The following is a 72089-nucleotide window of genomic DNA, read 5'->3' on the forward strand; positions in this document are numbered from 1 at the left end:
CTTGAAGTTCAAATTTGTTTGAAAAGTAAGGAGCTGAAAATTTAGTTTTCAGAAATAATCAAGGTATGAGATATATGTGATATCTAAGACCTTATTGCAAGATGATAGAATATAAATTTGGTGAGACTACATAAACTCATAAGTTTTATGGGAATGTATGAAGGTTGAAGACGCCAGGGGTCACAATCCTCCAACTATTGGGGCACTAATAATATTCGCATATCCATGAAGTTATCATCCTTAGTATGCACCATTGCTAAGACTCGTCGTTTCGAAGCATCACGTGATGATCGGATGTGATAGATTCTACGTGTGCATACAACGGGTGCAAGCCAGATTTGCACATGCGAATACCAAGGTTAAAACTTTACGAGCCTAGCATGTACAGACATGGTCTCGGAAAGTCGTCATGATATAATGGATAAATTATGAGTGAAATTGTTCATCATATTACAAAGTTACTAATAGTGAAATCTGAAACACTTGTCATATGATGATCAACTTAAAGTAAGAACCTCAAGGTTATTGGTATTTGACCAATAAACCTAGAAGTTAATAATGTTAAAGTGTTTTTCTGAATAATGAGGAAAGCTAAAAGAGAAACTGCAAAAGATATTTTGGCAAAAAGAAAAGAAAAGACTAGAAAGTCTAGCTCAGGTGTATATAAATGATATACATGTTATGGTTGTATTCCTAGTTAAGTCACACTATGAAATTCTTGGGTATTAGTACTATATTGGTTGGTATGAAGTGTCATACAAAACAACGCAATACAAGAATACAATGGCCTAAGTGACTGACAAGGAATATGATAGGAATGCACGTCTGGAACAAAATAAAGTGTTATTATGTTCGTCGTTAGCATTCTATCTAGCCCTTAGAATTTATAATAAAGAACTTAATAATTGTTATTTTGCTCTGGTCAAATGAAAACAATGAGTTGTTCAAATTATGACATTACTCCATGTATGATGGATAAGTTATTATAAATCTTAATGGTGAAACACACATACATAACACTGACGCTAAAATGCCATAAGGCAAATGATTTGAATTCCACTTATTTGTGGAACCGCTATTTAGGTCATGTTAGAAAGGAACGCATGAAGGAACTCCATGTAAATGGATTTTTGGAGTCATTTGATTTTTGAATCATTTGGCGCTTGCAAATCTTTTCTAAAGAAAATGATTAAAATACCGTTCATAGGCCAAGAGTTAAACGGGCAACTAACTTAGTGGAAAAATACATGACGATGTATGTGGTTCACTAGACATAGTTGTGTGCGGGAGATTCTTCTACTTCATGAAAACTTTCAACAATGAATTGAGTATATGTGGATATATTCGATAAGGAAGAAGTTTGAAATTTTTGAATGGATTCAAATAAATTTCAATATGAAGTGGAAATCATCGTAATAGAAAAATCAAATATCTATGATTGGATCATGGTGGAAATATTTGAATTACGAGTTTTAGCAAACATCTAAGAGAGTCATGAAATTGTTCTACAACTCACATTTCTTGGAGTATCATAATGATGATATAGTATCCGAGAGATGTATCCAAACCTTGTTGGATTAATGATGAGATAAAATATTATGACGCCATTATATTTTTGTGGATTATGCTTTAGTGACTACCGCTTTTACACTAAATAGAGCATCATCATGATCCGTAGAAAGGACACCATACGAGTTATGGCATGGGTATAAACCCTAATAGTCCTTTCTTTAAATTTTGGTCTAAAAGTTTACAACCAAAATCGGATGAATGTCTTTGTTGGTTATCCCAGAGATTTAATTGGGAATTTTTCCCACGAGACAAAGACAAAAGTGTTTGTCAATGTTTCTTATTTCCGAGAAATTGTTTCTATTGAAGTATTTGAGTGGGAGGACAATATAATTTGATAAGGTTTATGAACCTGAGCATAATGATCAGAATAGCGCAGCATCGGAATTGGTTTCGGAAGCGACCACGACGATCATGGCTCCCATGACTACAAAGTGTTTTAGCCATGGAGATCAAAGCACATATTGAACCTTGTAGGTATGGTTTACTTTGTAATCAAATAAATGATTTGTGGACAAAGCATTGATTTTGAACAATGATAAACCAACTACAAACAAAGAAGTTATGATGGGCCCTGACTCCGTTAAAATGGCTATACGCCATGAAATCCAAGATAGATGAATACTTTTTGAAAGTAAATAAATCTATAAAATTGATGGACTTGGATGAAATATCCTTGAAGAAGCTCGACTTGTTGAAAAGTTGTTTACAACAAAGTTCAAAGAGTTGACTACGATAAGATTATATCTTCCGTAGCGATGCTTATTGTCTATGTGGATTGTTCTAGAAATCGCTACATATTTCTTTATGAGATTTGCTAGTAGGATGGCAAAATACACTACTTAACAGAAGTGTGTATTAAAGGTGTATACAAGATACAACCAATTGTTTTGCTAGTCCGTAGAATACTAGATAGGTATACGAACTTCAATTGGATGAAGTGAGTATCACGGAGTTGGAATCTTCACCAGATGAAATAGTCAAAGAGTTTTTGATTTCATCAGAGACGATGAAGAGGCTTGCATTTGCAAGAAATTAAGTGGGAGCGCTGAGACATGTTTATAATACTTTATGTAGATGACATATAGTTGGTTATAAATGATGTAATTATATACTTGATTAAAAGATTTCATTGAGAATTAACTTCAATGAAAGGATATGGACTGAAACAAATTTAGTGTCAAGATCTATGAAGATAGATTGAAACACATAAATAAGTTTAAGTCAAAGTACATAGGATGGATATTGAAGTAGTTCAATATAGAAATATTAAGAAAATGTTCTTGTCATGTGAAGGTTTAACAAGACTTGAGTGTATCTGACACTCAATGAGTAAAAACACATGAGTGATTATAGATCACGAATAATATGTACACAATCAGATGTCCTATGCTCTAAAAGTGTTATGAGCATGTACCAGAATGATTCATGTGATGATCATTGAAAAACAGTAAGAATATTCTTGAGTACTTAAGAAGAACCAAGTATATATATATATAATTTTGTATGGAGAAATGACAAACAAATCGCTGTAAGGTGTTACACCGATATTGGTTTTGTCACATATAAAATATAATTTCAATCTCAAATTTGACTAAGTGTTGTTTAAAAGGTAGCACAATGAGTTAGAAGTTGTCTATGTTAGATTTAGAAGAGTTCTAAATATTGTGACGGAATCTACAAACGAAAGGCAGAGTATGTCATTGTTTTGACAATGACTGAGGATGTTAAGTCAAGAAGTTCTTTGAGGACTTGGTGTAGTTCCGATAGTGTCAGAACTTTGAAGCTATATTGTGTGTGACAATATTAGTGACATATTTCAGACCGCGGAATTAAGGTTCCACCAGAAGACCAAACATATTCAATGCCGACTCATTTGGAAATGAGTGATGCGTTGAGACGCAAATGAATTACAAAATACATACGGTTCTGAGCATGTCAGATCTGTTGACTAAAACCTCTCTCGTGAGCAAAACATGATAAAACACCGGAAGGCCAAGGTGTTATATCTTTACAAATGTAAACTAGATTATTGACTCTAGTGCAAGTGGGAGACTGAAGGAGATATGCCCAAGAGGCAATAATAAAAGTGGTTATTATATATCTTTATGTTTATGATAAATGTTTATATATCATGCTATATTAACCGAAACATTGATACATGTGTGATATGTAAACAACAAAGAGTCCCTAGTATGCCTCTTAACTAGCTTGTTGATTAATGGATGATTAGTTTCATAATCATGAACATTGGATGTTATTAATAACAAGGTTATATCATTGTATGAATGATGTAATGGACACACCCAATTAAGCATAGCATAAGATCACGTCATTAAGTTATTTGCTGTAAGCTTTCGATACATAGTTACCTAGTCCTTATGACCATGAGATCATGTAAATCACTTATACCGGAAAGGTACTTTGATTACATCAAACGCCACTGCGTAAATGGGTGGTTATAAAGGTGGGATTAAGTATCCGGAAAGTATGTGTTGAGGCATATGGATCAACAGTGGGATTTGTCCATCCCGATGACTGATAGATATACTCTGGGCCCTCTCGGTGGAATGTCGTCTAATGTCTTGCAAGCATATGAATAAGTTCATAAGAGACCACATACCACGGTACGAGTAAAGAGTACTTGTCAGGAGACGAGGTTGAACAAGGTATAGAGTGATACCGATGATCAAACCTCGGACAAGTAAAATATCGCGTGACAAAGGGAATTGGTATCGTATGTGAATGGTTCATTCGATCACTGAAGTCATCGTTGAATATGTAGGAGCCATTATGGATCTCCAGATCCCGCTATTGGTTATTGGTCGGAGAAAGTACTCACCCATGTCCACGTAGTTCACGAACCGTAGGGTGACACACTTAAGGTTTGATGTTGAAATGGTAGAACTTGAATATGGAATGGAGTTCGAAGTTTTGTTCGAAGTCCCGGATGGGATCCCGGACATCACGAGGAGTTCCGGAATGGTCCGGAGAATAAGATTCATATATAGGAAGTCATATTCCAAGTTTGGAAATGATCCGGTGCATTTATGGCAGGTTCTAGAAGGTTCTAGAAAAGTCCGGAAGAATGGCACTATGGAAGGTGGAGTCCCGGAGGGACTCCACTAGCATGGCTGGCCAGCCCTAAGGGGAAGGAATCCCAGGTGGATTCCACCCATGGTGGCCGGCCACCCCACCTAAGGAAAAGGTGGGAGTCCCACCTTGGGTAGGACTCCCTCCTTGAGTAGGTTTCCCACCTTTGGGAAGTTTTGGTGTTGGGGTCTTATTCGAAGACTTGGACTACAACTCTTGGGGCTTCCACCTATATAATGAGGGGCATAGGGGAGGGGGCCGACCACCATAGAGCCATAGCTTGGCCGCACCCCTTGAGGCCGGCCACCCCCTCTCCCAAACCCTAGCCGCCCCCTCTCTCCTCCACTTCTCCCGCACGCTTAGCGAAGCTCCGCCGGAGTTCTCCATCGCCACCGCCACCACGCCGTCGTGCTGCCGGATTCAAGGAGGAGCTACTACTTCCGCTGCCCGCTGGAACGGGGAGAAGGACGTCGTCTTCATCAACACCGAACGTCTGACCGAGTATGGAGGTGCTGCCCGATCGTGGCACCGTGATCAAGATCTTCTACGCGCTTTTGCAAGCGGCAAGTGATCGTCTACCGCAGCAATAAGAGCCTAATCTTATAGGCTTTGGAAATCTTCAAGGGTTAGTCTTGATCATCCCCTCGTTGCTCCCGTCTTCTAGATTGCATCTTGGCTTGGATTGCGTTCTCGCGGTAGGAAATTTTTTGTTTTCTATGCAACGAATCCCTACATTTATTTGCATAAAGCCAATTTTAGTTCACAAGTATTTGAGAAAAGCTTGTTCATATGCTAACTAACTCAAGTGGGAACATTAGTGTCATTCCCACCATTCAAGTGGTGATTTCAATTCAATTCACCACCATTCATTTCACCATCTTCTTTCAACATCATTTTCAAAAATATGACATCGGAAACTGTATGGCCTTTCCAACCGTCCGTAACCGTTGACGCGGCTATTCGAATAGATTGACACTCTGCAGAGGTTGCACACTTGTGCCACAACATTTGATTTCATCCGTCGGGATTACCCCGAATCATCGTAACACAGTACGCGGATCATCAACCATAACCTTTCACTTACAAATCCTAGTATGAGCACCTCTCCCCATGAGCTTGGCCTCCCAGTGAAGACCAACTGTCAACCTGGGAACTGCACAGGGCTTGGCCGTACAATTCACCTCAATTTCACATCATTTCTCAACAACGGAGGCAGCCTCAAGCGTAACCCCTATGACGTGTGTTCAGAGGGAACCCATACTAAGATGCATAAACTTCCAGTTAAGCCCTACCCATAATCAGGTATTGTGGGGGTACTTACTATTGGAAAGGTATCGCATTCAAACCAATATCATGTTTATCAAAAATCACTATCTTCTCTTGGTCATATTCACCTTCAAAAATCATTCAATGGAATGCATCATCATTCCAAGGTTTCAAATTCATTTCAAGTCACATTGTTCCCATCTAGAGTAGTCAAGTTTTATTTCATTAGCACTAGCTCTAATTCATGAGGGGTGCTATCTTGCTTTGCTTGATTGAGAATAACTTCACTACTCTAGTAAACTCTTGTACTTTGACCAAAGTTAACTATAAAAGTAACTTCTTGAGAAAACAAGTAAAAACTTGTAAGGTATAAACTTGGGATAGGCTTATGTAAGAAAAGGTAAGATTCATGGTGCCTTGCCCCAAGGGGCTTTGCACTTTGCAAGAATATTAGCTTGCCTTGGTAGTTCTCAAAATTCTCCTCCTCCTCCTCTTGGTAGCAACCTTCTTCTTCCGTGTACTCTCCGGTGCTAGCGTCTAAATTTGAATACGAGTATAATTACTCACTAATTCAATGGCTATTCCATGTATCACATATAAACACGCAAACTATTTTATGCACACAAATAATCTAATTAGGGTGCATGGGTTGTGTTGCTTGAGGAGAATTTACTTCTTTTTATTTAATATGTAAATGATAGTTTCCATAGGGTTCTTGAGAAATAATTTCCTCTCATTGAAATCTTCTTAAGATTTAATTTCTCAAACAATCATATATGAACTTATATTGACCTAAGTCAAACATTCATCATTATCATTTGAGAAAATGATTTAAATGAGGTAGACCACCTCATACTATTTAATAGTGCTACAAGTGATTTAAATCTCTAAGTAATTCATATAAGTGAGTTTGGCCAGGGGTCCAAACATCACATGAATTCATTTGAGACAAGGTTTAAATGAAGTAAAATACTTCATATGGTTTACTTAATAGTTTTGGACAATATCAACTACATAAACTAGCCATATTGTCCATCAATTAAACTAGGGCATGATCATGCAAGTGACCACACCATTTTATTGCATAAACAATTAGTGTAAGTCAAATGTGAGCTATTAGAGTTGGAATTAACTTAATATCTATTTTGGTTGATTTTTAATAATTATTTGAATATGAAAAAGTCCTTGCCTTCTTATTTTTATCACTTTATTTCTACAACAAATCTCGAGATGATACCAGTGGCATGTTGTAGATATTTTTACTAGCTTTCCAACAATATAAAGCTTGTTAAATTTGGCCAAGCCAAACAGATTCTATGAATTTCCAAAGTTGGGTTCAGTATTGAATTCGAATTAAATTTATTAAACGAAGTTTGAATTAAAAAGGCCGGCGGGAAAACTAACTGGGCCTAAACGATTTAAAACGGCCCAAGGCCAGCCCACCACGCGTCTGTGCCCGCGTGGGCTGCCTGACAAGGGGCTCCACCCGTCAGCGGCGTTTAAACGCCGAAGCGGTATGGATCAATCTAACGCGTTGGATTAGAACATGATCGAGCGGCGCACATTCATCGTTGTCGACGGCGAGAGGGAGTTCGCCGGCAGCTCAGGTAGGGGATGGGAGAGCTTACGGCGGCTCCAGCAAGGGTTGGCAGTGTGCGCGACGAGGTTGTGGACGACGACGAGTCTCCTGGTAGCAGTGGCGTCGCCTGGGGTGGTCGGGATCGTCGGCGATTGCTGCAGGGCTTCCGCGGCGGTGATCTTCCGACTGGCCTTGCTCCGGCGACGATTGAGGTAGCTACTGGTGCTGGGCGAAGCGGTGGTGAGTGGTGATCGTGATGGTGTGCTTGGTTCTGTCCAGGGAGGTCTCTATTTATAGGCGCGAGAGGGTGCTGCGGGTCCGAAGCGAGGTCGACATGCTCGCGGCTTCTCCGGCGAGCTATCGAGCTAGGCGAGGGCGTGGCGCTGTTCTGCGGTTCCTGGCGAAGCGTTTGACGGCGACAGCACGGTCGGGCGGTGGCTAGATTGGTCGCATTGCTTCCGCGTCGGTCGCGTCTGCGGCGGATCGGGGTCTCCTTCTCCGGCGACGGCGGGCACGGGTCGTGGTCGAGGGCATGTCTGGCGGCGTCGTGGTGTCACGCAGGTGCTCGACGTGCTCACAGGGGGTCCAGGGCGAGCGCGAGCGAGTGGGACGGCGCGTGGCCAGTGCGCATCTGTGGCGCGCCACGCGCGACACGAGCGGCATGCTGGCGCATTCTGGGCGCGCGAATTCCGGCGATGGTCGGCGTTGCTCGTGGCAGTGGCGTTGCTAGGCGTGGCTAGGAAGGTGAGGTGGTGAGCTTGGGCACCAGGGCCAGTGTGGAGGAAGAAGGAGAAGAGAGGGGGTGCGGCATGGGTGGCATGGGTCGGCATGGCCATGCCATGCAAGCTATGCTTGCCCTCCTTAGGTTTACTATGTGCCATTGATGGTTAGAGGGAACCAGGGGACCAATTGGGCTAGGTTTGATGTAGATTAGATGGGTAGATCACTATAGCAAATAGTGTCAAATAGTCACATAGATGCTATTTGTGATTTTTGTCCGAAATTTGATTTGATTCAAATTGTTGCAAGTTTTGAATTGTAAGTATTTCAATGAGTTAGAAATGACCAGAGGTGATGGAGTGTGGTGGTGGAATTGTTTAATTCAAGGTTTTGCAAAATTGGCTAAGTGTGAGATTGTTGCACATATTAAAATGTTGCAACTTTGGTTGAGCATAGCTAGTGATCAAGAAAGAATTTGGCATGGTGATATTTACAAAAAGTGTTCACCTTGATGTTGACTTGGATGTTTTGCAAAGAGTTAGCAAGGTTTGGTTTGAAAATTTTGAATTGCAAGGGCTCAAAGTAGTGATCAGGCTATAATTGGCAGTTTTGACCATTATCATATGTGAGCAAGTTTTGTATTTGAAATCCATTTGATTTGTGATTCTTTGATTCCAAAAGTTGTAATAAGTGTTTAGAAACATTATTCAACTAATGGTGAAGACCAAATAGGTCTAGGGCCAAAATTTATAAAAATGCCATAGGGCATATGTGAGGGTTTTTAGGGTTTTGCATTTATTTGATTTTCTTCCTCTTTTTGCTTTATTTGGTTTGTGATCTTCTTATGATCACTTTAGGGTTTTAGGGTTTATCTTATACACAAAATAACAATCATCATGGCATATCAATCAAATGCACAAGTCCTATGCATGGCACTATATGCAATTTAAAAAGTTTTTGTTGGTTTGAAATTTTGCTCTCTGGAATTCTTCTAACTTTCTTTTATTGAAATTTGGGATGTTACAAACCCTTCCCCCTTACAAAAGATCTCGTCCCGAGATCGAAAAGAAAGTTAGGTACTAAAGAGATCTGGGTACTCCTTCTTCATGAAGTCTTCGCGTTCCCATGTGGCTTCATCCTCGGTATGATTGCTCCACTGTATCTTCAGAAACTTGATGCTTCGGGTGCGGGTGGTTCGGTAAGCTTCCTCCAGTATGCGAATCGGCACTTCGCGGTAAGTCAGGTCCTGGTTGATATCCACCGATCGGTGATCGATGTTCTTGAGCACTTCGGTCTTCTCAGGAACTTCAAGGCATTTCCGGAGGAGTGAGATATGAAACACGTCGTGCACAGCCGACATCTCTTCAGGTAGCTCCAGTTGATAAGATACTTCTCCTCGGCGGCTGAGGACTTTGAAGGGTCCGACATATCGGGGTGCGAGCTTTCCTTTCAGTTGGAATCTCTGCATTCCTTTCAAGGGGGATACCTTGAGATAAACGAAGTCTCCGATCTCGAAGGTCATCTCCCGACGTCTCTTGTCGGCGTAGCTCTTCTGTCTTGATTGCGCCGTCTTGAGGTACTCTCGGATCTTGTGTACCTTCTCTTCGGCTTCACGAAGAACATCTGGGCCAAAAACTTGGCTTTCTCCGACTTCCGACCAGTTCAGGGGGGTACGGCACTTCCTTCCGTACAAGGCTTCAAAGGGGGCCATCTGTAGGCTAGCTTGGTAGCTGTTGTTGTAAGAGAATTCTGCGTAAGGTAGGTAGTCTTCCAACTTGGATCCGTATTCCAATACACATGCTCTCAGCATGTCCTCCAGTATCTGGTTGACTCTCTCAGTCTGTCCGTCGGTCTGAGGGTGATAGGCGGTGCTGAAATTCAGGCGGGTTCCTAGTCCTTCATGCACTTTCTGCCAAAATCTTGAGGTGAACTGTGATCCTCTATCTGACACTATCGATTTCGGGGTTCCGTGCAGGGCGACTATTCTGGAAATGTATAGTTTAGCTAACTTTGGGCCTTGGTATGTGGTCTTGACGGCAATGAAATGGGCGACTTTGGTCAATCTATCGACAACTACCCATATTGAATCATTGCCTTTGCTGGATTTGGGCAGTCCGGTGATAAAGTCCATTCCTACGGAGTCCCATTTCCATTCTGGAATCTGGAGGGGTTGTAACAGTCCGGCGGGTCGTTGATGTTCTGCCTTGACTCTCTGACAGATGTCACACTTAGCGATGTAGCTGCCGATCTCTCTCTTCATTCCATGCCACCAGAATTGCTCCTTCAGGTCTTGGTACATCTCGGTACCTCCGGGGTGGATTGAATAAAGGGTGTCATGGGCTTCCTGCAGGATGACTTGTTTCAAGTCTGAGTCCGATGGTACGCAGAGACGTTCTTTGTACCAAAGAACTCCGGCTTCATCTATGGTGAATCCGGGGGCTTTTCCTGCGGCTATCTGCTTCTTGATTCCGTCAATGGTAGCGTTGTCTTTCTGGGCTTCCTTGATCTGGCTAACCAAGGTGGGTTGCAGTTCTATGCTGGCTAGGAATCCTTCACTAACAAGTTCAAGTCTGAATTGTTCAAACTCTTGATGCAAGCTGGGCTGTTCAGTTGCGAGCATGGAGTTCAACTGGCACGGCAGTCGACTCAAAGCATCTGCTACCACATTGGCCTTGCCGGGGTGGTAGTGAATCTCCATGTCGTAATCCTTGATCAATTCGATCCATCGGCGTTGTCTCATGTTCAGCTCCTTCTGGGTGAATATGTATTTGAGGCTCTTGTGGTCGGAGTAGATCTCGCATCGATTACCCATGAGGTAATGACGCCAAACTTTCAAGGCTAAGACCACGGCTGCAAGCTCGAGGTCATGGGTTGGGTAGTTCTGTTCATGTTGCTTTAGCTGTCTTGAAAGGTAGGATACAACCTTGCCTTCTTGCATAAGCACACATCCAAGACCAGTCTTGGAGGCGTCGCAATATACGTCAAAGGGTTTTGCGATATCGGGCATGATCAGGATTGGGGCTGTGGTCAGTCTACTCTTGAGCTGTTGAAAGCTCTCTTCACACTTATCGGTCCACTCAAACTTTCTGTCCTTCTTCAACAATTGGGTCATTGGTCGAGCGATGCTCGAAAAGCCTTCTACAAATCTGCGGTAATATCCGGCTAATCCCAGAAAAGCGCGGACCTCGGTTTGGGTGGTTGGGGCTTGCCATTCCATAACAGTTTTGATTTTGGCGGGATCTACGGCAATTCCTCCTGCAGACAAGATGTGTCCCATGAATCCAACTTCTTCCAACCAAAACTCACACTTGCTGAACTTGGCGTACAACTGGTGATGCCTAAGGGTTTCTAAGACAGTTTCCAAATGTTGTTCATGTTCCTCTTCGGACTTGGAGTACACAAGGATGTCATCGATGAAAACAACGACAAACTTGTCCAAAAAGTCCATGAAGATCTTATTCATGAGATTCATGAAATAAGCGGGGGCATTGGTCAGTCCAAACGACATGACGTTGTACTCATACAACCCATATCTGATGGTGAAAGCAGTTTTTGGAATGTCGGTGGCTCGGATTTTTAGCTGATGATATCCAGTTCTAAGATCTATCTTGGAGAAAACTTTGGCTCCAGTGAGTTGATCAAACAACTCCTCTATCTTGGGTAAGGGGTATTTGTTTTTCATGGTGACATCGTTAAGCTTACGATAGTCCGTACATAAATGATTTGCACCATCCTTCTTGTCCACAAACAAAACGGGTGATCTCCAGGGGGATGCACTTGGTCTAATCAGACCTTTGGCTAACATATCATCTATTTGTTTCTTCAGCTCCACAAGCTCTGTTGCGTTCATGCTGTAGGCTCTCTGGGCTATGGGTCCAGTTCCGGGGATTAACTCGATGATGAACTCGATATCCGTCCAGTTCCGGGGATTAACTCGATGATGAACTCGATATCCCTATCCGGGGGCATACCGGGTAGATCATCCGAAAACACATCAGGGTAGCGACAAACGACCCTGATTTGATCCAGAGTTGGCTTGGATACACTTTGGTTGCAGGTGAATTTTCTGGGTAGTTTTTCGGAGACGTGCTCTACTACGATACCGGTGCTGCTAGTCATGGTTATGGCTTTCTTGGCACAGTCTATCAATCCATTGTGCTTGGACATCCAGTCCATTCCTAGTACGACTTCCAAAACTTTGGTTCCCAGAATGATTAGATTGGCATATAAATCTACATCATGGATTTTGATTGGTACATTTTTGCAAAATTTTCTGGCTTTGGTGGTTGATCCGGGGATTTGAACTATCATAACATGCTTCAAACTGAGGGGTTGAATTTTACTTGTTGATGCAAAGTCTTCGGTGACAAAAGAATGAGATGCTCCGGAATCAAACAACACTCTGGCAGGGATGTGGTTGACGGAAAACATACCCAGTACAACATCTGGTGCTTCCTGGGCTTCTTCGGCGTTCATGTGGTAGAGGCGGCCGTTGCGGTTATTGGGGTTGTTGGGGGCGAACTTCTTGCCGGTGGAGACACGGCGTTGCTGCTGAGCAGGTGCTGCGGTGTTGCCGGCGAGATTGGCGAGTCGCTTGGGACACTCGTTGGAGTAGTGCCCCACTACACCACACTTATAGCAAGTGATGGTGGTCTTGTCCTGCTTGTTGGCAACGGGGACGGCGTTGCTTCCGGTTCTGGGAGCGGTGTTGGTGTTGTTGTTGTTGTTGTTGTTGGGGGCTCTGGGCGGAGCTCGGTTGTAGTTGTTGTTGTAGTTGTAGTTGTTGTTGTTGTAGCCTCCTGGCTTGAAGTTTCCTCCACACCGGTTCTGATAACCGGGGCGTGAGTTCTGCATCGGTGGCTTGTTGTTTCTCGGAGTGAAACCTCCGCTTGAGCTGGGGCGAAACTTCTGGGTATGGCTAGACCCACTTTGATTCGCCATACGGCGTTTGCGGTTCTCATTGGCTTGGTTCAACTTGCCCTCCATCTGGATGGCGGAGTCAACAAGGGCTTCAAGGTCGGCGAAGGGGATGTTGATGAGGACAGTCTGCATCTCATCATGCAGTCCGTTCAGGAATCTCTCCTTCCTCTTTTCAACGGTGTCGGTCTCATCAGGGGCATACCTCGACAGTGTGAGAAACTTGTCGCGGTATTCTACCACCGTCATGCGACCTTGTTTCAGTTCACGGAAATCATCCCTCATCTTTTTGATAAGACCCAGGGGTACATGGTACTTGCTGAACTTGAGCTTGAAATCCTCCCAAGTCATGAACTGACCTCCGTTCATGGCACGGGTGCTTGTCCACCAAGCGCGGGCTGGTCCAACGAGATAGTGGGTTGCAAACAAGACCTTCTCGTTGGCTTCCACTCCGGCTACTTCGAGGTTGTTCTCCATAGTTTGGAGCCAATCGTCGGCGTCGAGGGGCTCCTCGGTCTTGCTAAACACCGGAGGGTTGGTGTTCTGGAAGTTCTTGAGCTTGGATCCAGGGTGGTCATGATTTCCATGGCCTTGATTGGCGATGTTCTGCAAAGCGTTGAGGTTGGCTTGGCGTTCGGCTCTTTCTGTCTCCCTGTCGGCAAGCAAGGTTTGCAACAGTTGCATCATCGCGTCGTTGGTGCGATTGGGAGGGGCCATCTGAAGATATAGAAGATCATGAGATAAGAGGGAACATTCTATGGTTCATTTTGGTTATGTTTGAAAACTTTTGAAAACTTGTAATCTTTTCATGACAAACATAACATTCATTCATTCATTCAACACATAGTACAAACTAACACACACATACTCCAATGGTTTTAAGAACCATTCTCATGCTACGATACAAAGGACGGGATACAACTCACACCTACATAAGTGAAACTAGTGCAACTACTCCTCATCCTCGACATCGATCGGGACGTAGTCGTCAGGTCCTGCCTCCAGGAACTCGTAGTCCTCCTCCTCGGTGAACTCGTCCTCCTCAAAGTCGTCGTCGTCGCTCAGGAAGGCTCCTCCTCCCTGAAGGTCGATGCCTCCGTCGTCATCCTCCAGCTCTCTGATCTGATCCTCCTGGGCCTTGACAGTGGCCTCGAGTGACGTGATCTTGGCGCGAAGGCGCACAATCATAGCGTCCTTCTTGGCACGCTGCTGGCGAAGGCTCTTGCGGTCGTTGTTGAGTAGCTTGATCGCCTCACCCTGCTCGATGATGTGAGCATGGGTCTGGTTCGCGTAAGCGCGAGTGGCGTCGAGGTCCTTCTGAGTCTGATAGAGCATGAAGTCCAGGTGCTCGGCGTGGTGCCTCAACTCCGGGTGCGGCTGCAGTTCCATGGGCACTCCCATGGCATCACGCCTCACAAGATGCGCGAAGCGAGAGGCGAGGATGCGCACCACGTTCTGTCCACAGAGGCGCGCAAGTGCCTCCTGAAGGCCACGTGCGAGTCCGTCGAGCCAGTTGCTCTCGCGGAAGGAGAAGAGGATCCTCTCCGAGGTGGGAGGCTCCATCTTGCCCCTCAAGTTGGCAGTGATCACCCACTGCAACTCTCCTCCGGGCGTGTCGTCCAACTGAACCCCGTGGAACTCGGGGTGTGGGCGCCCAAGGAAGTCAGAGACGGCGTTGAGGTCGTGCTCGAAGATCAAGCTCCCTCCGTTCCCAAGCTGGTAAAACTTGGTGTTGATGGGTTCATTCGGCTCCATCTGAAAGAGAATTGGATGAGTAAGTTAGAGAGTGTAAAGTGTGGCAAAATTTTAAGTAGATTCAAATAAGATAGAACATGATTCATCAAATTTTAGCAAAGTCTCAAAGACAAGAGTGTAAGTAAGTTTTCACAAATATTCTCTTCATTTGATTTTCAAAGTCAAGTTTTTCAGAACGCCCATTCTAACTAAGGTCTTCTAAGGTCAAACAATGGCTCTGATACCAACTTGTCAACACCCAGATTTTTAAGTCCGAATGCCTATTATGTCATACATCGCAATCCCAGGAATATTGTTGTTGTGAGGCATAATAGTTAAGTATCACAGTCATCATTCATTACAAACCATAATGTCTTACAACTTGGAATCACATCATCCATATTACACGAATAGTTGATCTATTGATCAACGAACAAACACAAGTTCATAGCGGAAGCGTAAGATACAAGGACTCTCTAGTCCACAGGCCAACGCTTGACGTCGGAAGACTCCTAGTTGTCGTAGGCGTCCTGCTGGTCATCTCCTTGTTCATCTTCATACTCTGGCCATTTGAATAGCCAGGGACAAAGCCGTGAGTACTTCAAGTACTCGCAAACTAATACTAATGTAAGTGCTAGACATCCTAGTAAGGTTTGCTAAGCTCTAGTTTATTTGCATAAAGCCAATTTTAGTTCACAAGTATTTGAGAAAAGCTTGTTCATATGCTAACTAACTCAAGTGGGAACATTAGTGTCATTCCCACCATTCAAGTGGTGATTTCAATTCAATTCACCACCATTCATTTCACCATCTTCTTTCAACATCATTTTTAAAAATATGACATCGGAAACTGTATGGCCTTTCCAACCGTCCGTAACCGTGGACGCGGCTATTCGAATAGATTGACACTCTGCAGAGGTTGCACACTTGTGCCACAACATTTGATTTCATCCGTCGGGATTACCCCGAATCATCGTAACACAGTACGCGGATCATCAACCATAACCTTTCACTTACAAATCCTAGTATGAGCACCTCTCCCCATGAGCTTGGCCTCCCAGTGAAGACCAATCGTCAACACAGGAACTGCACAGGGCTTGGCCGTACAATTCACCTCAATTTCACATCATTTCTCAATAACGGAGGCAGCCTCAAGCGTAACCCCTATGACGTGTGTTCAGAGGGAACCCATACTAAGATGCATAAACTTCCAGTTAAGCCCTACCCATAATCAGGTATTGTGGGGGTACTTACTATTGGAAAGGTATCGCATTCAAACCAATATCATGTTTATCAAAAATCACTATCTTCTCTTGGTCATATTCACCTTCAAAAATCATTCAATGGAATGCATCATCATTCCAAGGTTTCAAATTCATTTTAAGTCACATTGTTCCCATCTAGAGTAGTCAAGTTTTATTTCATTAGCACTAGCTCTAATTCATGAGGGGTGCTATCTTGCTTTGCTTGATTGAGAATAACTTCACTACTCTAGTAAACTCTTGTACTTTGACCAAAGTTAACTATAAAAGTAACTTATTGAGAAAACAAGTAAAAACTTGTAAGGTATAAACTTGGGATAGGCTTATGTAAGAAAAGGTAAGATTCATGGTGCCTTGCCCCAAGGGGCTTTGCACTTTGCAAGAATATTAGCTTGCCTTGGTAGTTCTCAAAATTCTCCTCCTCCTCCTCTTGGTAGCAACCTTCTTCTTCCGTGTACTCTCCGGTGCTAGCGTCTAAATTTGAATACGAGTATAATTACTCACTAATTCAATGGCTATTCCATGTATCACATATAAACACACAAACTATTCTATGCACACAAATAATCTAATTAGGGTGCATGGGTTGTGTTGCTTGAGGACAATTTACTTCTTTTTATTTAATATGTAAATGATAGTTTCCATAGGGTTCTTGAGAAATAATTTCCTCTCATTGAAATCTTCTTAAGATTTAATTTCTCAAACAATCATATATGAACTTATATTGACCTAAGTCAAACATTCATCATTATCATTTGAGAAAATGATTTAAATGAGGTAGACCACCTCATACTATTTAATAGTGCTACAAGTGATTTAAATCTCTAAGTAATTCATATAAGTGAGTTTGGCCAGGGGTCCAAACATCACATGAATTCATTTGAGACAAGGTTTAAATGAAGTATAATACTTCATATGGTTTACTTAATAGTTTTGGACAATATCAACTACATAAACTAGCCATATTGTCCATCAATTAAACTAGGGCATGATCATGCAAGTGACTGATGTCTACGGGTGCTTCTATTCTTGTAGACAGTGTTGGGCCTCCAAGAGCAGAGGTTTGTAGAACAGCAGCAAGTTTCCCTTAAGTGGATCACCCAAGGTTTATCGAACTCAGGGAGGAAGAGGTCAAAGATATCCCTCTCATGCAACCCTGCAACCACAAAGCAAGAAGTCTCTTGTGTCCCCAACACACCTAATAGGTGCACTAGTTCGGCGAAGAGATAGTGAAATACAGGTGGTATAAATAAGTAGTAGCAACGGCACCAGAAAAGTGCTTTGCCCAGGACAGTAAACAAGAAGTAGTAACGCAGTAAAACAGTAAACAAGCAGCGATAGCAGTATTTAGGAACAAGGCCTAGGGATCATACTTTCACTAGTGGACACTCTCAACATTGATCACATAACAGAATAGATAAATGCATACTCTACACTCTCTTGTTGGATGATGAACACCACTAACTGTGTAGGATTACACGAACCCTCAATGCCGGAGTTAACAAGCTCCACAATATTCGATGTTCATATTTAAATAACCTTAGAGTGCATGAAAGATCAACACGACTAAACCAAGTACTAACATAGCATGCACACTGTCACCTTCACGCGATGTAGGAGGAATAGATCACATCAATACCATCATAGCAATAGTTAACTTCATAATCTACAAGAGATCATAATCATAGCCTACGCCAAGTACTAACACGGATGCACACACTGTCACCATTACGCCGTGCAGGAGGAATAAAACTACTTTAATAACATCACTAGAGTAGCACATAGATAAATTGTGATACAAAACACATTGCAATCATAAAGAGATATAAATAAGCACTTCACTATGCCATTCATAACAGTGAATAAGTATTCTGTGAAATATAGCCTAAGAGACCCACACGGTGCACACACTGTCACCTTTACACACGTGGGACAAGGAGTCTCCGGAGATCACATAAGTAAAATTCACTTGACTAGCATAACGACATCTAGATTACAAGCATCATCATATGAATCTCAATCATGTAAGGCAGCTCATGAGATTATTGTATTGAAGTACATAGGAGAGAGATGAACCACATAGCTACCGGTACAGCCCCGAGCCTCGATGGAGAACTACTCCCTCCTCATGGGAGACAGCAGCGTTGATGAAGATGGCGGTGGTGTCGATGGAGGAGCCTTCCGGGGGCACTTCCCCGTCCCGGCGGCGTGCCGGAACAGAGACTCCTGTCCCCCAGATCTTGGCTTCGCGATGGCGGCGGCTCTGGAAGGTTTCTCGTACCGTGGCTTTTCCGTCTCGAGGTTTTAGGTCCAGGGGCTTTATATAGGCGAAGAGGCGGCGTCAGAAGGTCGAAGGGGCGCCGACACTATAGGGGGGCGCGGGCCCCCCCTTGGCCGCGCCGGCCTAGGGTTTGGTGGGCCTGTGCCCCCTCTCTGGCGGTTCTCGTGTGTTCTGGATGCTTCCGGGCAAAATAGGAACCTGGGCGTTGATTTCGTCCGATTCCGAGAATATTTCGTTACTAGGATTTCTGAAACCAAAAACAGCAGAAAACAGGAACTGGCACTTCGGCATCTTGTTAATAGGTTAGTTCCAGAAAATGCATAAATATGACATAAAGTGTGTGATGTCTACTTCCCCCTCCTTTTCCTGTAGACAGTGTTGGGCCTCCAAGAGCAGAGGTTTGTAGAACAGCAGCAAGTTTTCCCTTAAGTGGATCACCCAAGGTTTATCGAACTCAGGGAGGAAGAGGTCAAAGATATCCCTCTCATGCAACCCTGCAACCACAAAGCAAGAAGTCTCTTGTGTCCCCAACACACCTAATAGGTGCACTAGTTCGGCGAAGAGATAGTGAAATACAGGTGGTATGAATATATATGAGCAGTAGCAACGGTGCCAGAAAATAGCTTGCTGGCGTGTAGTTGATGGTGGTAGTATTGCAGCAGTAGTAATGCAAAGAAACAAGAAACAAGCAGCGATAGCAGTATTTAGGAACAAGGCCTAGGGATTACACTTTCACTAGTGGACACTCTCAACATTGATCACATAACAGAATAGATAAATGCATACTCTACACTTTTGTTGGATGATGAACACATTGCGTAGGATTACACGAACCCTCAATGCCGGAGTTAACAAGCTCCACAATTCGTTGTTCATATTTAAGTAACCTTAGTGTAAGATAGATCAATACAACTAAACCAAGTACTAACATAGCATGCACACTGTCACCTTCATGCATATGTAGGAGGAATAGATCACATCAATACTATCATAGCAATAGTTAACTTCGCAATCTACAAGAGATCATGATCATAGCATAAACCAAGTACTAACACGGATGCACACACTGTCACCATTACATCGTGCAGGAGGAATAAAACTACTTTAATAACATTGCTAGAGTAGCACATAGATAATAGTGATACAAAACTCATATGAATCTCAATCATGTAAAGCAGCTCATGAGATTATTGTATTGAGGTACAGGGGAGAGAGATGAACCACGTAGCTACAGCGGAGCCCTCAGCCTCGGGGTGGATTACTCCCTCCTCATCATGGAGGCAGCGATGGCGGTGAAGATGGCGGTGAAGACGGCGGTGGAGATGGCTCCGGGGCAATTCCCCGTCCCGGCAGGGTGCCGTAATGCGACTTCTGTCCCCCGAATTGGACTTTCGCGATGGCGGCGGCTCTGGATGGGTTTCTCTGTTTCCGTCGAACTCGTCGAGGTTTTTAGGTCAGGGACGATTAAATAGGCCGAGAGTCGGAGTCGGAGGGGCCACGGGGTGCCCAAACCATAGGGGGGCGCGCCCCCCCCCTGGGCCGCGCCGCCCTGGGGTGTGGGGCCCCCCTGGCACCCCTCTGACTTTTCTTCGGTGCTCCGGAAGCTTCCTGAAATTATAAGATCTCCGGAGTTGATTTCGTCCGATTCCGAAAATATTTCCTTACTAGGATTTCTGAAACCAAAAACAGCAGAAAACAGCAACTGGCCTTTCGGCATCTCGTCAATAGGTTAGTTCCGGAAAACGCATAAAAATGATATAAAGTGTGAACAAAACATGTTGGTATTGTCATAAAACAAGCATGGAACATCGGAAATTATAGATACGTTGGAGACGTATCAGCATCCCCAAGCTTAGTTCCTACTCGTCCTCGAGTAGGTAAACGATAAAAGATAATTTCTGAGGTGACATGCTACCAACATAATCTTAATCATACCATTGTAAAGCATATGAGATGAATGCAGTGATTCGAAACACTGTAAATGCAATGAGTAAACAATTGAATCATATAGCAAAGACTTTTTCATGAATAGTACTTTCGAGACAAGCATCAATAAGTCTTGCATAAGAGTTACTCATAAAGCAATAAATTCTTAGTAAAGGTATTGAAGCAACACAATGGAAGATTAAGTTTCAGCGGTTGCTTTCAACTTGTAACATGTATATCTCATGGATAGTTGTCAATGCAAAGCAATATAACAAGTGCAATAAGCAAGTATATAAGAATCAGTGCACAGTTCACACAAATGTTTGCTTCTTGAGGTGGAGAAAGATAGGTGAACTGACTCAACAATAAAAGTAAAAGAATGGTCCTTCAAAGAGGAAAGCATCGATTGCTATATTTGTGCTAGAGCTTTTATTTTGAAAACATGAAACAATTTTGTCAACGGTAGTAATAAAGCATATGTATCATGTAAATTATATCTTACAAGTTGCAAGCCTCATGCATAGTATACTAATAGTGCCCGCACCTTGTCCTAATTAGCTTGGACTACCGGATCATCACAATGCACATGTTTTAACCAAGTGTCACAAAGGGGTACCTCTATGCCGCCTGTACAAAGGTCTAAGGAGAAAGCTCGCATTGGATTTCTCGCTATTGATTATTCTCAACTTAGACATCCATACCGGGACAACATAGACAACAGATAATGGACTCCTCTTTTATGCATAAGCATGTAACAACAATTAATAATTTTCTCATTTGAGATTGAGGATATATGTCCAAAACTGAAACTTCCACCATGGATCATGGCTTTAGTTAGCGGCCCAATGTTCTTCTCTAACAATATGCATGCTTAACCATAAGGTGGTAGATCGCTCTTACTTCAGACAAGACGAACATGCATAGCAACTCACATGAAATTCAACAAAGAGTAGTTGATGGCGTCCCCAGTGAACATGGTTATCGCACAACAAGCAACTTAATAAGAGATAAAGTGCATAATTACATATTCAATACCACAATAGTTTTTAAGCTATTTGTCCCATGAGCTATATATTGCAAAGGTAAATGATGGAATTTTAAAGGTAGCACTCAAGCAATTTACTTTGGAATGGCGGAAAATACCATGTAGTAGGTAAGTATGGTGGACACAAATGGCATAGTGTTGTTTGGCTCAAGGATTTGGATGCATGAGAAGTATTCCCTCTCGATACAAGGTTTAGGCTAGCAAGGTTGTTTGAAGCAAACACAAGCACGAACTAGTACAGCAAAACTCACATAAAAGACATATTACAAACATTATAAAACTATACATCGTCTTCCTTGTTGTTCAAACATCTTACTAGAAAATATCTAGACTCTAGAGAAACCACTCATGCAAACCCAAATTTTAACAAGCTCTATGTATTTCCTCACTAATAGGTGCAAGGTATATGATGCAAGAGCTTAAACAAGAGCACAACAATTGCCAAGTATCACATTACCCAAGACATTATAGCAATTACTACATGTAGCATTTTCCAATTCCAGCCATATAATAATTAACGAAGCAGTTTCAACCTTCGCCATGAATATTATGAGCTAAGAACACATGTGTTCATACGAACCAGCGGAGCGTGTCTCTCTCCCACACAAGCATTTATTCAAACAAAAACAAAAACAAGAAACATAAAGACGCTCCAAGTAAAGTGCATAAGATGTGACGGAATAAAAATATAGTTTCAGGGGAGGAACCTGATAATGTTGTCGATGAAGAAGGGGATGCCTTGGGCATCCCCAAGTTTAGACGCTTGAGTCTTCTTAGAATATGCAGGGGTGAACCACCGGGGCATCCCCAAGCTTAGAGCTTTCACTCTTCTTGATCATAGTATATCATCCTCCTCTCTTGACCCTTGAAAACTTCCTTCACACCAAACTTCTCATAAACTTCATTAGAGGGGTTAGTACATAATCAAAAACTCACATGTTCAGAGGTGACACAATCATTCTTAACACTTCTGGACATTGCTCAAAGCTACTGGAAGGTAATGGAACAAAGAAATCCACCCAACACAGCGAAAGAAGCAATGCGAAATAAAAGGCAGAATCTGTCAAAACAGAACAGTCCGTAAAGACGAATTTCTAATAAATACTTCCGTTGCTCAGATCAGAAAACTCAAAACTAATGAAAGTTGCGTACATATCTGAGGAACACGCACGTAAATTTGCATATTTTTATGATTTTTCTACAGAGAAAACAGCCCAGATTCGTGACAGATAGAAATCTGTTTCTGCGCAGAAATCCAAATCTAGTATCAACCTTCGATTAGAGGCTTCACTTGGCACAACAAAACACAAAACTAAGATAAGGAGAGGTTGCTACAGTAGTAAACAACTTCCAAGACACAAATATAAAACAAAATACTGTAGCAAAATAACACATGGGTTATCTCCCAAGAAGTTCTTTCTTTATAGCCATTAAGATGGGCTCAACAGTTTTAATGATCCACTCGCAGGAAATAGTATTCGAAGCAAAAGAGAGCTTCAAGAGGCAAATTCAAAACACATTTAAGCCTAACATGCTTCCTATGCAGAGGAATCTTGTACACAAATGAATTCATGAAGAACAAAGTGACAAGCATAAGAGGATAAAACACGAGTAACTTCAAGATTCTCGACATAAAGAGAGGAAACTTAATATTATTAAGATGCATATAACCATATTTCCATCTCTCATAATAACTTTCAGTAGCATCATTGATGAAATCCACAATATACCCATCAATTAAAACATTCTTATCATGATTCATATGCATAGAAGTATCATTAATTTTGGCATAAGGAGAGTTCTTCTCACTAATAGTAACTGGAGCAAGATTATTATCAAGAATTTGAACATGGTAAACAAGTTGCATATTAAGGGAATTGTTTTTGGTAATCCAATCATGACTATGACAAGTTTCATAAGGATAGTTATTACCTATATCATAGCATTCTTTATAATAATCATCAAAGATCGGAGGCACAGTGTCATCATAAGAAATAGAATAGTTATCTTTCACAGTCGGTTTATCTGTGTCCACACCATCATTGTTATTAGAAGGAGATGTATCCAGAACATAATGACCAGTAGCAAAAGGATTTTCAAACACCTCTTCCCCAAGCTTAGAGCTTTCTATATCATTTTGGGAGGAAGCATGAATAGCACTGACACTATGGCAATTATTATCATCATCATTTTCAGAATTAGTTTCCCAGAGATTTGCAATATCAAAAGTAGTGTGCTCATTCAAATCATGATCTCTAATGTATGTAAAGGGCATAGGAAAATCATCATATTTAGATTCATTATCACAATAATCATTAGGAGCAACATACTTACGGTTACTTAACGTTATCTCATTCACGCGGGGATACGCTGTTACCTCTTTCTTTTTATTCTCCTTCTTCTTCTTCTTCTTCTTCTTCTTCTTCGTTCCCTTCTTCTTCTTCTTCTTCTCTTCCTTCTCCTCATTTCCTTCTTTAGGAGGAAGAGGCTTGAAGGGTGGCTTGTCCGCATAACCTGATTTACTTTTAGAAACAATAGAAGCAACTTGGGAGGATTCCTCCTTTTCATTAATTAGTTCAAAACACATGGCGGTCCTATCATATTTTGGCAAGGTGTCATCTTCTAAAATATTTTGTATGTAAGTATTTGTATGGCTATTATCAATGCAATAAGAAAAACACCCATGCAGGACATCATCAATATCAAGATCACTCATATGTAACAAAGAGATTTTTCTCGATAGTTCTTCACACCCCAAAAATAAAGTAAGTTCATCATGCTGATTAGGAGTAATTTCATCATCACAATACAAATTTGCAGCACTCATTGGGTTCAAATTATCATTGGAGGAGCATTGAAAATTAAAATGACCCAGTTCATGGCAAACTTCACAAATAAAAGGATAGAGGGCACAAACTTTTTTACCAAGATCATCTAGAGCCCTAAGCCACTTTCTAGTTTTTTCATTAATATGATGGATGCAATATTCATCTTTGACTTGATTAATTCCACAAGGTCTATGCATTCCACAAAAATTAACATGCTTATAGGAAATAGCATTCTTAGGAGTTTGAGCATGCTTATTGCAATAATTAACAACAATTTCATTCTTCATGCAAGCCTCTTTAAAAGGTTCATGATACTTATCAAAATTCTTCTTAGGCAATTCAAAATGAGAAGCAAAGGATTTATAAAGATTTGCAGCAACTTGAGAGTCAAGACCATAAGTAGCACTCATATTTCGAAATTTATCGGTATCCATAAAAGCTTCAATGCATTCATAATCATAATTTATACCTGACTCTTTACCTTCATTGTTCTCCCATCCTTCAGCGTTCTCCTCAATCCGATCAAGAAGATCCCACCTAGCTTCAGCCTCCTTGCTTGTGAAAGATCCCTCCGAACACGCGTCCAGATAGTCCTTGTGTTGTCCTGAAAGCCTCGCATAAAAATTATTAACAATAACATTACGGGGGAGCTCATGAATGGGACATTTGAGCATTAGTGACTTCAGTCTCCCCCACGCTTGAGAAATACTCAATATAATTCCTATCAATATGCACTTCATGAGGAGGATAAAATTTAGAATAAAAGAGAGATGCAATTTCCTCCCAACCAAGAGAATGTCTATTCTCCAACAATTTATACCAATGCGCCGCTTTACCAGACAGCGAAACAGAGAATAGCTTCTTCCTCACTTCATCCATAGAGATACCTGCACACTTGAATAACCCGCATAATTCGTGCAAAAACAGTAAATGATCTCTAGGATGGACAGTTCCATCCCCTTTATAGTGGTTGTCCATAACACGTTCAATAATTTTCATAGGTATTTTATACGGAATACTTTCAGCAGATGGATTTAAAATATCAGAAGCATCATTAGAGTTATCGCATATGGGAGATAAAGCATTATCAGAGCAAAATATTTCTTCCAAAGCTGAGGAGCAAAAAAGATTATTTTTATATAATCTAGCTTCCCCAAGCTTAGACTTTTCCATAGTATTAGCAGTAATTGCATTCATACTAATAACATCGCTACTAGCATGCAAATAAGGTTCCATAGGTTTTTTAATTTTCGCATCAAACAATTCTAAATCAGGAAAAAGATTAAAAAGCTCACCAATTTTTTTGTTGTTTTCCATTATGCCTAACTAGTGTAAACAAGAAACAAAAAGATGCAATTGCAGAATCTAAAGGAAATAGCTTCGACTACTTACAACGGCGGAAAATAGCCTGGTAGCCGAGGTCTGGAGTGTGAGTACCTTTTACCTTTCCTCCCCGGCAACGGCGCCAGAAAATAGCTTGATGTCTACTTCCCCCTCCTTTTCCTGTAGACAGTGTTGGGCCTCCAAGAGCAGAGGTTTGTAGAACAGCAGCAAGTTTTCCCTTAAGTGGATCACCCAAGGTTTATCGAACTCAGGGAGGAAGAGGTCAAAGATATCCCTCTCATGCAACCCTGCAACCACAAAGCAAGAAGTCTCTTGTGTCCCCAACACACCTAATAGGTGCACTAGTTCGGCGAAGAGATAGTGAAATACAGGTGGTATGAATATATATGAGCAGTAGCAACGGTGCCAGAAAATAGCTTGCTGGCGTGTAGTTGATGGTGGTAGTATTGCAGCAGTAGTAATGCAGTAAAACAGTAAACAAGCAGCGATAGCAGTATTTAGGAACAAGGCCTAGGGATTACACTTTCACTAGTGGACACTCTCAACATTGATCACATAACAGAATAGATAAATGCATACTCTACACTTTTGTTGGATGATGAACACATTGCGTAGGATTACACGAACCCTCAATGCCGGAGTTAACAAGCTCCACAATTCGTTGTTCATATTTAAGTAACCTTAGTGTAAGATAGATCAATACAACTAAACCAAGTACTAACATAGCATGCACACTGTCACCTTCATGCATATGTAGGAGGAATAGATCACATCAATACTATCATAGCAATAGTTAACTTCACAATCTACAAGAGATCATGATCATAGCATAAACCAAGTACTAACACGGATGCACACACTGTCACCATTACATCGTGCAGGAGGAATAAAACTACTTTAATAACATTGCTAGAGTAGCACATAGATAATAGTGATACAAAACTCATATGAATCTCAATCATGTAAAGCAGCTCATGAGATTATTGTATTGAGGTACAGGGGAGAGAGATGAACCACGTAGCTACAGCGGAGCCCTCAGCCTCGGGGGTGGATTACTCCCTCCTCATCATGGAGGCAGCGATGGCGGTGAAGATGGCGGTGAAGACGGCAGTGGAGATGGCTCCGGGGGCAATTCCCCGTCCCGGCAGGGTGCCGGAACAGCGACTTCTGTCCCCCGAATTGGACTTTCGCGATGGCGGCGGCTCTGGATGGGTTTCTCTGTTTCCGTCGAACTCGTCGAGGTTTTTAGGTCAGGGACGATTAAATAGGCCGAGAGTCGGAGTCGGAGGGGCCACGGGGTGCCCAAACCATAGGGGGGCGCGCCCCCCCCCCTGGGCCGCGCCGCCCTGGGGTGTGGGGCCCCCCTGGCACCCCTCTGACTTTTCTTCGGTGCTCCGGAAGCTTCCTGAAATTATAAGATCTCCGGAGTTGATTTCGTCCGATTCCGAAAATATTTCCTTACTAGGATTTCTGAAACCAAAAACAGCAGAAAACAGCAACTGGCCTTTCGGCATCTCGTCAATAGGTTAGTTCCGGAAAACGCATAAAAATGATATAAAGTGTGAACAAAACATGTTGGTATTGTCATAAAACAAGCATGGAACATCGGAAATTATAGATACGTTGGAGACGTATCAGTGTGCATAAAACATGTAGATATCATCAATAATGTGGCATGGAACATAAGAAATTATCGATACGTCGGAGACGTATCAGCATCCCCAAGCTTATTTTCTGCTCGTCCCGAGCAGGTAAACGATAACAAAGATAATTTCTGGAGTGACATGCCATCATAAACTTGATCATACTATTGTAAGCATATGTAATGAATGCAGCGATCAAAACAATGGTAATGACATGAGTAAACAAATGAATCATAAAGCAAAGACTTTTCATGAATAGTACTTTCAAGACAAGCATCAATAAGTCTTGCATAAGAGTTAACTCATAAAGCAATAAATTCATAGTAAAGGCATTGAAGCAACACAAAGGAAGATTAAGTTTCAGCGGTTGCTTTCAACTTGTAACATGTATATCTCATGGATAGTTGTCAATGCAAAGCAATATAACAAGTGCAATATGCAAGTATGTAGGAATCAATGCACAGTTCACACAAGTGTTTGCTTCTTGAGATGGAGAGAAATAGGTGAACTGACTCAACATGAAAGTAAAAGAATGGTCCTTCAAATAGGAAAGCATCGATTGCTATATTTGTGCTAGAGCTTTGGTTTTGAAAACAAGAAACAATTTTGTCAACGGTAGTAATAAAGCATATGTATCATGTAAATTATATCTTACAAGTTGCAAGCCTCATGCATAGTATACTAATAGTGCCCGCACCTTATCCTAATTAGCTTGGATTACCGGGATTATCGCAATGCACATGTTTTAACCAAGTGTCACAAAGGGGTACCTCTATGCCGCCTGTACAAAGGTCTAAGGAGAAAGCTCGCATTGGATTTCTCGCTATTGATTATTCTCAACTTAGACATCCATACCGGGACAACATAGACAACAGATAATGGACTCCTCTTTTATGCATAAGCATGTAGCAACAATTAATTTTCTCATATGAGATTGAGGATATATGTCCAAAACTGAAACTTCCACCATGGATCATGGCTTTAGTTAGCGGCCCAATGTTCTTCTCTAACAATATGCATGCTCTAACCATAACGTGGTAGATCGCTCTTACTTCAGACAAGACGAACATGCATAGCAACTCACATGAAATTCAACAAAAGGTAGTTGATGGCGTCCCCAGGAACATGGTTATCGCACAACGAGCAACTTAATAAGAGATAAAGTGCATAAGTACATATTCAATACCACAATAGTTTTTAGGCTATTTGTCCCATGAGCTATATATTGTAAAGGTGAAGAATGGAAATTTAAAGGTAGCACTCAAGCAATTTACTTTGGAATGGCGGAGAAATACCATGTAGTAGGTAGGTATGGTGGACACAAATGGCATAGTGGTTGGCTCAAGTATTTGGATGCATGAGAAGTATTCCCTCTCGATACAAGTTTTAGGCTAGCAAGGTTATTTGAAACAAACACAAGGATGAACCGGTGCAGCAAAGCTCACATAAAAGACATATTGTAAACATTATAAGACTCATTATCTAGACCTTAGAGAGACCAAATATGCAAACCAAATTTTAGCATGCTCTATGTCTTTCTTCATTAATAGGTGCAAAGTATATGATGCAAGAGCTTAAACATGAGCACAACAATTGCCAAGTATCACATTATCCAAGACATTTTAGCAAATTACTACATGTATTATTTTCCAACTCCAACCATATAACAATTTAACGAAGAAGAAACTTCGCCATGAATACTATGAGTAAAGCCTAAGGACATACTTGTCCATATGTAACAGTGGAGCGTGTCTCTCTCCCACACAAAGAATGCTAGGATCCATTTTATTCAAACAAAACAAAAACAAAAACAAACCGACGCTGCAAGCAAAGCACATAAGATGTGACGGAATAAAAATATAGTTTCAGGGGAGGAACCTGATAATGTTGTCGATGAAGAAGGGGATGCCTTGGGCATCCCCAAGCTTAGACGCTTGAGTCTTCTTGATATATGCAGGGGTGAACCACCGGGGCATCCCCAAGCTTAGACTTTTCACTCTTCTTGATCGTAGTATATCATCTTCCTCTCTTGACCCTTGAAAACTTCCTCCACACCAAACTCGAAACAAACTCATTAGAAGGTTAGTGCATAATCAAAAATTCACATGTTCAGAGGTGACACAATCATTCTTAACACTTCTGGACATTGCTCAAAGCTACTAGAAGTTAATGGAACAAAGAAATCCATCCAGCACAGCAAAAGAGGCAATGCGAAATAAAAGGCAGAATCTGTCAAAACAGAACAGTCCGTAAATACGAATTTTATTGAGGCACCAGACTTGCTCAAATGAAAATGCTCAAATTGAATGAAAGTTGCGTACATATCTGAGGATCACTCACGTAAATTGGCATAATTTTCTGAGTTACCTACAGAGAATTTTGCCCAGATTCGTGACAGCAAAGAAATCTGTTTCTGTGCAGTAATCCAAATCTAGTATGAACTTTACTATCAACGACTTTACTTGGCACAACAAAACACTAAACTAAGATAAGGAGAGGTTGCTACAGTAGTAAACAACTTCCAAGACACAAAATAAAAACAAAGTACTGTAGCAAAATAACACATGGGTTATCTCCCAAGAAGTTCTTCTTTTATAGCCATTAAGATGGGCTCAGCAGTTTAAATGATGCACTCGCAAGAAATAGTATTTGAAGCAAAAGAGAGCATCAAGAGGCAAATTCAAAACACATTTAAGTCTAACATGCTTCCTATGAAATGGAATCTTGTAAATAAACAAGTTCATGAAGCATAATGCAACAAGCATAGAAAGATAAAACAAGTGCAGCTTCAAAAATTTCAGCACATAGAGAGGTATTTTAGTAACACGAAAATTTCTACAACCATATTTTCCTCTCTCATAATAACTTTCAGTAGCAACATGAGCAAACTCAACAATATAACTATCACATAAAGCATTCTTATCATGAGTCTCATGCATAAAATTATTACTCTCCACATAAGCATAATCAATTTTATTATTTGTAGTGGGAGCAAATTCAACAAAGTAGCTATCATCAAATATAGGAGGCATATTGTATTCATAATCAAATTTATCCTCCATAACAGGTGGCACCAAAAGGCTACTATCATTATAATCATCATAAATAGGAGGTAAAATATCATCAAAGAAAATTTTCTCCTCAATGCTTGGGGGACTAAAAAGATCATGCTCATCAAAACCAGCTTCCCCAAGCTTAGAATTTTCCATATCATTAGCAACAGTGGTGTTCAAAGCATTCATATTAATAACATTCCCATTAGCATGCATATAAAGTTCCATGGGTTTTTTAATTCTCTCTTCAAACACATCATGTCCTAATTCAAGATAAAGTTCATAAAGATCTCTCATATTTTTGTTGTTTTCCATTATGCCTAACTAGTGTAAACAAGAAACAAAAAGATGCAATTGCAGGATCTAAAGGAAATAGCTTCGAGCACAAACACAATGGCGCTAGAAAAGTACTGTTACCTGGAACCGAAGTATGAGTGCCTTTTACCTTTCCTCCCCGGCAACGGCGCCAGAAAAGTGCTTGATGTCTACGGGTGCTTCTATTCTTGTAGACAGTGTTGGGCCTCCAAGAGCAGAGGTTTGTAGAACAGCAGCAAGTTTCCCTTAAGTGGATCACCCAAGGTTTATCGAACTCAGGGAGGAAGAGGTCAAAGATATCCCTCTCATGCAACCCTGCAACCACAAAGCAAGAAGTCTCTTGTGTCCCCAACACACCTAATAGGTGCACTAGTTCGGCGAAGAGATAGTGAAATACAGGTGGTATAAATAAGTAGTAGCAACGGCACCAGAAAAGTGCTTTGCCCAGGACAGTAAACAAGCAGTAGTAACGCAGTAAAACAGTAAACAAGCAGCGATAGCAGTATTTAGGAACAAGGCCTAGGGATCATACTTTCACTAGTGGACACTCTCAACATTGATCACATAACAGAATAGATAAATGCATACTCTACACTCTCTTGTTGGATGATGAACACCACTAACTGTGTAGGATTACACGAACCCTCAATGCCGGAGTTAACAAGCTCCACAATATTCGATGTTCATATTTAAATAACCTTAGAGTGCATGAAAGATCAACACGACTAAACCAAGTACTAACATAGCATGCACACTGTCACCTTCACGCTATGTAGGAGGAATAGATCACATCAATACCATCATAGCAATAGTTAACTTCATAATCTACAAGAGATCATAATCATAGCCTACGCCAAGTACTAACACGGATGCACACACTGTCACCATTACGCCGTGCAGGAGGAATAAAACTACTTTAATAACATCACTAGAGTAGCACATAGATAAATTGTGATACAAAACACATTGCAATCATAAAGAGATATAAATAAGCACTTCACTCTGCCATTCATAACAGTGAATAAGTATTCTGTGAAATATAGCCTAAGAGACCCACACGGTGCACACACTGTCACCTTTACACACGTGGGACAAGGAGTCTCCGGAGATCACATAAGTAAAATTCACTTGACTAGCATAACGACATCTAGATTACAAGCATCATCATATGAATCTCAATCATGTAAGGCAGCTCATGAGATTATTGTATTGAAGTACATAGGAGAGAGATGAACCACATAGCTACCGGTACAGCCCCGAGCCTCGATGGAGAACTACTCCCTCCTCATGGGAGACAGCAGCGTTGATGAAGATGGCGGTGGTGTCGATGGAGGAGCCTTCGGGGGGCACTTCCCCGTCCCGGCGGCGTGCCGGAACAGAGACTCCTGTCCCCCAGATCTTGGCTTCGCGATGGCGGCGGCTCTGGAAGGTTTCTCGTACCGTGGCTTTTCCGTGTCGAGGTTTTAGGTCCAGGGGCTTTATATAGGCGAAGAGGCGGCGTCAGAAGGTCGAAGGGGCGCCGACACTATAGGGGGGCGCGGGCCCCCCCTTGGCCGCGCCGGCCTAGGGTTTGGTGGGCCTGTGCCCCCTCTCTGGCGGTTCTCGTGTGTTCTGGATGCTTCCGGGCAAAATAGGAACCTGGGCGTTGATTTCGTCCGATTCTGAGAATATTTCGTTACTAGGATTTCTGAAACCAAAAACAGCAGAAAACAGGAACTGGCACTTCGGCATCTTGTTAATAGGTTAGTTCCAGAAAATGCATAAATATGACATAAAGTGTGCATAAAACATGTAGATATCATCAATAATGTGGCATGGAACATAAGAAATTATCGATACGTCGGAGACGTATCAGTGACCACACCATTTTATTGCATACACAATTAGTGTAAGTCAAATGTGAGCTATTAGAGTTGGAATTAACTTAATATCTATTTTGGTTGATTTTTAATAATTATTTGAATATGAAAAAGTCCTTGCCTTCTTATTTTTATCACTTTATTTCTACAACAAATCTCGAGATGATACCAGTGGCATGTTGTAGATATTTTTACTAGCTTTCCAACAATATAAAGCTTGTTAAATTTGGCCAAGCCAAACAGATTCTATGAATTTCCAAAGTTGGGTTCAGTATTGAATTCGAATTAAATTTATTAAACGAAGTTTGAATTAAAAAGGCCGGCGGGAAAACTAACTGGGCCTAAACGATTTAAAACGGCCCAAGGCCAGCCCACCACGCGTCTGTGCCCGCGTGGGCTGCCTGACAAGGGGCTCCACCCGTCAGCGGCGTTTAAACGCCGAAGCGGTATGGATCAATCTAACGCGTTGGATTAGAACATGATCGAGCGGCGCACATTCATCGTTGTCGACGGCGAGAGGGAGTTCGTCGGCGGCTCAGGTAGGGGGTGGGAGAGCTTACGGCGGCTCCAGCAAGGGTTGGCAGTGTGCGCGACGAGGTTGTGGACGACGACGAGTCTCCTGGTAGCAGTGGCGTCGCCTGGGGTGGTCGGGATAGTCGGCGATTGCTGCAGGGCTTCCGCGGCGGTGATCTTCCGACTGGCCTTGCTCCGGCGACGATTGAGGTAGCTACTGGTGCTGGGCGAAGCGGTGGTGAGTGGTGATCGTGATGGTGTGCTTGGTTCTGTCCAGGGAGGTCTCTATTTATAGGCGCGAGAGGGTGCTGCGGGTCCGAAGCGAGGTCGACATGCTCGTGGCTTCTCCGGCGAGCTATCGAGCTAGGCGAGGGCGTGGTGCTGTTCTACGGTTCCTGGCGAAGCGTTTGGCGGCGACAGCACGGTCGGGCGGTGGCTAGATTGGTCGCATTGCTTCCGCGTCGGTCGCGTCTGCGGCGGATCGGGGTCTCCTTCTCCGGCGACGGCGGGCACGGGTCGTGGTCGAGGGCATGTCTGGCAGCGTCGTGGTGTCACGCAGGTGCTCGACGTGCTCACAGGGGGTCCAGGGCGAGCGCGAGCGAGTGGGACGGCGCGTGGCCAGTGCGCATCTGTGGCGCGCCACGCGCGACGCGAGCAGCATGCTGGCGCGTTCTGGGCGCGCGAATTCCGGCGATGGTCGGCGTTGCTCGTGGCAGTGGCGTTGCTAGGCGTGGCTAGGAAGGTGAGGTGGTGAGCTTGGGCACCAGGGCCAGTGTGGAGGAAGGAGAAGAGAGGGGGTGCGGCATGGGTGGCATGGGCCGGCATGGCCATGCCATGCAAGCTATGCTTGCCCTCCTTAGGTTTACTATGTGCCATTGATGGTTAGAGGGAACCAGGGGACCAATTGGGCTAGGTTTGATGTAGATTAGATGGGTAGATCACTATAGCAAATAGTGTCAAATAGTCACATAGATGCTATTTGTGATTTTTGTCCAAATTTTGATTTGATTCAAATTGTTGAAAGTTTTGAATTGTAAGTATTTCAATGAGTTAGAAATGACCAGAGGTGATGGAGTGTGGTGGTGGAATTGTTTAATTCAAGGTTTTGCAAAATTGGCTAAGTGTGAGATTGTTGCACATATTAAAATGTTGCAACTTTGGTTGAGCATAACTAGTGATCAAGAAAGAATTTGGCATGGTGATCTTTACAAAAAGTGTTCACCTTGATGTTGACTTAGATGTGGTGCAAAGAGTTAGCAAGGTTTGGTTTGAAAATTTTGAATTGCTGTTATCACCAGAATTTGACCAAGTTGGAGGTGGGCCACGATCAAGATAAGCCTGAAGGTTATTTTTGGAGAGAACACGAAGATCGGCCTTTTATACCAAGTTGGGCTTAATTGCCCGTGTATCTGTAAAATATTAGATCGCATCTTAGTTTAGAAGTTAGAATCTTACTCGTGCACGGTTTGGTGCACGCCCACATTAGAAAGTCCGCTGGACTATAAATATGTATCTAGGGTTTATGGAATAAATAACAACACAACGTTCACCCCAAAACAAACTAATCTCGGCGCATCGCCAACTCCTTCGTCTCGAGGGTTTCAATCAGGTAAGCGACATGCTGCCTAGATCGCATCTTGCGATCTAGGCAGCACAAGCTCCACATTGTTCATGCGTTGCCCGTACTGAAGCGTCTTTGATGGCGGGCAACGTAGTTATCATAGATGTGTTAGGGTTAGCATAGTTCTCCGTATAACATGCTTACGTAGTGCAACCCTTGCATGTCTAGCCGCCCTCACATCTATCTCAGGTGTGGGGGCGGCACCCTGCTTGTTCATTATTTAGTAGATCTGATCCGTTACGATTGCTCCTTGCTCTGCAAGGATTAGTTTAACATCTGCAATAGTTAGGCCTTACAAAGGGGGGGAGGATCCAGCGGCACGTAGGGTGGCGTTCGCAAGTCCTAAACAGGATGTTCCGAGGATCAACGCCATGTTGGTTTTTTTGGCCTTGTTTAGGATCGGCTTACGAGCACCGTGCGTGGCCGCGAGGCCCAACCTGGAGTAGGATGATCCGATTATGCGGTGAAAACCCTAAATCGTCGTAGATCTCATTAGCTTTATCTTGATCAAGCAGGATCACCAAGTATTCGTGCACCCCGTACGAATCATGGGTGGATCGGCTCTTTGAGCCGATTCACAGGATAACCTGAGAGCTGATCGAGGCTCTTATTTAATGTTTACGTGTATGCCATGCAGGAACTAAGCGAGGCATCCCCATCACCTTCCTGACCAGGTATAGGTCAGGTGGCACGCCCTTGCACTTCGCATCGCCGCGTGTGACCAGAAGAGCATTGCGGGCCGTCGCTCGGAGGGGTCTCAGCCAGCCGCAGCTCTAGGCTCTTCCCGGCTCTACACTGTGTTGACAGGCCGCTGCCCGCCGGTGGGTTTTGGCAGTCAACAATTGCATGGGCTCAAAGTAGTGATCAGGCTATAATTGGCAGTTTTGACCATTATCATATGTGAGCAAGTTTTGTATTTGAAATCCATTTGATTTGTGATTCTTTGATTCCAAAAGTTGTAATAAGTGTTTAGAAACATTATTCAACTAATGGTGAAGACCAAATAGGTCTAGGGTCAAAATTTATAAAAATGCCATAGGGCATATGTGAGGGTTTTTAGGGTTTTGCATTTATTTGATTTTCTTCCTCTTTTTGCTTTATTTGGTTTGTGATCTTCTTATGATCACTTTAGGGTTTTAGGGTTTATCTTATACACAAAATAACAATCATCATGGCATATCAATCAAATGCACAAGTCCTATGCATGGCACTATATGCAATTTAAAAAGTTTTTGTTGGTTTGAAATTTTGCTCTCTGGAATTCTTCTAACTTTCTTTTATTGAAATTTGGGATGTAACACTATGCTACACCTGAAGGGGATGTGAGACTTGGAGATGTCAAGCGCCAAATCATTCTATGACAAAAGAAGTACATCAAGTTTCCAGGCTCGGCGCCAAGGCCACCGACCCCGAGGAGTCACCCAAGTCCACCCCCTCCAGTGGTGGTGGTACACCTACACCTCCTTCACATCAGTCGACGCCGCCCCCAATCCACCTCCGGCGGGTAAGCCAACGCCGCCGCCCAGTCCACCTCTGGCGGGTAACCCGACGCCACCACGCAGTCCACCTCCGGCGAAGAAGCAGAAAGAGGAGGTTAAGTAGGGCAGCAAGGTAACCCCCTCCTGGATTATTAACCCGAAACCTTATGTACCTAAGACCACAAGGGTACCAACGCCATCACTGAAGCCTCTTCTCCCGAGACCTTGGGAAGTAAGTGTCGAGGAAAACGAAGCGGCCGTGGCTGCTCACTATGAGAAATGGAAGGCGGAAGTCAAGGAGAAAAAAGAGCCTAAGCCCAAGCCGATATATACTGAGAAGTAAAAGAAGTGGGCTAAGGAATTTTTGACGACACCGTCCCAATTCCGGGAGAATCAGCTAGACGACTATGGACGTGAATTTCTTAGGCAAGAATCATTGCTGAAGGAAAAAGTCTTGACGATGGAAAAATACTTGTCGGAGAAGAAACCAACAAGTAAAAAATGCGGGAAACAAGTTACCTAGCCTGGGGCACATAAAAAACAATCGACCCCCCCGCTCATAGTTTTCGGTATGTGCTTCAGAGGCGATATGGATAAGGACATGAAACTACTGGACCCCGTTATCCTAGCAGCTGCTAGAGCACATCAAATGACTGTAACCGCGGCCAAAGAAAGAGCGATCGAGTTCGGTATGACTCTTCGTGCATTGTTAGGCCTTGAGGATGCGTCAATAAGTGAGGTAGCATTTACTTATGTGCCGAAGGGGCCTCTCATCGAGCCTGCGCAGGAAGCGAGTCTACCAACACACATGCGAAATCTGGTACTCTGGTACAAGGATTTCATAAAAATAAGGCCGATAAAGAATATATTTATGCGGAATTTAGAGAGGAGCATCACTTGAAATATTACTTTATACAAGTTCATATGAGTGAATTGTTCCATTTGTTCAATCTGCGCGAGCTCGAAAAATCTCTCCTAAGTTGCTACGTTCTGTAAGTGATTTATTTCTATAATTAAATCTCTACCTCATCTCGTTCATTGTCTGCACTATATTATCCTAACTATATTCTTGTGTACGCTATTATGCAGAATGAAGCTTGGGGAATGCAAAAAAAGAACATCCATGATGTTGGGTTCATTGACCCACATATTATTAATGGACATGTGTTACAAAATCACCCCCAAGAGGTGGAGAGTGACCTGTACATGTTTCTTAAAAACCAGGAACTCAAAAGTGACATTCTATTTCCTTACCATTTTGGGTGAGTGTTTCTGTCTTGTACACATTCTTTTTTCTTTACTCCATGTTATGTGTAATCGATGAGTTATGCATGACTGTGCATGTAGCGTGTCCGCATGTTCCATTGGATTCTGCTAATAATTCAAGTTGACAACTCCAGAGTTGAAATCATGGACTCTCTGAATATGGACCCAAATCATTGGTGCGACATAAGAGCAATGTTGCAAAAGTAATTATGTTTAATCATTTGCAAACTATATCGGCATCTTTCGTTCATTTGCTGATATCAAGTAATTAATAACTCTCTTGTTCATTTTCTTTGCCCTGCCGGGTTTGGAAACGGTTCATAAAGAATGTAACCGGTGAATTCAAAGAGGTCCTAACATTTAGGAGGTTAGCTAGTGTTCCAAAGCAGCCAAAGGGGACCAACCTATGTGGATACTACGTTTGTGAGTTCATCCGAACATACACATCTGAGCGGAGGGCTAAAGATATCAACTTGCGGGTGTATGACTTGCGGAAGAAGCTTAGGCCCAGTTCTTTTCAGCTGCGGCTTGTGCATAAGCCCCTCTGGCTGCAGCTGTCCAGAGAAACAGTTGTGAGATTAAGCCCCTGAGAAACTGCAGTCCAGTTCTTTTGGGCTTCTTCTGTCTTAGCTTATTGTCTGAGTTATACGATGAAAAGTCTGCAATGCCCTGGGAATGAATTTGTGATTTGACAAACTGTTTTGTACCATTTTTTGCGTAAGTGATCACAAAATAATTTTCCAAACATCGGAAAGTGTTAAATAATACAATAAAAATAGGAGGTCATTTTTTTCTTCATAAAGTGCAAATTATTACAACTCAAATAGGTGGTCGTTGGATCTAAGGAAACACACTCTTCGCAATGTCGTCATGGATCCCTTTCATGTAGGTACCATCATCTTCAGGTGGAGCACTAGGATATGAAGCACTCTCCTCATGAACATACCCCCAGTATCAAACATGTCGAAATGTTGATCACTGAGGTTGCTATCGCGAATGTAATTATGTAGACACATGCAAGCAGTTATTATCATCTTTTGGCGCACGGGTTTCCTACGAGGTATGCCTTGAAGAATACCCCATTTCATCTTGAGACAACAAAATCCTCGTTCGATGGAGTTTCGCGCTGCTGAATGCTTATGGTTGAATGACTCCTCTCTTCCCCTTGGAGGGTTATTCTGGAAGTCAGGCACATGGTACCGAGTAGTTTTGTATGGTGCTAGGTAGCCTATTCTATTTGGATATCCCGAGTCCACAAGATAATACTTTCCTACAATGATATGAAATAGGAATTAACAAATATATTAATCATGAGGCAAGAATTAAAATAGAAAATGTGCACACAAAATATTACCTGCTGGAGGGTGAGGATAGTGGGGATATGACACTTGAGCATCAGACCATACACGTGTGTCATGAACTGATCCGGGCCATCCGGGAACAACAAAAGTGAACCTCAAATCAAAATCACAAATTGCCATCACATTTTGACTTGTATAACCTTTCCTGTTCATGTGTTGTATCTCAAGTTCTTTGGGCACAATCACTTTAATATGAGTTCCGTCTATAGCACCAATGGCATCCTTGAAATGAGGCCAAAATCTTGCAGTTTGCATTTTCGGATGCACTTCAGTGAAATTTCTATCCTTTGGCCTAATATAATCACCAGCCATGCGGTCTACACAGTCAAGAACCTCATAAAACTTTTTGCTAATGGTAGACCGACTATGTTCAAATCGATCAGCAACATTATCAGTTGTTTGACATGTCCCAATAGTCCATAAAAAAAGTGCCAGTGCTTCTTTTGAGGACATGTTGCAAGTTGAGGTAAGACCGTACCTCCCAACCAAAAGATCAAGCAATGGGTAGAACACAGACCTCCTCCATTCTGAACATGTAATCTTTTTTCAGTGTCTCCCACCTATTCTTGAATTGCTTGCGCACATAATTTCTTTTAGTGCGTTCATTGAACTTCGTTACCAAATTTTTATACCCAGTTGGATTCAAATAACCTTGATGGCGGTTGCGCGCTAACACTTCCTCAATACACACATCAAGAAAAACTTCAGCCGCAAATGCATCCCAAACAGCCTTCCCAGATTTCCCAGATTTCACAGATTTCCCAGATTTAGCTGCTATCTCTGTATCCATCTACTGTTTATACGAATAACACAATTTTACATGTAAGGTACTAGGCAAATGGAGAGATATATAGCGAACTATTTTCATGAAACAGAGGTGCAGACACAGGGAAAAGAGAGAGCCAGATACCTTCGGTGGTCAGATGGCCAGAAGAGGGAGTCGCGCTGGAGCAGGGACGCGAGATGGTCAGGCGAGGCCCTGCCGTTCGACGGCAAGAGCAGATGAAGGAGCCCCGCGTCCGAGCTCGAGCTCCCTCCGCTCGATGGGGACGACGATGCGCGGGGGTGGCTCCGGGCTAGACCTCCTCCATGGATGGATGAGGGCGGGCGACGGGGCCGGGAGGCGGGCGGGCGTCGGGGGGCAGGAGGCGGGCGAGCGGCGGCCGGACCGGTCGGTGGCGGGCCTGGCGGCGGGCCTGGAGGAACCCTAGCGCCTTGGAGGAACAGACTGTGGAGAGAGGAAAAGAAAAATGGGACTTTTGCTGTGTGTGGGCAGATGGTCCGTGCGGCCTGCGGGTCGGTGAAATTGTGGTCAACAATAATCCAACGCGGTGGCATTTGCTTGTAAAATACTGTAAACAACAGGGGCAACGGTACATACCGCTTCGCTGCAACTCGGGAAGCTGCGGGAAGCTGGGGTACCCTGGCTTTTCCCCACTACACGTGAATGACGGAAGCCGGCTGTTGCCCACAATGGCTTAAAATCCAGTTCTTTTTGGCTTAAGCTTCTTTCCACCATTAAGCTGCCTAAAAGCTCCAAAAGAACTGGGCCTTAATCCAGAAGCTCGCTTCCGACCAATTCAAGAGGAATTTGCAGGATTTCTGATAAGGGAGGTCCTCCATCCTAATGGACAACACTATTTCGAGGACGAAGAACTTCTAATACCTTTAATTTAATTAATAGTTGTATATGGAAACTTGTTTGAAATTATATATATTGTCACAAGACATTGAATATTATATATTCCTATCTTGAATTCTTCTTGTTTGAAATTTCAAACTTGTTTGAAATTGTATATTCATATGCATCAACGTGTAATGTGTATATACTAGCGTAGAATATGTGAAATGAAACTTTTTTGAAATTAAAATAAAACACAATAAAATATAAAAGAAATGGAAACACAACAAAATAAAACCATATTTAGGATTTAAACTCTAAACCTGCAGAGCCCTTTAGTCCCGTTTGGTCAGATCAACCGGGACTACGTAGCCCACGTGAATGGACCTTTACTCCCAGTTCGTAAGCAACCGGGACCTTTACTTCGCCCCGATGCACGTCTGTAGCCCACGTGAATGGACCTTTACTCCCAGTTCGTAAGCAACCGGGACTAAGTAGGGGGGCTTTAGTCCCGCTTATTTAATCCCGGTTGCACATCCGGGATTAAAGCCCCTTATGAATCGGGACTAAAGGCCCTTTTTCTACTAGTGAAAGGTTATAGGTTCACCTCCTCCAAACATGAGCACACTGCCATAGCTAAGATGTGGTGGCCCTATCTGTAGAGAATAAAGGATGAAAGAAGCAAGTGTGCACTGAAAATTACCTGCAAATGTGAGAAACTTTCTATTATTAAGAATGATATTATTTCTAAACAACTTTTTCGGAAAGGAAGTTGAAAACACCCAGTCTCTACATCAAAATGACGGAAACAGTCTCTTTTATCATATTAATAAACAAAACCTAACAAAATGAAGGTGATAGGTTCAGCCTATCATGAAAATTTCACACGACTAAGAATGTTTAGGTGACCCTAAAGGTTTCACCTTGCATACTTCTGTAACAAATAATGTAAGCACCGCCCAGATATTAAATAAAAATGAAGATTATAAGTTCAGCTCATATATATGTATTACCTGACAAGTACCTAATACATGAAGAAAATTGCACATAACTCCACTTATTATAGCGGATCTGTATAGAATCACAACAATGCTTTGTTTTTTCACATATCACCATATGTTGCCGCAATTACTTGTGCAAAAATACAAAGCACAGGTTAACGGTCTCTTAGTGCCATGACATGTTGGGCCCATTATCAGCCTCTTATCTCCTCCCACTATTGTCATGTCTCTCCGAATGCTTCTCTATCCTCCCAGACCTATGAACAACATCGTTGTCGACTTGAGGCGCCACCACAGGAAGCCTCCCCTAGTCAAGCAACTATGCCTAGAAGATATTTTGTTCAACCTGGAATCACTCCCCTTTCCATTAATTTCTCAACAGAAATACAAGGTTCTTGTTTTTGATGCGACAACAATTAAAAAGGAAACAAAGAAAAGGGAATGAACATGCAGTTTTTTGGTAGGAAAACCCGCTGTATGGCCTCGGCATCGAAAGCCACACAACGAGGCAAAAAACCTACCCCTAGCTACAGAAGGGTTCGAAACACACAACAGGAGAGAAAGTTCATTACATCACCACAGCCAACAAGCTAACCCTCACACAGCCAAAAGCGAACAAATCCTAATGCATCTTGCAACCAATGGATCAGTCCTCCGTGATCATCAACCTATCAGGTGTTGGTGCAGCTGATGCATTAGAAGCAGCATTTTCCATGAAACACGCCAGGTCGGACACCCTTCCCATTAGCTGATCCGCGCCGCCCCTGAACTCCCCCGCCTACATAGCATTGTACTTTGATATTAATATATTCCCTTTATCGAAAAAAATAGCATTGTACAAACCTGCCCAAAAATGGAGAAACGAACACATGCAAAAAATAGTTACCACAGGGGACCTCACAGTTTTTCTAGAAGGTGATCTGGTTCCTTATATTCCAAACTGCCTAGCAAAACGCTGCCAACAAGCCTATGATATTTTTCCCCATGAGGGAAGAAAACATGCAACCGGGTTGCCAGAGAGTTTTGGGACAACCATGAGCATTTAAAACAGACCCGACCACACCCCATATTACTTCAGTATGCGAACAGCCAAAGAATAGGTGTTTCAAAGACTCATGTTCATTGCAAAAAAGAACAGATGGGTGAACCAGGCCAATTCCTTTTCTTGAGATTATCTCTACACTGGTGGAAAAACAGGCTTCGGGTGAGCCCCATAAGTCGCGAAGCTGCAGGAACCGCGACTAATGGTACCTTTAGTCGCGGTTCGGGAGGCGAACCGCGACCAAAGGCCTGGGCCCAGGGCGCTCGGTGGCCAGCCGGTGCACGTGGGGGTCTTTAGTCGCGGTTGGCCAGGCCAACCGCGACTAAAGGTGCCCGAAGGCCTTTAGTCGCGGTTGGCCAGGCCAACCGGGACTAAAGCCCCTCCCCTATATATACCCATCCAGCAGCCAACACTTAGCCATTTGGTGCCATTCTCTTCACAAGCTTCACAAGTGGGTGTTAGGTTTGCTTTTGGTTCCTCTTATGCACATAAGGTGTTTGATGAAATGCCCCAAGAGCATGAAACAAACATGATATGAAGTGTTGGAGCCACACTTGAGCTTTCTCATTTATTTTTTCCTCCTCGATCGCGGTTAGCAACTTGAACCTTTGATGTGTCGTTGATAAAATGTGCATGTGTGTGTAGTTCATTGTTTAATTTATATTGTTTGTAGCTAGTTAGTTTAACAAATGCATGATGGTTAATTATATATTTTATATTATAATAATGCAGATGAATCGACAATGGATGTACGGTAACCGACTCTCCGGCGAGTTCAGTGCGGGTTTGAAAGATTTCCTCGTAGTGGCTAATGCGAACAAGCAGGGGGGTTTTGTTATCTGTCCATGTGTTAATTGTAAGAATCAGAAGGGTTACTCTTCCTCAAGAGATGTTCACATGCACCTGCTTCGGCACGGTTTCATGCCAAGCTATAATTGTTGGACCAAGCATGGAGAAAGAGGGGTTATAATGGAAGAAGATGAAGAAGGGGATGATTTCATCGATGAAAGCTATCTTGCTCATTTCGGTGATACTTTCATGGAGGATGCTGAAGGTGAAGGGGAAGGTGAAGGGGAAGGTGAAGAAGAGGCACGTGATGATCCCGTTGATGATCTTGGTCGGACCATTGCTGATGCACGGAGACGCTGCGAAACTGAAAAAGAGAGGGAGAATTTGGATCGCATGTTAGAGGATCACAGGAAGGCGCTGTACCCCGGATGCGATGATGGTCTGAAAAAGCTGGGCTGCACACTGGATTTGCTGAGATGGAAGGCACAGGCAGGTGTAGCTGACTCGGCATTTGAAAACTTGCTGAAAATGTTGAAGAATATGTTTCCAAAGAATAACGAGTTGCCCGCCACTACGTACGAAGCAAAGAAGGTTGTCCGCCCTCTAGGTTTAGAGGTTACGAAGATACATGCATGCATCAACGATCGCATCCTCTACCGCGGTGAATACGAGAATTTGAATGAATGCCCGGTATGCACTGCATTGCGTTATAAGATCAGAGGCGATGACCCTGGTGACGATGTTGAGGGCCAGAAACCCAGGAAGAGGGTTCCCGCCAAGGTGATGTGGTATGCTCCTATAATACCACGATTAAAACGTCTGTTCAGGAACAAAGAGCATGCCAAGTTGTTGCGATGGCACAAAGAGGACCGTAAGTCGGACGGGGAGTTGAGACACCCCGCAGATGGAACGCAATGGAGAAAGATCGACAGAGAGTTCAAAGATTTTGCAGCTGACGCAAGGAACATAAGATTTGGTCTAAGTACGGATGGCATGAATCCTTTTGGCGAGCAGAGCTCCAGCCATAGTACCTGGCCCGTGACTCTATGCATCTACAACCTTCCTCCTTGGTTGTGCATGAAGCGGAAGTTCATTATGATGCCAGTGCTCATCCAAGGTCCGAAGCAACCCGGCAACGACATCGATGTGTACCTAAGGCCATTAGTTGATGAACTTTTACAGCTGTGGGGCAGACCTGGTGTCCGTGTGTGGGATGAGCACAAAGAAGAGGAATTTGACCTACGAGCGTTGCTTTTCGTAACCATCAACGATTGGCCTGCTCTTAGTAACCTTTCGGGACTGTCAAATAAGGGATACAATGCATGCACGCACTGCTTACATGAGACTGAAAGTGTACATTTGCCAAATTGTAAGAAGAACGTGTACCTTGGGCATCGTCGATTTCTTCCGAAAGGTCATCCAGTAAGAAAGAAAGGCAAGCATTACAACGGCAAGGCAGATCACCGGCCGAAGCCTGCGGAACACACTGGTGCTGAGGTATTTGATATGGTCAAGGATTTGAAAGTCATCTTTGGAAAGGGTCTGGCGGACAATCGGTTCGAAGGGAGCTGACGGGCACGTAGCCATGTGGAAGAAGAAATCTATATTCTGGGAGCTAGAATATTGGAAAGTCCTAGAAGTCCGCTCTGCAATCGACGTGATGCACGTTACGAAGAATATTTGCGTGAACATCCTAAGCTTCTTGGGCGTGTATGGGAAGTCAAATGATACAAAGGAAGCACGGCAGGACCAGCAAAGTTTGAAAGACCCTGATGACCGGCATCCGGAACGGTTTCAAGGTCGTGCCAACTACGCTCTGACCAAAGAAGAGAAGGTCATCTTTTTTGAATGCCTGAGCAGTATGAAGGTCCCGTCAGGATTCTCGTCCAATATAAAGGGAATAATCAACATGGCGGAGAAAAAGTTCCAAAACCTGAAGTCTCACGACTGCCACGTGATTATGACGCAATTGCTTCCGATTGCTTTGAGGGGGCTCCTGCCGGAAAATGTTCGAGTAGCCATTGTGAAGCTATGTGCATTCCTCAATGCAATCTCTCAGAAGGTAATCAATCCAGAAGTTCTACCACGGTTACAGAACGATGTGATCCAATGTCTTGTCAGTTTCGAGTTGGTGTTCCCGCCATCCTTCTTCAATATTATGACGCACCTCCTGGTTCACCTAGTCGATGAGATTTCCATTCTCGGTCCTGTATTTCTACACAATATGTTCCCCTTCGAGAGGTTCATGGGAGTATTAAAGAAATATGTTCGTAACCGTGCTAGGCCAGAAGGAAGCATCGCCAAGGGCTATGGAAATGAGGAGGTAATTGAGTTTTGTGTTGACTTTGTTCCTGACCTTAAGCCGATTGGTCTTCCTCAATCGCGGCACGAGGGGAGACTAAGTGGAAAAGGCACGATCGGAAGGAAATCAATGATATGTATGGACGGCCATTCTCTGAGTGAAGCACACCACACAGTTCTGACCAATTCCAGCTTGGTGGCTCCGTACTTTGAGAAACACAAGAATATTTTACGCTCGGACAACCCTGGGAAGCCTGAATCCTGGATTAGGAAGGCCCACATGGAGACTTTCGGCAGTTGGTTGAGAAAACATTTAATGAGTGACAATAAGGTTGTAGATCAGCTGTACATGTTGGCCAAGACACCATCTTCGACTATAACGACTTTCCAAGGGTACGAGATAAATGGGAATACATTTTACACGATCGCCCAAGATAAAAAGAGCACCAACCAAAACAGTGGTGTCCGCTTTGATGCAGCAACCGAGAATGGGCAAAAGGTCACATATTATGGTTACATAGAGGAGATATGGGAACTTGACTATGGACCCTCCTTTAGGGTCCCTTTGTTCCGGTGCAAATGGTTCAAGCTAACAGGAGGTGGGGTAAAGGTGGACCAGCAATACGGAATGACAATGGTGGATTTCAACAATCTTGGTTATCTTGACGAACCATTCGTCCTAGCGAAAGATGTCGCTCAGGTTTTCTATGTGAAGGACATGAGTAGCAAACCGAGGAAACGGAAAGATAAGAAAACGATCAGTACATCATGCGATGATCCAAAGCGCCACATTGTTCTTTCAGGGAAAAGAAACATCGTGGGAGTGGAGGACAAGACAGACATGTCAGAAGATTATAATATGTTTGCTGAAATTCCGCCCTTCAAAGTGAACACCGACCCAAGCATTAAGTTAAATGATGAGGATGCTCCGTGGATACGGCACAATCGTAAGCAAGCAGGGACACAAGGGAAGAAATGATGTGTAATAATTTATTGTACCAAACTTTGTTGAATGAATCATGTGAATTATATTACCCGTGATGTGTTTGGTGTCCATTTTCGAATGATTCAATTGACTCGAGATAGCACTGATGATACATGAAATTTGGAGTGACTAAGTCATACTCCTGCATACATGAAATTTGGAGTGACTAAGTCATACTCCTGCATATAGGAAATTTGGAGTGACTAAGTCATACTCCTGCATACATGAATTTTGGAGTGATTTAGTCATACTCCTGCCTAGGCGTATAATATGCATACTCGTAGTCTTCATAGCCGCCGCCGTTGTACTGGTAGTCGTCGCCTTCTAAGTTGCCGGCGTCGTCGTCGCTGCTGTCGTCGCTGTCGTCGGGCGGCGCTCGTGGCTCGAATTGAGGGTAGCGCAGCGGGGGATATCGCCGGCCGTGATGTAGTCCATGACGCTCTGCAGAGTCCGGCCGTACCACCATAGCCGACGGCCGGCCTCGTGGAAGTTTCCGGGAGGCGAGACCGTCCTCCTCATACGGCGAGCGCCCTCTCACGCCGATTGATGAAGAAGGCGTCCCAATTATGCTGGTTATCGGGATGCCGGCGGGGATTCATCCGCTGCTCCGGCGTGAGGTCGAGGTAGTAGTGGTTCGTGATGGCCGCCGGCGCGCAGGACCCTGAGGGACGGGAGGGACCGGCACGCCGCCGGCGCTTAGGCTCCAGCCGGCAGGGACGCGGTAGCCCGGAGGGCAAGGGTAGGTCGAGGCGCAAAGCTCCTCCACCTGCTGGTAGGTTAGAGTGGGTGCGGTGGAAGCCATGAGAGAGTGATGAGAGATTGTAGAGATGTGATAATGCTGGCCAAGCCGGGCTACCTATATGTAGTGACAAATGGCGGGAAAAATGGGAGCGGGAAGACAGGAGGCGGGAAGAAAGAGGCGGGGAGAAAGTGGCGGGAAGAAATTGGCGGGAAAAAATTGGCGGGAAGAAAGAGGCCGGAAGAAATTGGCGGGAAACAATTGGCGGGAAGAAAGAGGCGGGAAGACAGGGAAGAAATGGCGGGAAGACGAGGAGGGAAGAGGGGGTCGGCGGAAAGAGGCGGGAAGAGGGGGCCAACGAACTTTTGAATTGAATTAGTTTTATTTTTATGAATTTTTGATAATTTGTATTTTTAAAATTTTGAATTGAATTAGTTTTATTTTTATGAATTTTTTGATATATTATATGTATTTTAAACATTTTGAATTGAATTAGTTTTATTTTTCTTAATTTTTTGATATATTATTTGTATTTTTAACATATTGAAATGAATTAGTTTTATTTTCCTGAATTTTTTCATACATTATTTGTATTTTTAGCATTTAGAAATGAATTAGTTTTAATTTTCTGAATTTTTTGATATAATATTTGTATTTTTAAGATTTTGAATTGAATTAGTTTTATTTTTCTGAATTTATTGATATATTATATGTATTTTTCAGATTTTGAAATGAATTAGATTTATTTTTCTTAATTTTTTGATATATTATTTGTATTTTTAACATATTGAAATGAATTAGTTTTATTTTTCTGATTTTTTTGATATATTATTTGTATTTTTAAGATTTAGAAATGAATTAGTTTTATTTTTCTGAATTTTTTCATATATTATATGTATTTTTCAGATTTTGAAATGAATTAGTTTTATTTTTCTTTACTTTTTGATATATTATTTGTAATTTGAAAAAGAAAAGTAATTCGAAAAAGAAAAGTAATTTGAAAAAGAAAAGTAATTTCAAAAAATACCTTTAGTCGCGGTTGGCCTCGCCACCCGCGACTAAAGGGTATTTTTCCGCGGGAAACGAAAACCCGGCGAAAATACCCTTTAGTCGCGGTTGGTGTGGCCAACCGCGATTAGCAGTACCCTTTAGTCGCGGGCCGCCTCCCCAACCGCGACTAAAGGGGTGTTATTATAAATACGCGCGCCGCGCGAGCGCCACTTCATCTTCTTCTCCGCGCGAACGACGAACTCCCGATCTGCCGAAGCCACGCCGCCGTCGCCGTCGCCTCACGCCGCCGTCGCCGTACGTCGCTCCTCACGCCGCCGTCGCCGCGCCCGAGCCGCCGAACAACACCGCGCCGCTCGCCGCCGTACGTCTCGCCGCCCCGACGCCAACAACCGCGCGCGCCGCTGCGCCGCTCGCCGGCGTCCCAGCAGAGAGGCGCCGCGCGCTGTGTATGCTTGCCGGCGCCACCGCGCGCCCCCACTCTCGCAGCGCCGCCGCTTGCCCGCCGCCGCCGCCGCCCGGGAGAGAGAGAGAGAGGGCGCGGGGAGCGCCTACACACGGCCGGCGCCCCTGCCTCTCTCTGTTTTTTTTGTTTTTGTTTTTGTTTTTTTAACTTAACTAAAAATTTGTGCACTAACAAAATTTTGACTTAACAAAATTTAACAAATATGTAATATGTAACAAAATTTAACAAAAATTTACACATGTAATAGTATAATGTAACTAAAATTTTACTAAAATTTGATCATTTAAAATTTGATCATTAAGTTTTCTTAAGTTACAGAATTTTGATCATTAAGTTTTCTTAAGTTAAAATTTGATCATTAAGTTTTCTTAAGTTAAAATTTTAATCATTAAGTCTAAATTTTGTTAAGTTACAGAATTTTGATCACTAAAAATTTTACTAAAATTTGTTTTTTTAACTTAACTAAAAATTTGTACACTAACAAAATTTTGACTTAACAAAATTTAACAAATATGTAATATGTAACAAAATTTAACAAAATTTTGATCATTAAGTCTAAATTTTGTTAAGTAAAATTTTAACTTAACAAAATTTTATTTGGGATCGAGAGGGGGCGGCGAGGGTTATGTGTCCTCGGCACCGCCACCGCCCTCTCGGTCATCGCCACACCAGTCTCTCGGTCACGCGGTCACTGCGTCCCCTTTCGCCACCACCACCGGTCTCTCGGTCACGCGGTCATTGCGTCCCCTCTTTCGCCACCACCACCGTTCTCTCGGTCACGCGATCACTGCGTCCCCCCTCTCGCCTCCCTCGTCGCCCTCTCTCTTTATATGTAGAAGAGATATGATAATGCTGGCATATACACAATTAATTTGTTTTGACTACATGTTTTCAGGACTGACATATGGCGGACGATAGAGCTGACCCGATTCTAGACAACTATGATCCGGACGCTGAAGACCATATGTTCGGCATCATAAAAGGCGATATTCCATATGTGCCGACCGGAGAAGAAGAAGATGATATCTCTTCTTATCTGAACCTTGAGGGTGAAGATGAAGGGCGCCGTCAGCAAGATGATGCCGAAGAAACGTCGATAAACGACGATCTTCAATTGGAAGTAGCAACCACCTCCGGCGCCGAGGTATATATATATACATATTGAGCGTCTGGTGATACAAACTAACTGATTTGAATAAATGTGTGTGTACTAACGCGCGCGACTCTCTTTCTTATTTTAGCCCTCGGCCGGATCGTCGAAAAAATCGAGTACGTCGTCAAAGCGTGGCGCAACCAAGACGATGAAACCAAACGAAACATGCACCATCGATGTTGTCGATGAACAAACCGGCAGGCCGCTGGAGCCCAGCAAGAACGCCACCAAGTTTGTCAGCCAATGCGGAGCCGTTGTTAGAGACAACGTCTCGATCACCGTCCAGGAGTGGAATGAGCCAAAGAAGGCACGTCTTGGTTTCACTTTTGTCGATAAGAGAACAAAAAAAGATTGCTTCAAGAAGCTTATGGAACATTTCGTTCTACCTCCGGAATACCGCAGATACGATGAGGCGGGTAACAAGATTCAGGAAAACAAGGAGAGGTGCAAGCTAGTCAAACAGTTCGCTCTTTCTAGGATGGCCAACGCATTCGGAAATACAAGCAAAATCTAGCCCATGACTTTGTCAAGCCGGGCAAGACTCCGGATTTCACAGGACAATATGAGAAACTGCAACATGATTGGCCAGAATTTGTGAAGCAAAAGAAATCGGAGCAGTTCCTTGAAATATCGAAAAAAATAAGGAGAATGCGGCCAAGAAGGAGTACAATCATATTATGGGGCCAGGAGGGTATCGCTTTTGGCAGCCTAAGTGGGAGAAGATGGAGAACGAGCTGCGGGCGCGACGAATCCCTCCAGCTACGGAGGGATGGGACCCAAGGGCCAAAAGCTGATGGTACGGGCATGGGGGAACGCTGAACCCGGAGACAGGGGAGTGTGTTTATCAGGGCAAAATAATTACACCCACCCAAAAGCTTATTGAGGCAATGAGGGAAGCTCAAAAGGGGAGGATCAAGTTCAACAGAGAGAACGACGCCCTGACAAAAGCCCTCGGGAATCCTGAACACGGAGGACGTGTACGAGGCATGGGGCCCATTCCGTGGAAAGTAGGGTTCCCCCAGAACGATGACCCGTACGGTTACAGAAGCCGTAAGAGAAAGATGGATCGGGATGCAGATGTTGTGGCGAAGTTGGTAACGGAAATGGATGTGATGAAGAAAACCGTGAGTGTACTAGTCGCCGAAAGAGATGCAGCTCGGGCGCAGCATGAAGATCATCCAATGGATCTCGGAAGCCAGCACCGGAGAAGAAGCAGCGTGGCTTCCACGGAGGCCTCACCGGCTGGTGCACCGACGATCGAAATTACTGCACCGGAGCCTCTGGTGGTCGAAATTACTGCACCGGAGCCTCCTCGCTACCCCGTGGACGATATAAAGGAGATGAAAGCATGTCTTCTGTATTATCCTATCGGGAACATGTCCATGAAGGTAGCCATCGGCAGTGCTTTGCCACCTGGAGCACTCCACCACAACAACCCCATTCAAGATGGCTATGCTCGTGTGACGGTGGAGGAGATAGTCCAAGGGTTTGAGGACCTGGACATTGACATTGCTACACCTGAAGGGGTGAAAAGACTTGGAGATGTCAAGCGCCAGTTCATTCTATGGCAGAAGAAATTTATCAAGTTTCCAGGCGAGGCGCCAACAAGTCCACCCCCGTACGGTGGTGGTGGTGGCGGTGGCGGTGTCGGTGGCGGTGGCGGTGACGGTGGCGGTGGCGGTGGTGGTGGTGGTGCTTCACCTACACCTCCTTCACGTCAGCCGACGCCGCCCCCCAATTCACCTCCGGCGGGTAAGCAGACGCCGCCCCCCAGTCCTCGTCCGGCGGGTGATCAGCAGACACCGCCCCCCAATCCACCTCCGGCGAAGAAGCAGAAGCAGTCCTGGGTTATTAACCCGGACCCTTATGTACCTAGAACCACAAAGATACCAGAGCCATCACTGAAGCCTCTCATCCCGAGGCCTTGGGAACTTAGTGTCGAGGAAAATGCAGCGGCCGTGGCTGCTCAGCATGAGAAATGGAAGGAGGAGTGCAAGAAGAAAAGAGAGGGCGAGCCCAAGCCAGTATATTCTGACAAGCAAAAGCAGTGGGCTAAGTCATTTTTGAACACACCGTCCCAAGCCGCGAAGAATCTGCCTGACGACTATTTACGTGAACTTCGTAGGCAAGCACTCGCGTTCAAGAGGAACCAAGAGTTGGCGGAGAAGAAAGCCTTGGAGGAGGCCGAGAAAAACTTAGAAAGGGGGAAAGAAGTTGCCCAGCTCGGGGAACAAAGTAAACAATCGATCGCCCCGCTCATAGTGCAAGCCGCCGATCCGGATGCCCCCGATATCATAGCAGCTGCGGCAGCACATGGATTGACTGTAACGAGTGCCAGAGAACAAGCGGCCGACTTAGGTATCACTCTTCGTGCACTGCTAGGCCTTGATGAGGCGCCAATGAAGGACGTAGTATTTACATATGTGAAGAATGGCCCTCTCGTCGAGCCTGCGCAGGAAGAGGATCTACCTCGACAAATGAAAGGTCTGCTAAATTGGTACAAGGGTTACATAAAACATAAAAACGCCAAAGACTATATCTATGCGGAAGTTAGATATGAGCATCACTTCAAACATTACTGGGTACAAATTCATCTGAGTGAATTGTTCCAGCTGCTCAATCTGCGCGACCTCGACAAATCTATCATCAGTTGCTACGTTCTGTAAGTGATTTATTAATTTCTACCCCATCTCGTTCATTGCCTGCACTATATATATATATTGTCCTAACTATCTTGTTGTGTACGCTATTATGCAGAATGAAGAAGCGGGAAATGCGAATAAGGAACATCCATGATGTTGGGTTCATTGACCCACACATCGTTAATTCACATGTGTTAGAACACCACCCCGCCGACGTGGAGGATGACCTGTGGCGGTTTATTAGAAAACAGCAACAGAAAAGTTGATATTCTATTTCCTTACCATTTTGGGTGAGTGTTTCTGTCTTGAGCACATTCTCTTTTGTTTACTCCATGCATGGTATGTGGCTAATCGATGAGTTATGCATGACTGTGCATGTATCGTGTCCGCAGGTTCCACTTTGGATTCTTATGGTAATTCAAGTTCAGACCTCCTCAGTTCTCGTCCACGACTCTCTGAATATGGATCCGGCGCTTTGGGCCGACATGAGAAAAATGATGCAAAAGTAATTATTTTCATTCATTTGCGCTCTATATCGATCGGCCTATTTCGTTCATCATTTCCTAATATCAAGTAACTAATTAATAACTCTCTTGTTTATTTAATTTTCTTTGCCTCGTAGGGTTTGGAGACGGTTCGTAGATACCAAGGTCGGTGAATTCAAAAAAGAGCTACATTTTAAAATGGCAGTGCGGACGACTGGGAATATTCAGCCACCGGGGACCAATCTATGTGGGTACTAGGGTGGGGAGAGGATCCGGAGCGACTGCCATGAGCGGGACCAGAAGTGTGAGAACAACATCACGAGGAATAACCTCCGGAAGACGCTTAGTCCGTAAGCTCGCTTCCGACCACTTCAAGAGGAACTAGCTGGATGGTTGGCGAGGGAAGTCATCGATCCTAGAGGAGAACACCATTACGATGACGTAGAACTTTATATGCACCAGAATTTGTAACTAACTTGTTCAAAATTGTATATGGTCATCCGATATTGAATATATATTGTATATGGTCATCCGATATTGAATATATATTGTATATTCCTCTTGAATTCTTTTTGGTTCTAATTTCAAATTTGTTTGAAATTGTACATTCATATGCATGTATGTAGTACCGTAGAATATGTGAAACTCCTTCAAAATTAAAACCCAAAAGAAATAAAATAATACAAATTAAAAAGAAACCAGATTTAGGGGGAGGGGGGCTAAACCCTAAACCCTGCGGAGGCCTTTAGTCGCGGTTGGCCAGAAGAACCGCGACTAAAGGTCCTCCGCCCTGGCGCTCGCCTGCGGCCCACGTGGACGGGCCTTTAGTCGCGGTTCGTAAGGAACCGCGACTAAAGGGGGGGGCCTTTAGTCGCGCTACTTTGGTCGCGGTTGCGCAACCGCGACTAATGGCAGTTGCGAACCGCAACCAAAGCCCCTTTTTCCACCAGTGCTAGTAAGAATAACATTCTGAGAAAAAAATTAATCTTAAGAGGTAACTTTGCATCCCAGATCCATTTATTATTAGAACCAAACACAATCCTTTTCCAACAAACAGTAAATGGATTTGGTGGTAAAACGCCCACTTGTATTAAGCATCCACACCATGCCTAGAAGATATGCAAGACGCTTCCTTCCTCTCCGCGAAAGGAGATAACAACGTGATTATTTGTGCATTTTTCTATTACGAAATAAATTCAGCACATATTTCCTTATTTGCAAACGTAGAACCGGCAGTGTAGCATCCATGATTGAATTGAGTAATAACAGGCCTAAAATGAATAACTTACTGTACATCTAAGATCGGGAAATATACCGCACATTGCTTCTGCTACTGCTGCGAGAACTCCACCGCTCTACAGGAGTTCTCCATCAGGAACAACTGCTCCAGCTTCGGCGGCGGCACCGAAAGCTCTGGTTCCACCGACAAAAACGTGGATGCACGAGGACACCACCAGTTCCCTGTGCATGCAGGCGTTCCTTGGGCCGTCACTTCTGGAAACAGCTCTAGCTCCTGTAGCCTTTCTTGCCCGATCTGCTCGTAGTTCTCGGAGTACCTCTCGGGCACAAGGTAGGGAGTGATATGACATACCAATCTGAGAGGCAGGCCGTCGCTCGCAGATGTGTCTGACGAGTCCTTCTGCGGCATGGCGAAGTACACGGCGTCGACTCGAACTATAGGCAACGGCAGCCGCATACCGTCACCAGCAGGGCATCTCCTGTCCGTGGAATCACGGTGACACCACCATGCCATGGAGGCGCACCGCCTTGGCACAGACGATGCTTCGAAATAGCTCGTTTCCTGCGGTGGTAGCACCTCTTTGACTAAATCCCTTGTGGTCACACAGGCAGCAACAAATTGGGGAGGCAAGAGCTGCAAGGCAGACATGATGATGTCCAAGATGTCGATGTTCTCAAGCAGCTGGAACACCACAAAGAGTTTCAAATTCTTCTCCCACACCGTAGTGTCGTCGTAGGAGAGGAACAGAACAATCTCCTTCGGCCCGCCGGCTTCGCCATCGCATGGATGAAGCAAGAGGATGGTATCCCGGGTGCCCATCCGATGGGAGAACTCAAGTGTCTTTCCTGCAATCAGTGGCTCCACGGGAACTTTGAAGGACACCATCAGGCTCCTCGGACGGCCTCCAAACTGGACGTACCGGAAGAACTCATCGGCGACGTGTGCCAGCCTCTCGAACCTCCGCACCGTCGCGTCGCTCGGACCGTCTTCCTCCTTCCCGCGGCGAAAAGGCAAGAAGCGCGTCGCCGCTCGGGTGATCCGCTTACGAACAGAAGCAGCCTGTTGCCTTGCAGCTCCCTCGTTCTGCCTTCGATCCGAGGATCTCCTCCTGTGAGCGCGCAAGATGTCATCGCCTTCCTTGGCTACACGCTTTAATCTCGCCCTCCAGTTGATCAATGGCTGGTGGAGTATCAGCCAATCTTCAGAGACGGCAACAACGCTGTGGATCTTCAGCACTGCAAACTCCAGTCTCTCAGCGTTGTCTTCTGGGCTCCCATGGTCTCTAGTGTTACCCGATAGGATATCGAAAATCCTGCTTACAGACTCGCCTGCAACTGCAGATCCTAGTATTTCGGCCATGGATCTTCCTCTGGTAAATCAAATCTAAGCTTCTACTCTTTGTGATGCTGTGATGACACTTGTTTCTTTGCGTGAGAAAATTGCTCAGCGTGTTGAACTGGGAGGTGCTAGGAAATGCTTACCAGAAAGTATTCACTTCTCTGTTCTGATGCAGAAAGTTATGAAACTTGTGGCTTATAAAAATTAAGCTGAAAGCGACCCCGAGAAGATAAGCACATTCACCATCCTTCGAGAAATGTGTCTTCTGGCACACTACTCTCCCTTACAACGTGTATTTGCTTTTGAAAATTCAGACTTGTGACCAAATTAATAGAATAATATTGATATCTGAGATGCTAAATAAAAAAAATATAAAATGATATTTATGATGAATCTAATGATACTGGCACTACATGAAATGGCACGGCTTTTTATACTCTAAGGGCCAAAAGTCGGGACCGTCGGCGTATGGCCCGGCTAGACCAGCCTGCCAAAAAGACCTTCGGTGTAGCGTTGCCGTTTTTTGCGAGATCTACTCCGAGGGCACCTTCGGCATACCTTTGGCCCTAGGCGTAGACAGGGCTACGCCGACGGCCACCCTCGAAAGAGGCCATCCTTCAAATTTGTCTAATTTTGTAAAAAACATAACTAATTCATATGATGTCAGAAAAATGCGTATAAGCTATCAAAATATTCAGAAAAACATCCTCTATCCGTTTATGTCAAAATCATGCATATTTGAATCAGTACCATGTTAACATAGTAACAATTCAAATACTTTCTTATATGTCCTCGGGTTCCCATTTTCGTCAGATGGCAATTTAAACAAAGTCAGAAAATCCTACGAAGCCGCAAGGAGTTATTTTATGTATCCTAGTAACCACTCCAAAAGTTGGAATTCGGATACGACAATTATTTTGGAAAACCCTCCACGAACAGAGCTATAAAGTCCGGAGTTCTATGGCTTTTAGAGGAAATAAGTAAGAAACGGCCTATGACACGGAAAATTCGCTTTTGATCCCGAGCACACATGCTCTCGCTATGTGTCACGCTGGGATTGGGGACCATCGTTGTATTCCATGCCGTATGCTAATTTCCAGTACAATAATTGCAGCTAACATGGCCCACACATGTGCCACGAATTAATGCGATGGATGACGTTTTGTTCTACTGGCACAGTTCGACGCACGGACTAGGCCGGTAGCGGCACCGTCCTGTGCCGTCTTTGCCGCTCATCGGCCGAAGTGTCTTGCTTTATTATTGCTTCTATCCAGACGAAAAACCAAATCTGAACTGGGGTGTAGATGCTCCTGGTTTAATAAAAAAATCAAAACAAATAGTAAAATAATTTTAAAAAATCTAATATTTTTGGACAATGAACATGAACAAGTGTTCTAACTTCACACCAAAAATTTCCGAGAAAAGACATCTATAGTGGTTTGTGCAAAAAAGCTAAAATACGGTGCTGTTTAGAACGTCTAGATTTGTTTCTTACATCACTTCAATTTGTCTTTTTTGCACAGATCACTACGTAAGTCTTTTTCTGGAGATTTTTGGTGTAAAGTTAGAACAAGTGTTCATGTTCATTTTCCAAAAAATTCAGATTTTTTAAATTTTTTTTGCTATTTGTTTCGAATTTTTTATTAAATCAAGAGCATCTACACCTGGGTTCCAGATTCATTCTCTACCACCACGGCACCACCCATCTTCTTCCTTGAGCTTTCTTTTTTTTGCTCTGCATCTCTAGTGGCAGGTGGCAGTCGAGAGTGTTGCTGGGTCAGCTCGACGCGCCAGTAGCGCAGCGGGCCAGCGGCTCTCCGTTGCGGCACCTCCAGGCTCCAGTGATAGCCAACTGCTCGCCGTCGGGCAGCCCGTGGTGGCCACTCCCCCGGCTGCTCCCCGCAGCCCATGGTTGCCGTTCCCCGCCCTGCTCCCCGCAGCTCACGGTGGCTGCTCCCCACCCTGCTCCCTGCAGCTCACGGTGGCAGCTCCCCATTCTGCAGTTCATCCAGACCCCAGACCAAACATCCACATCTTGCATCGGCCCCTGCAGTAACAAGCCAACAAGGTGCTCGACTCCTGATTGTGCATCTGTAATTGCTAGATTAGCCTTTGTTAATCTGTTGGTGACAGTATTGGTAATTGCCCCTTTGGTTCAATATAGAATCAACTCTGAAGCTGCTTGGGAAAGAATGAACATTTGATGTGTATTTCACTAACTTTCTTTTGACGAGTAATTAGTTGCTGATGATTTAGCAAAACTCATTTTTAATAAGGGTGCAAATCATCGTTCATGCTCTGCGACTATACCAATATTCAGCTTTTTTCATTTGTATTGATGTAAAAATTCTTGTTGATGACAATTCCAATTGTTGAGATGAACTGGTGTATTTATGTAAGCCTGCATTTTCCTTCTTTAGGATCATGCTTATCAGCGTTAGTAGATATATGTGTATTTGCATTGTTGGTTTCATTGCTAGTATGAAGAATATAAACCGGTCTCAAGAACTATCCTCCCCGGCATTGTTGATACAAGTATCTGCAAAAGCAAACTAACCACATGTTCATGCAGCTGCTTTCCGCACCGAGGTCCATAAAAAATAGACGTTATGTTCCTGCAGTACAGGTTGTCCACTATACACGCCGTCATCTTTTGTCTACCCCAGCAGCGACGGCTGTTAGGTTTGGGCCCACCGTACACGACGAAGACCATGCAATATCACCATTTATTGATAAGACGTGCACCAATAAAATAAGAAGAGTGACACAGATCACAAGATTTCTGTACGGTCCAGATAAAGATAGCAAATGAGCTCGGGAGCAGAATCACCATGTCCCCTATGACACCACATAGTTCGACTGAACGAGGCCATATTTAGCACGTGTGTGGGCCCTGTGATGGGAAGCAAGGCTCTAGACGTGGATTTTCAATCCGACCCACATGCGATGATTTTTTCATTTTCGGGGTGCCAAAACCGTTTTTTTGTGAAGCAGCTACATGAGGCGCATTTTAGTATTGTGCGAGACCTCCATGTAGTGGTAGGAGACCGCATCCGTACCAACTATCATATGCCATATGTGCGTGCTAGCTATCTAGGAATCTGCGGTGTCCCGTCGAATCCGCTGGAAACTTTACGGATTTAATCTAGGGTTACACTTTCCGTCGCTCAATAAATTTTGGGAAAAATGTTTTTAGGTCTACGAAACATCACTTTATGTGCTAATTTTTTTTCCTTTTAGCGCGATGGTGAACGGGTGCACCAGCGCGCCTGGTACGACCATACTGCATCTCCGCGGAGGCCCATTTTGGCCAGATGGCAATTTAAATGAAGTCAGAAAATCCCGCGGAGCCGCATGGTGTTATTTTATGTGTCCTAGTAACCACTCCAAAAGTCGGAATTGGCATACGGCAATTATTTTGGAAAACCCTTCACAAATAGTGCTATCACGTCCGAAGTTCTATGCCTTTTAGGGGAAATGAGAAGAAAACGGCCCGTGACACTGCATAGTTTGTTGGAACTAGGCCATATTTGGCACGTGCGTGGTCTCTGGGATGGGAAGCAAGGCCCCGGAAGCGGATTTCCAATCCGACCCATGGGCGATAGTTTTTTCATTTTCGGGGTGCCAAAACGGATTTTTTTGTGAAAAAGCTACATGGGGCGCATTTTAGCATTGCGCGAGACCTTCGTGTAGTGCTAGGACACCGCCTACACACCACATATCACATGCCATATGTGCGCGCTAGCTATTTGGGAATCCCTATGGTTTCCTATGGTGTCCTACTGAATCCGTTGGAAACTGACCGGATTTGAACTAGAGGTACACTTTCCGTCGCTCAATAAATTTCGAGAAAAATGTATTTAGGTCTACGACACAACATTTTATGTGCTATTTTCCGTTTAACGCGATGGTGAACGGTTGCACCAGCGCGTCCGGTACGGCCAAACCACATCTCCTAGGGGCCCGTTTTGGCCAGATAGCAATTTAAACGAAGTCAGAAAATCCCGCGGCTTCGCATGGCGTCATTTTATGTGTCGGAACTGGGATACGGCAATTATTTTGGAAAACCCTTCGCAAATAGGGCTATCACGTCTGGAGTTCTATGGCTTTTATAGAAAATAAGTAGGAAACGGCCCGTGACACCGCATAGTTTGTCCGTACGAGGCCATACTTGTCACGTGTTTGGTCCCTGCCTCCCTGGGATGGGAAGCAAGGCCCCGAGAGTGGATTTCCAATCCGACACATGGGCGATGATTTTTTCATTTTCGAGGTGCCAAAACATTTTTTTTTGTGAAGCAGCTACATGGGGCGTATTTTAGTATTGTGCGACACCTCTGCGTAGTGGTCGGACACCACCTCCGCACCATATATCACATGCCATATGTGCGCGCTAGATATCTGAGAATCATTGTGGCTTCTTGCGGTGTCCCGTCGAATCCGCTGGAAACTGACCGGATTTGAACTAGGGGTACACTTTTCATCGCTCAATAAATTCCGGGAAAATGTTTTTAGTTCTATAACATATCACTTTATTTGCTAATTTTTATCCGTTTAGCGTGTTGGAGAATGGTGCACCAGGCAGCACGGTATGGACATTCCGCATCTCCCGGGAGGGGGGCATTTTGGCTAGATGGCAAACTAGACGTCATATTTGGATTCCTCTAATTTTTGGTTCAAAAGATGATATGGATGTTATATTTAGATTCCTCTAATTTTTCTGATCGATTTAGACATATTATTTGTGGAATTTCGATTTTCCGATTTAAAGATATTAATTATTCCATATTAAATAAAAAAGACCAAATAATAAAATCATTTTATTGTTATTTGAATTAAATATTATTATTACTTATATATTCATTGTTGTTTACTTAGGTAATTGTTTGGAATTCAAAAATAAAGAGGTGTAACATCACGGTCCAAGGGTTAATAGGGTTGATATGCTATTATTATCAGCAAGGTGTGAATTATTTAATGGAAGCTCATCCGAATGAAACCAAGAAATTAAGCGTGCGGAGATTGGAGTAGTGTGAGGATGGATGACCGAGTGGGAAGTTAACGATAATTGTAATTAGACCTAAGATTAAGTGTACTTAGAGTTAAAAGTGTCTTGGGTGAAAGATATGTTGGAGATATGCCCAAGAGGCAATAATAAAGTGGTTATTATATATCTTTGTGTTTATGATAAAAATTTTGCATACCATGCTATAATTGTATTAACCGAAACATTGATACATGTGTAGGGATTCGTTGCATAGAAAACAAAAAATTTCCTACCGCGAGAACGCAATCCAAGCCAAGATGCAATCTAGAAGACGGGAGCAACGAGGGGATGATCAAGACTAACCCTTGAAGATTTCCAAAGCCTATAAGAGTAGGCTCTTATTGCTGCGGTAGACGATCACTTGCCGCTTGCAAAAGCGCGTAGAAGATCTTGATCACGGTGCCACGATCGGGCAACACCTCCGTACTCGGTCACACGTTCGGTGTTGATGAAGACGACGTCCTTCTCCCTGTTCCAGCGGGCAGCGGAAGTAGTAGCTCCTCCTTGAATCCGGCAGCACGACGGCGTGGTGGCGGTGGCGGTGGAGATCTCCGGCGGAGCTTCGCTAAGCGTGCGGGAGAAGAGGAGGAGAGAGGGGGCGGCTAGGGTTTGGGAGAGGGGGTGGCCGGCCACCTAGGGGTGCGGCCAAGCTATGGGCTTGTGGTGGTCAGCCCCCTCTCCTATGCCCCTCATTATATAGGTGGAAGCCGCAAGAGTTGTAGTCCAAGTCTTCGAATAAGACCCCAACACCAAAACTTCCCAAAGGTGGGAAACCTACTCAAGGAGGGAGTCCTACCCAAGGTGGGACTCCCACCTTTTCCTTAGGTGGTGTGGCCGGCCACCTCAGGTGGAGCCCACCTGGGACTCCTCCCTTAGGGTTTGGCCGGCCAAGCTTGTGGAGTCCCTCCGGGACTCCACCTTCCATAGTGCCTTTCTTCCGGACTTTTCTAGACCTTCTAGAACCTGCCATAAATGCACCGGATCATTTCCAAACTTGTAATATGACTTCCTATATATGAATCTTATTCTCCGGACCATTTCGGAACTCCTCGTGATGTCCGGGATCTCATCCGGGACTTCGAACAAAACTTCGAACTCCATTCCATATTCAAGTTCTACCATTTCAACATCAAACTTTAAGTGTGTCACCCTACGGTTCGCGAACTATGCGGACATGGTTGAGTACTCTCTCCGACCAATAACCAATAGCGGGATCTGGAGATCCATAATGGCTCCCACATATTCAACGATGACTTCAGTGATCGAATGAACCATTCACATACGATACCAATTCCCTTTGTCACGCGATATTTTACTTGTCCGAGGTTTGATCATCGGTATCACTCTATACCTTGTTCAACCTCGTCTCCTGACAAGTACTCTTTACTCGTACCGTGGTATGTGGTCTCTTATGAACTTATTCATATGCTTGCAAGACATTAGACGACATTCCACCGAGAGGGTCCAGAGTATATCTATCCGTCATCGGGATGGACAAATCCCACTGTTGATCCATATGCCTCAACTCATACTTTCCGGATACTTAATCCCACCTTTATAACCACCCATTTACGCAGTGGCGTTTGATGTAATCAAAGTACCTTTCCAGTATAAGTGATTTACATGATCTCATGGTCATAAGGACTAGGTAACTATGTATCGAAAGCTTATAGCAAATAACTTAATGACGTGATCTTATGCTATGCTTAATTGGGTGTGTCCATTACATCATTCATACAATGACATAACCTTGTTATTAATAACATCCAATGTTCATGATCACGAAACCACGATCATCTATTAATCAACAAGCTAGTTATACAAGAGGCTTACTAGGGACTCTTTGTTGTTCACATAACACACATGTATCAATGTTTCAGTTAATACAATTATAGCATGGTATGTAAACATTATCATAAACACAAAGATATATTATAATAACCATTTTATTATTGCCTCTTGGGCATATCTCCAACAGTCTCCCACTTGCACTAGAGTCAATAATCTTGTTTACATTTGTAAAGATATAACACCTTGGCCTTCCGGTGCTTTATCATGTTTTGCTCACGGGAGAGGTTTTAGTCAACGGATCTGACATGCTCAGAACCGTATGTATTTTGTAATTCATTTGCGTCTCAACGCATCACTCATTTCCAAATGAGTCGGCATTAATTATGTTTGGTCTTTTGGTGGAACCTTAATTCTGCGGTCTGAAATATGTCACTAATATTGTCACACACAATATATCTTCAAAGTTCTGACTCTGTCGGAACTACACCAAGTTCTCAAAGAACTTCTTGACTTAACATCCTCAGTTATTATCAAAACAATGACATACTTTGCCTTTCGTTTGTAGAATCCGTCACAATATTTAGAACTCTTCTAAATCTAACATAGACAACTTCTAACTCATTGTGCTACCTTTTAAACAACACTTAGTCAAATTTGAGATTTGAAATTATATTTTATATGTGACAAAACCAATATCGGTGTAACACCTTACAGCGATTTGTTTGTCATTTCTCCATACAAAATTATATATATATACTTGGTTCTTCTTAAGTACTCAAGAATATTCTTATTGTTTTTCAATGATCATCACATGAATCATTCTGGTACATGCTCATAACACTTTTAGAGCATAGGACATCTGATTGTGTACATATTATTCATGATCTATAATCACTCATGTGTTTTTACTCATTGAGTGTCAGATACACTCAAGTCTTGTTAAACCTTCACATGACAAGAACATTTTCTTAATATTTCTATATTGACCTACTTCAATATCCATCCTATGTACTTTGACTTAAACTTATTTATGTGTTTTAATATATCTTCATAGATCTTGACACTAAATTTGTTTCAGTCTATATCCTTTCATTGAAGTTAATTCTCAATGAAATCTTTTAATCAAGTATATAATTACATCATTTATAACCAACTATATGTCATCTAGATAAAGTATTATAAATATGTCTCAGCGCTCCCACTTAATTTCTTGCAAATGCAAGCCTCTTCATCGTCTCTGATGAAATCAAAAAACTCTTTGACTATTTCATCTGGTGAAGATTCCAACTCCGTGATACTCACTTCATCCAATTGAAGTTCGTATACCTATCTAGTATTCTACGGACTAGCAAAACAATTGGTTGTATCTTGTATACACCTTTAATACACACTTCTGTTAAGTAGTGTATTTTGCCATCCTACTAGCAAATCTCATAAAGAAATATGTAGCGATTTCTAGAACAATCCACATAGACAATAAGCATTGCTACGGAAGATGTAATTTTATCGTAGTCAACTCTTTGAACTTTGTTGTAAACAACTTTTCAACAAGTCGAGCTTCTTCAAGGATATTTCATCCAAGTCCATCAATTTTATAGATCTATTTACTTTCAAAAAGTATTCATCTATCTTGGATTTCATGGCGTATAGCCATTTTAACGGAGTCAGGGCCCATCATAACTTCTTTGTTTGTAGTTGGTTTATCATTGTTCAAAATCAATGCTTTGTCCACAAATCATTTATTTGATCACAAAGTAAACCATACCTACAAGGTTCAATATGTGCTTTGATCTCCATGGCTAAAACACTTTTTAGTCATGGGAGCCATGATCGTCGTGGCCGCTTCCGAAACCAATTCCGATGCTGCGCTATTCTGATCATTATGCTCAGGTTCATAAACCTTATCAAATTATATTGTCCTCCCACTCAAATACTTCACTAGAAACAATTTCTCGGAAATAAGAAACATTGACAAACACTTTTGTCTTTGTCTCGTGGGAAAAATTCCCAATTAAATCTCTGGGATAACCAACAAAGACATTCATCCGATTTTGGTTGTAAACTTTTAGACCAAAATTTAAAGAAAGGACTATTAGGGTTTATACCCATGCCATAACTCGTATGGTGTCATTTCTACGGATCATGATGATGCTCTATTTAGTGTAAAAGCGGTAGTCACTAAAGCATAATCCACAAAAATATAATGGCGTCATAATATTTTATCTCATCATTAATCCAACAAGGTTTGGATACATCTCTCGGATACTATATCATCATTATGATACTCCAAGAAATGTGAGTTGTAGAACAATTTTATGACTCTCTTAGATGTTTGCTAAAACTCGTAATTCAAATATTTCCACCATGATCCAATCATAGATATTTGATTTTTCTATTACGATGATTTCCACTTCATATTGAAATTTATTTGAATCCATTCACAAATTTCAAACTTCTTCCTTATCGAATATATCCACATATACTCAATTCATTGTTGAAAGTTTTCATGAAGTAGAATAATCTCCCGCACACAACTATGTCTAGTGAACCACATACATCATCATGTATTTTTCCACTAAGTTAGTTGCCCTTTCAATTCTTGGCCTATGAACGGTATTTTAATCATTCTCTTTAGAAAAGATTTGCAAGCGCCAAATGATTCAAAAATCAAATGACTCCAAAAATCCATTTACATGGAGTTTCTGAAGGAGATATGCCCTAGAGGCAATAATAAAGTGGTTATTATTTATATCTTTATGTTTATGATAAATGTTTATATATCATGCTAGAATTGTATTAACTGAAACATTAGTACATGTGTGATATGTAGACAAACAAGAAGTCCCTAGTATGCCTCTTAAACTAGCTTGTTGATTAATGGATGATTAGTTTCATAATCATGAACATTGGATGTTATTAATAACAAGGTTATGTCATTGTATGAATGATATAATGGACACACCCCATTAAGCGTAGCATAAGATCTCGTCATTAAGTTATTTGCTATAAGCTTTCGATACATAGTTACCTAGTCCTTATGACCATGAGATCATGTAAATCACTTATACCGGAAAGGTACTTTGATTACACCAAACACCACTGCGTAAATGGGTGGCTATAAAGGTGGGATTAAGTATCCGGAAAGTATGAGTTGAGGCATATGGATCAACAGTGGGATTTGTCCATCCCGATGACGGATAGATATACTCTGGGCCCTCTCGGTGGAATGTCGTCTAATGACTTGCAAGCATATGAATGAGTTCATAAGAGACCACATACCACGGTACGAGTAAAGAGTACTTGTCAGGAGACGAGGTTGAACAAGGTATAGAGTGATACCGAAGATCAAACCTCGGACAAGTAAAATATCGCGAGACAAAGGGAATTGGTATTATATGTAAATGGTTCATTCGATCACCAAAGTCATCGTTGAATATGTGGGAGCCATTATGGATCTCCAGATCCCGCTATTGGTTATTGGTCGGAGTGAGTACTCAACCATGTCCGCATAGTTCACGAACCGTAGGGTGACACACTTAAAGTTGGATGTTGAAATGGTAGTACTTGAATATGGAATGGAGTTCGAATATTTGTTCGGAGTCCCGGATGAGATCCCGGACATCACGAGGAGTTCCGGAATGGTCCGGAGAATAAGATTCATATATAGGATGTCATTTTATGTGAATTAAAATGTCGCGGAAGGTTCTATGGAAGGTTCTAGAAGGTTCTAGAAAAGTCCGGAAGAAACCACCAAGGAAGGTGGAGTCCACATGGGACTCCACCTCCATGGCCGGCCAAGCCTAGTGGGGGAGGAGTCCCAAGTGGACTCCCCCTTAGGGGGCCGGCCAACCCCCCCACATGGGAGGTGGAACTCCCACCTTTGGTGGGAGTCCTAGTTGGGCTAGGTTTCCCCCTCTTATGGAAGGTTTTTGGTTCGGGTCTTATTCGAAGACTTGGACACCAACACTTGGGGATCCACCTATATAATGAGGGGCCAAGGGAGGGGGCCGGCCACCCAAAAGACCACAAGCTGGCCGCCCCATTGAAGTGGCCGGCCACCCCCTCCCAAACCCTAGCCGCCCCCTTCTCCTCCATATCTCCCGCGTAGCTTAGCGAAGCTCCACCGGATTCAAGAGGAGCTACTACTTCCGCTGCCCGCTGGAACGGGGAGGAGGACGTCGTCTTCATCAACAACCGAACGTGTGACCGAGTACGGAGGTGCTGCCCGTTCGTGGCGCCGGAACCGATCGTGATCAAGATCTTCTACGCGCTCTTGCAAGCGGCAAGTGATCATCTACCGCAGCAACAAGAGCCTCATCTTGTAGGCTTTGGAATCTCTTCAAGGGTGAGACTCGATACCCCCTCGTTGCTACCGTCTTCTAGATTGCATCTTGGCTTGGATTGCGTGTTCGCCGTAGGAAAAATTTTGTTTTCTATGCAACGTTATCCTACAGTGGTATCAGAGCCGTGTCTATGCATAGATGGTTGCACGAGTAGAACACAATGGTTTGTGGGCGTTGATGCTCTTGTTATCTTTAGTTTGAGTACTTTGCATCTTTATGGCATAGTGGGATGAAGCGGCTCGGACTAACTTTATATGACCGCGTTCATGAGACTTGTTCCTCGTTCGACATGCAACTTGTATTGCATAAGAGGCTTTGCGGGTGTCTGTCTCTCCTACTATAGTAAAGATTCAATTTACTCTTCTATTGAAAACATTAGTATCAACGTTGTGGTTCATGTTCGTAGGTAGATTAGATCTCTCTCGAAAACCCTAAACCACGTAAAATATGCAAACCAAATTAGAGACGTCTAACTTGTTTTTGCAGGGTTTGGTGATGTGATATGGCCATAATGTGATGATGAATATGTATGAGATGATCATTATTGTATTGTGGCAACCGGCAGGAGCCTTATGGTTGTCTTTAAATTTCATGTTGAGTAGTATTTCAAAGTAGTTGTTATAGTTGCTACATGGAGGACAATCTTGAAGACGGCGTCATTGACCTTGACGCTACGCCGACGATGATGGAGATCATGCCCGAAGATGATGGAGATCATGTCCGTGCTTTGGAGATGAAGATCAAAGGCGCAAAGACAAAAGGGCCATATCATATCACATATGAACTGCATGTGATGTTAATCCTTTTATGCATCTTATTTTGCTTAGATCGCGACGGTAGCATTATAAGATGATCCCTCACTAAAATCTCAAGATAATAAAGTGTTCATCCTTAGTAGCACCGTTGCCAAGACTTGTCGTTTCGAAGCATCTCGTGATGATCGGATGTGATAGAATCAACAAGTGCATACAACGGGTGCAAGACAGTTTTGCACATGCGGATACTAAGGTGGCCTTGACGAGCCTAGCATGTACAGACATGGTCTCGGAACACGTGATACCGAAAGGTAGAGCATGAATCATATGGTTGATATGATGAACACTTTGAGTGTTCGCCATTGAAGTCACACCTTTTCTCGTGATGATCGGGTTTAGGTGCGGTGAATTTGGTTCGTGTGATCACTAAGACAATCCGAGCGACATTGTTTTAAGTGGGAGTTCACCTAGATTTTTAATTATGTTGAATTAAAATTTGAACTCAATTTGTCATAAACTTAGTCTAAACTATTGCAAATATATGTTGTAGAGATGGCGTCCCCAATCAATTTTAATCAGTTCCTAGAGAAAGAGAAACTTAAGAGCAACGGTAGCAACTTCACCGACTGGTTCCGTCATGTGAGGATCTTCCTCTATGGCGGAAATCTGCAATTTGTGCTTGATGCACCGCTAGGTGACCCTCCTGCAGAAGATGAATCCGATGAAGTAAAAGCTGTTTACGCGACTCGGAAAACTCGGTACTCTCAAGTTCAGTGTGCCATCCTGTGCAGCCTGGAATCCGATCTTCAAAAACGTTTTGAGCACCATGATCCTCATGAGTTGATGAATGAGCTGAAAGCTATATTCGAGACTCATGCGGCCGTGGAATGCTATGAAGCATCGAAACATTTCTTCAGCTGTATGATGGAAGAAGGCAGCTCCGTTAGTGAGCACATGCTCACCATGACCGGGCATGCGAAGAAACTCAGTGACTTGGGAATAGTGATTCCTAATAGACTGGGGATTAATCGTGTCCTTCAATCACTGCCACCAAGTTACAAGAACTTTGTGATGAACTACAATATGCAGAACATGAACAAGGAGTTACCTGAACTCTTTGGCATGCTAAAAGCTGCTGAGATTGAGATCAAGAAAGAGCACCAAGTGTTGATGGTCAACAAGACCACCAGTTTCAAGAAACAGGGCAAGTCTAGGGAAAATTCAAGAAGGGTGGCAAGAAAGCTGCCACGCCTCCTATGAAACCTAAGAACGGCCCTAAGCACGATCTTGAGTGCTATTCGCAAGGAAAAGGGACACTGGAAGCGTAATTGCTCCAAGTATCTGGCTGATCTGAAGAGCAGCCTTGTCAAGAAGAAGAAAGAAGGTATATCTGATATACATGTTATAGATGTTTATCTCACTGGTTCTCGTTCTAGTACCTGGGTATTTGATACTGGTTCGGTTGCTCATATCTGTAACTCGAAACAGGAACTAAAGAATAAACGAAGACTACTGAAAGATGAAGTGACGATGCGCGTTGGAAATGGATCCAAAGTCGATGTGATCGATGTCGGCACACTTCCTCTACATCTACCTTCGGGATTAGTTTTAAGCCTAAATAATTGTTATTTTGTACCCGCGTTGAGCATGAACATTATATCTGGATCTTGTTTAATGCAAGACGGTTATTCATTCAAGTCTGAGAATAATGGTTGTTCTATTTTTATGAATAATATCTTTTATGGTCGAGCACCACAAAAGAATGGCTTATTTCTGTTAGATCTCGATAGTAGTGATACACATATACATAACATTGATGCTAAGCGAATTAAATTGAATGATAATTCTACTTATATGTGGCACTGTAGTCTTGGTCATATTGGAGTGAAACGCATGAAGAAACTCCATACTGATGGATTACTTGAATCACTTGACTTTGAGTCACTTGATAGATGCGAAGCATGTCTAATGGGAAAAATGACAAAGACTCCATTTTCTGGTATGATGGAGCGAGCTACTGACTTATTAGAAATCATACATACCGATGTATGTGGACCAATGAGCGTAGCATCGCGCGGTGGTTATCGTTATGTTCTAACCTTCACAGATGATCTGAGTAGATATGGGTATATCTATTTCATGAAACATAAATCCGAAACTTTCGAGAAGTTTAAGGAATTTCAAAGTGAAGTAGAAAATCAACGTAACAAGAAGATCAAATTTCTACGATCTGATCGTGGAGGTGAATATCTGAGTTATGAGTTTGGCATGCATTTAAAGAAATGCGGAATACTTTCACAATTGACACCGCCGGGAACACCTCAACGAAACGGTGTGTCCGAACGTCGTAATCGAACTCTCTTAGATATGGTTCGTAGTATGATGTCCCTTACTGATTTGCCGTTATCATTTTGGAGTTAGGCATTAGAGACTGCCACATTCACTTTAAATAGAGCACCATCAAAATCCGTAGAAACGACACCGTATGAATTATGGTTTAATAAGAAACCTAAGCTGTCGTTCCTGAAAGTTTGGGGTTGCGAAGCCTATGTAAAGAAGTTACAACCGGACAAGCTAGAACCCAAAGCGGAGAAATGCGTCTTCATAGGATACCCTAAGGAAACTATAGGGTATACTTTCTATCACAGATCCGAAGGCAAAATCTTTGTTGCTAAGAACGGAACCTTTCTTGAGAAAGAATTTCTCACTAAAGAAGTGACTGGAAGAAAAGTAGAACTCGATGAGATTGATGAATCTATACTCGTTGATCAGAGTAGCGCAGTACCGGAAGTTGTACCTGTACCGCCTACACCGGCAACAGAGGAAGCTAATGATAATGATCATGAAACTTCGAACGAGGAAACTACTGAACCTCGCAGATCGACAAGGGAACGTGCCACTCCTGATTGGTATGATCCTTGTCTAAATGTCATGATTGTGGATAACAATGATGAGGACCCTGCGACGTATGAAGAAGCGATGATGAGCCTAGATTCCAACAAATGGCAAGAAGCCATGAAATCCGAAATGGGATCCATGTATGATAACAAAGTATGGACTTTGGTAGACTTACCTGATAGCCGAAAGGCTGTCGAAAATAAATGGATCTTCAAGAGAAAAACAGATGCTGATGGTAATATTACTGTCTATAAAGCTCAACTTGTCGCAAAGGGTTTCCGACAAATTCAAGGAGTTGACTACGATGAGACTTTCTCACCTGTAGCGAAGCTAAAATCTGTGAGGATTTTGTTAGCAATAGCTGCATTTTTCGATTATGAGATTTGGCAGATGGATGTCAAAACGGCGTTCCTTAATGGAGACATTGAGGAAGAGTTGTATATGGTACAACCCAAAGGTTTTGTCGATCCTAAAAATGCTGACAAAGTATGCAAACTTCAGCGTTCAATCTATGGACTGAAGCAAGCATCAAGAAGTTGGAACCGACGTTTTGATAAGGTGATCAAAGACTTCGGGTTTATACAGTGTCATGGAGAGGCCTGTATTTACAAGAAAGTGAGTGGGAGCTCTGTAGCATTCCTGATATTATATGTAGATGACATATTATTGATCGGGAATGATATAGAACTATTAAGCAGTGTTAAAGGTTATTTGAATAATAGTTTTTCAATGAAAGACCTTGGTGAAGCATCATATATATTAGGCATCAAGATTTATAGAGATAGATCAAGACGTCTAATAGGGCTATCACAGAGTACATATCTGGACAAGATTCTAAAGAAGTTTAGAATGGACGAAAGTAAGAAAGGGTTCTTACCTATGTTACCAGGCAAGGTATTGAGTAAGACTCAAGGACCGGCTACGGCAGAAGAAAGAGAAAGGATGAGTAATATCCCCTATGCCTCGGCAGTAGGATCTATCATGTATGCCATGCTATGTACTAGACCGGATATAGCACATGTTGTTAGTTTGACTAGCAGATATCAAAGTGATCCGGGAATGGAACAACTGGACAGCGGTCAAGAATATCCTGAAGTACTTGAAAAGAACTAAGGATATGTTTCTTTGTTATGGAGGTGACCAAGAGCTCGTTGTAAACGGTTACACCGATGCAAGTTGGAACACTGATCCTGATGACTCTAAGTCACAATCTGGGTACGTGTGTATATTGAATGGTGCTGCAGTAAGCTGGGCAAGCTCGAAGCAGTGCACGGTGGCGAAGTCTTCAATAGAATCAGAGTACATAGCGGCTTCAGAGGCTTCATCGAAGCGGTATGGATGAAGAGGTTCATTGTAGAGCTCGGTGTGGTTCCTAGTGCATTGGACCCATTAATCATTTCTTGTGATAACATGGGTGCCATCGCCAATGCACAAGAGCCAAGGTCACACAAGAGGCTGAAGCATATCAAGCTGCGTTACCACTCGATTCGCGAGTACATCGAAGATGGAGAAGTAAAGATTTGCAAAGTACACACTGATCCGAATGTAGCAGATCCGTTGACTAAAGCTCTCCCTAGGGCAAAGCATGACCAACACCAGAATGCCATGGGTGTTAGGTATATTACAATGTAATCTAGATTATTGACTCTAGTGCAAGTGGGAGACTGAAGGAGATATGCCCTAGAGGCAATAATAAAGTGGTTATTATTTATATCTTTATGTTTATGATAAATGTTTATATATCATGCTAGAATTGTATTAACCGAAACATTAGT

The 72089-nt window shown here is 43.1% G+C and overlaps 1 protein-coding gene and 2 long non-coding RNA genes across 4 annotated transcripts; 1 reads left to right on the forward strand and 2 right to left on the reverse strand.

Moving 5' to 3' along the window:
- Positions 1-35873: 35873 nt before the first annotated feature.
- LOC127299936 (uncharacterized) lies at positions 35874-37457 on the forward strand. Its single transcript, XR_007850799.1, has 2 exons — positions 35874-37038; positions 37136-37457. It is a non-coding gene; the product is annotated as an uncharacterized lncRNA (long non-coding RNA).
- A 612-nt stretch (positions 37458-38069) lies between these two features.
- LOC127299935 (uncharacterized) lies at positions 38070-39939 on the reverse strand. The gene is made up of 3 exons (XR_011745993.1): positions 39584-39939; positions 38667-39466; positions 38070-38582 (listed from the first exon to the last, which is right to left on the reverse strand). It is a non-coding gene; the product is annotated as an uncharacterized lncRNA (long non-coding RNA).
- A 1691-nt stretch (positions 39940-41630) lies between these two features.
- LOC127299937 (uncharacterized) lies at positions 41631-55639 on the reverse strand. Of its 2 annotated transcripts, none has more exons than XM_051329997.1 (2): positions 54221-55639; positions 41631-42073 (listed from the first exon to the last, which is right to left on the reverse strand). In XM_051329997.1, the coding sequence occupies exon 1, from the start codon at positions 55502-55504 to the stop codon at positions 54236-54238; it is 1269 nt and encodes a 422-aa protein (XP_051185957.1). In that variant the 5' UTR covers positions 55505-55639; the 3' UTR covers positions 41631-42073; positions 54221-54235. The 2 variants fall into 2 exon arrangements, with proteins under 2 accessions (XP_051185957.1, XP_051185958.1); XM_051329998.1 differs by having other exon boundaries at positions 54195-55639.
- Positions 55640-72089: the final 16450 nt, after the last annotated feature.

The sequence above is a fragment of the Lolium perenne genome, chromosome 5, assembly GCF_019359855.2.
Source record: "Lolium perenne isolate Kyuss_39 chromosome 5, Kyuss_2.0, whole genome shotgun sequence".
Classification (NCBI taxonomy): domain Eukaryota; kingdom Viridiplantae; phylum Streptophyta; class Magnoliopsida; order Poales; family Poaceae; genus Lolium; species Lolium perenne.

Coding starts and splice junctions, on each gene's coding strand:
- LOC127299937 (XM_051329997.1), bottom strand. CDS start 55,504: ATGGCCGAAATACTAGGATCTGCAGTTGCAGGCGAGTCTGTAAGCAGG.